This window comes from Vicia villosa, unplaced genomic scaffold (genome assembly GCF_029867415.1).
Source record: "Vicia villosa cultivar HV-30 ecotype Madison, WI unplaced genomic scaffold, Vvil1.0 ctg.002149F_1_1, whole genome shotgun sequence".
Taxonomy (NCBI): domain Eukaryota; kingdom Viridiplantae; phylum Streptophyta; class Magnoliopsida; order Fabales; family Fabaceae; genus Vicia; species Vicia villosa.
This window is the reverse complement of record NW_026705853.1, coordinates 247138-301892: the sequence shown is the minus strand read 5'-3', so window position 1 is coordinate 301892 and position 54755 is coordinate 247138. Positions and strand designations below refer to the sequence as shown.

Here is a 54755-nt window from a genome sequence, read left to right as displayed (position 1 = left end):
AATCAAATAATTTACATAAACTTTCAATATCTCTTCAATTGAAATACTTAATTAAATTAACAAAATTCAAACAGCAATTCAAAACAAATTAAACGACATGTTTCCCGATGTTACAAATTAGAGGAAAATCCATCTATTAGCAAAAAACAATAATTAAACAAAGAGAGAGATGAGAATACACTCAAATATATTAACAGTGGAAAAGAATGCAAAGGTAGCTTAAATCACATAATCAACAACATACGTTCAATTTATACAACAACACAATGATCAATTCACATAGCCTTTTTGTATGCAATGTGACTCACAACTCGACTCAATGCATGTGGTACCAATTTGGACGTTAGAGGTTTGTTACTAATCTCGTCCACTCAATATTGGTTTCTCATTCGAACTGGGTCCCCACTTATGTACCCCGGGTTGCCACTTTTGAACCCCGACTGATTACCGGTCCCCACTTGTGAACCTGTGACTCGCCTCTTTCAACACTGACATGTATGATGCAACACTAACAATTATGGTTCCACTTCTAACCATAAACAACATGCAATGCAACATTCACATTAGTCCCCACTTTTGAATTACTTACCTCAACACAGGAAATTATAATTACCTTAACAACACATAATCATAATCACAATTCACAACTCACATGTATGACCATAATTCACCAATTAACAATCATACACATAAATTTAATATTACACATTTATTCATCACAATACCACACATGGGTTCAATCTAATCAAATAAGTATGAAGAAAACATACATACAATCAAAACACAACATATAAGCACATGACCATTCATAAAGCCCATCAATCCCTAAAACATCATCATAATAGTTAATCTATTTTTCATCACCATTAATCATACATACAAAATTGACCTCTTAAGACATCACTATGGGGTATTACTATGCGTCAGCTCTCTAACAATTCAAACCGCGCTTCAATCGGAGTCACGAAACTCAAGTTATGGTCAAAACAAGAAGCATACCAATAGATTACACCAAGGGAACAATCGATTGTTCCTTGCTCACTGTTACTGATTTTTCACATTTCCAAGGGAACCAATAGATTATACCAAGTAACCAATTGATTGTTCTCTATATTCTGGCCAAAAATTCCAAATTTTAAGGGAACCAATCGTTTACCTATGTATACCAATCAATTGCTTTGCAAATTCTGTCAAAATATTCCAGTTTTTTAAAGAAGAACCAATCGATTTCTCACTCATACCCATCGATTGATCCACTGTATTTTTCCAAAAATTCCATGTTTTTTTCGTCTTCTCCAACTATTAATCCCTCTAACCATGCCTTAACCTCATCTACCAGGGCCAAACATACCTAAACATTCTACATAATTAATTCAACATCATCAAGCATATAGTAGACAAATAATACCTTATTTTCATGCAATTTACACATTAACATCAATTCACAATGGAAAATATCTTTGTGTTCATCATCACCAAACACATTAACAAGAAAGATACTAAATCCAACCTCACATACGATTTACATATCAAATTTTGTAATCATTATATCATGAGCACATAATCACATATCAAGAATCAACATTATCATAGAATATTCATAATCATATACAAATCTCTTAAAACACAACAACGAAGGAAAAACCTAGAGGATCATGAGGATCATTCTCCACCCTTCATACAATAACATCTATATCAGAGTAATCCCCCTTAATTTAATTTCCGACAGCTAAACAAGTTTGGTTATGGTGTTCTTCTTCTCCCTTAAACTTTTGTTCTCCTTCTCTCACTCTTGCCTCTTTTTCCCAATTGCTACATATCAGACTTTTGACTCCCTCACTTTACCATATATATAACCTAATATCATTTTTAATAATACCACACTTTTCTATCAATTTTTCTTTATTCTAAGCACACCCTATAATTTCTTAATAATTCCGATTTTTGCCCAAATATCTCTATTTCCCTTATTTTTCTATTATTTAAACCAAATAAAGCTATACTAAATCCCAATAAATCCAATAAAATCACATAGCAAATAATATTATAAAAATAGTTAATTAAATAACAATAATAAAATTCAATTAAATAATTTAATCAAATCCGGGGTGTTACACTATTGATGTTAGAAGCTTGGTCATTATGCTCAAGATTCCAGCTTCAAATAAGAGTCCAATGGAGGTGACAAGGGTGTGGCTCATTTTTCACATGCTAGTGGTAGTGATTCAGAAGAGGTCATTTTGATGGCTTCACCATGTTTTACTTAAGAGACAACAAATGTGTGGTACCTTGATAAAAGTTGCAGCAATCGCATGACATGTAACGAAAACTGGTTTATCAAACTTGATGAATCAGTAAAAAGATCCATTAGATTGTCTAATAATAGCGTTTTTACATCATAATGAGATCAAAATTGGATTTGGAATCAGAGGCTTAACCATCTTAATATTATAAGTCTCAATTTAATGCACATGAAGAAGATGGTGTATGTTTATCCCAATATTACAATCCAAAGTAGTTATGTGAGGACTGTTGCATTGCCAAGGAGACTGAAATGTCATTCAAACATGACTTGCCAATGAAGTCACATTAGAAATTGGAGATAGTGCACTCAAATGTGTGTGGTCCATTTGAAGTAAAGTCACTAGGAGGTAACTGCTACTTCTTAACCTTCATAGATGAATTAACTAGATTTAAGTTGGATTTATTTATTGGAGAAGAAAAGTGAGGTGAAAACCAATTTTAAGAGATTCAAGTTGCTAGTTGAGAATCAAGTAGAATGTATAATCAAAAGGTTAAGAAAAGATGTCGGTGGTGAGTATAACTCAATTGAATTTGCAAAGTTTTGTGAAAAAGAAGGGATTGAGCATGAAGTTATAGAACTATACACACATCAACATAATGGAATTGTTGAGAGAAAAAACATAAGTATATATAACATGGAAAGAATCATGCTTAAGGCAAATCAAATTCCAAATCATTTTTGGGTTGAGGCTACTTCAACTATTATGTACATCATCAATAGATGTCCAACAAAGAAGATGAATAACAAAACACCTCATGAGCTTGGTCAGGTTTGAAGCCAAGTGTTGGTCACTTTAAGATTTTTGGCTCATTGTGTTTTAGACATGTTCCTGAACAACTTAAAATAAATTGGATGCTAGAATCCAAACTATGATTCTAGTTGGATATCATTCAATAGATGTTTACAAGTTGTTCTCACCAAATGATAATAAGGCGGTGATTAGTATAGATGTGGAATTTGACGATAATAAAGGATGTAATTGAATAAAATTTCCAAGTAATACAATGCAAGAAGGTGAAGATTCAAGCCACATTAGAACTACCCTTCACGATGACCAAGAAATAACAAATGAGCATGCATAACCTCAAGAAGTTAGGAGATCAAATAGAACCAGAATTCAATCAGATAGATTTAATGATTGATAACTCACAATTTGTGAGGTATTATAGGCCTTAACAATTGAATTTATCTTTTTAATTCAGTAACTTACTAGTTTAATTCAATGAATTTTTCAATTTTTGAGTTAATTATAAATAGCACAATGGCTGCTATCGTTTGTGAGTTTTTATGTGTTTGTTACTTGTGTAGGAATGACTTCTGATAAGTCATAGCACAACATATGTGGAACACCACCTTAACCCCAACTTTGAGATGAGAATATGATACAATGAAGGATGCAAAGAATAGATGTTCACAGCTTTAGAGCATACGTGGCATCAACCAAAGAATTGAAATGCATTTGAGTGAAAAGTAAAGGGGATATGATTAAGGCGCTAGAAGATAAAATTCTGTACAATTGTATAACTACTACAACAGACAGTTTGTCTCCCTAAAACACATAATAGCTACAATTCATCATTGTGGTGTTCCTACACTACTAACCTTCCATGCAATGCTTTGTCCCCCACATGTTGTTGTACCTTGCTCAACAATGGTATAAAAAGAGAGAATTGGAAAGTCACTTACGGATTACTTTGGACCAGAAATCATTATTATTCAAAAGCCCATGATCCAAGACACCACCTAAACCCTAGAAGAAATTGACTATAAAAGGACCTATTGAAGAAAATGCAAAGGAGGTTCAGAAACTCAGAGAGATTATCACTTGGTAGACTTTGGTGCAAAGAGTAAGCTGAACGAAAGTGGAGAATTTCTCATCTCTTCATCTCAAGTATAAGTAACAAGTATCTGGCGTTACAGAACTCGCCTCTTGGTGATTGAAGATCGTAAAAAGATGGAGAAGTTGCTTTAAGGTTTTCATTTATTTTAAATTATGTTTTTAAGAATGTTTGACTTATGATCCACTATAAAAGTATGTACTAAGCTCATCATGAGCTAAACTCTTTTATGTTAAGCAATGTGAAGTTAATATGAAGTACTCTTTTGTGTTAAATGATGTATTTTTAATGCTTTATTTTATCATGCATTTTATTGTTATAAATTTGATTCTTTGGCTAACCAACTTAGGAAAAGATGAAAACTTGTTGTAAGGAATCCAACAACAAATGGAACTCATGATAAATGTTATTAGAAATTGTAGGATATTAATATTCACTAGATTAACTACTTTAGGCATAAAGATTTACAATCATAGATAATATTTAGAATGAAACCATGCATACATTTAAGTTAAAAGTGAGGATTAGGAAATTATCCCCTTACTATATTATATATGTTTATGATGCTGTAAGAATACACCACAAGATCACATTCTGACCTCATTTGGCACGACATAACACATCATGTACACATAATAGAAAATTCATATTAACGGATCATTTCCCAACACATTCTCCATTATTAATCTCAACTACTCTTACTAAAATGTTTATGCCAATGTTTACTTTACAAACTGAACTTGTGACAACCAACAACTATTATTATTTATGGTCATGCTCATTTACATAAGATAATTTTACAAATTAATATAAGTTAATTCAACCCCTTGTAGGTTCAACATCCTTACTATTATATCACTTTCTACTTTAAAAGAATATGTATACTTGCAAGTGATACTACATGTTTTCAAGCAACAATGATTATAAGAGAATTCATGATCAAGCCATAAGAGAAGATGTTGAACTAAATGACGAGACTATGATGGTCGAGTAAGAACCAATTGATCATATACAAGCCATGCATGATGAGAATTGGCAAGATGCAATGGTAGATGAGATAAAATACATTGAGAAAAATCACACATAGGTGCTAGTTAAGAACTATGGCAAGAAAGCTATAGATGTAAGATGGGTTTACAAGCTGAAGTTGAAGTCAAATGGTGAAATTGTCAGGTATAAGGTAATGTTAGTGTCAAAAGGTTTTCTTCAAAAGTCTGTAATTGATTTTAATGAATTCAATGCACTCGTTGCTAAACTTGAAACCATAAGACTGGTTGTGGCCATAATAACTTACAAAAATTGGAAGATCCACCAACTTGATGTGAAGTCTACATTCCTCAATGGACCTCTAGAGAAAGAAGTTTATGTGAAGTAGCCACTAGGTTTTGAAGTAAAAGGGCAAGAAGAGTTGGTGTACAAACTGAAGAAAGCATTGAATGATTTAAAGCAAGCACCTAGAGCTTGGAACAAGAGGATTGATAGCTTCTTAATCAAGCAAGATTTCAAGAAATGCACATTAGTATATGATGTATATGTGAAAGGCTCAAGTGAGCAAGACCAAGTCATCTTAAGTCTTTATATGAATAATCTATTGGTCACAAGTTCTAATGAAGAGGAATTGACAAAGTTCAAAGGACTCATGAGAATGAGGAAGTTAGGAGATCTAAATTAGGAAGGGTATTAAATGTGTAATTCAGTTTTCAGCATGATAGTTTACTATGTGTTTATTGATAGTTCAAAATGTGGTTATTGATAGTTCAACATGTGGTTACTAATAGTTCAATACGTGATTATTGATAGTTCAACACATGGTTATTGCTAGTTCAGTATGTTGTTACTAATAGTTCAATATGTGGTTACTGATAGTTCAACATATGGTTACTACTAATTTAATATATAATTACTGGTAGTTCGTGCTAGTTCGGTATGTGGTTAATGATAGTTCAGTATGTGATTAATGCTAGTTATGCATGTGATTAATGTTAACTATTCCGTGATTACTATCTAGAAGTTATTTAGTTTGTAATATGATCTTATTTAAAGGATATAACAAATATTTGTAAGAATTTAATTTCATCAATTTCATTCCGATAATATATCTCTCTAAATTGTTTTTTATTCTTCTCTATTTTCCCAATTTACATCTAATTTATAATTCAACTTATCTAACAATTTTGAATCATTAATTAAGAGCGCTATATAATAAATCGCTATAGATATTTTTTATTTTGTGACTTGAAACATGTTTAGTTCAACAAAAAAAAAAAAAGTTGAACACATAGTAAAATAAGACTAAATGTCAATAAATCTCATAGAGAATACTGACATCCAACTAAACTCTATAATATCTACAAATTTACCTTTTTCTTTTTGGTACAAAATGATTACTACTCTCGTTTACTTTTCTAAACAAAATGATTAACATTGTATTTTCCATTAGATGTGCTAAAAAAATTCCATATACTACTCTCTATTATAAATAAAACATATTTACTTTAATTTTTAAATAAATAATATATCAAACTTACACATAAATTAAATATATTAATATTCAATAAATTTTACTTCCCTCGATTCTATTTATATATAAAAAAAATATATTTTAAATTCACTAAAAAGACAATGTATCTGATATATATATTGTCTAAATACATTAGTTACTTATAATTTTCTTCCTATTTAATAGGATCAGAGAAAATATTTTTTTCTTACATGATAAACTACTCATATTTCATAAAATAATTATAGGTTAAATTTAGTTAAATATGGATACTTTTAACCTATCAAACAATAATATTCAATATAAAATCATATTTTAATAATATTTTATTTCAAAATAAACTAAAATTTGAAATTTATTTAGTCAATAAAAACTCAGGAAATAATATTCAATATAAAATCATATTTTAATACTATTATTTTATGTCAAAATAAACTAAAATTTTAAATTTATTTAGTCAATAAAAACTTAGAAGCACCAACCAAAGAGTTTATCTTGAATATTAAAACACCAATATAAATAGATGGTTGCAGTTGTTATTTACGTAACCAAACTCCACATTTCATTTCTCAACTCTCCCAAATAATAACTTCATCGCCGGGATGTCCCCGTCTGCCGGAGTTCAAGCCCCCCTCTTGACTGGATCCTCTCCGGCAGCGGGCCGCGGTTCAATCCCCGGCGCCGTATTCAATGTTGCCACGAGCATAATCGGCGCCGGAATCATGTCAATCCCGGCGATTCTTAAAGTTCTCGGTGTTTTCCCCTCTTTCGCCTTAATTGCAATCGTGGCTGTGCTAGCGGAAGTTTCGGTGGATTTTCTCATGCGCTTTACACATGCCGGTGACACGACGACGTACTCCGGCGTCATGAAGGAAGCTTTCGGGCCCGCTGGAGCATTAGCCGCTCAAGTTTGTGTAATAGTCACCAACTTTGGGGGTTTAATTCTCTTCCTTATTATTATCGGTTAGAACAAATTTCATTACTTTCATTTTCTCTTAATTAAATTATTAATCATAAATTAAGAGAGTTAAATAATACACCTTTCTAGATTTTTCTTTTTGTGAAAGCTTCAACTTAGATTTTCTTTTTCAACCAAACCTAGCTAAGTGGTGTTTTTTTGGTACTTTATAGCTAGATTCTTTTATATTTGTGATGTAAAATAGATTGGTTTCTTGATAAAGGGTTGTTACTTTGTTTTCAAGTTTTTCATGTTTGTTTGTGTGTATGGAACAACAGGAGATGTTCTATCTGGAAAGGTAAGTGGAGATGAAGTGCACTTGGGAATTTTGCAAGAGTGGTTTGGGATTCACTGGTGGAATTCCAGGGAAGTTGCTCTTCTCGTCACCTTGGTTGTTGTTATGCTTCCATTGGTCTTGTTCAAAAGTGTAGGTCAGTCAGTGTTCGTCACGCACTTGTTTCGTTGGCATAGATTCGTAATATTTGTTATTCTTATTTTGGGTTGTGTTGTTTTGAAATTGTTCAGAATCTTTGAAGTACAGTTCTGCAGTATCAACTCTTCTTGCTGTGGTGTTTGTTGCCATTTGTTCCGGGTTGGCTATTTTTGCTTTGGTGCAAGGAAGAACACAAACTCCTAAACTGGTTCCTCGGTTAGACTACCAGACATCTTTCTTTGATTTGTTCACTGCAGTTCCTGTTGTAGTCTCAGCATTCACATTTCATTTCAATGGTACTAGTTAACTTGTGTTTTGCATTATTTGGTGGTGGAGAAGGGTTTTCTCCTTTTCTTGTTGTTGTTCTGATGAGTAATTTTGTTTTACTTTGCAGTGCATCCTATTGGATTTGAGTTTGCAAAGCTATCTGATATGAAAACTGCAGTTCGATTAGCAATAATGTTTTGTGCTGTTACCTACTTTATAATTGGTTTATTTGGCTACCTCTTATTTGGAGATTCAACACAATCCGACATTCTAATCAATTTCGATCGAAGTTCTGATTCTGCTGTCGGTTCATTGTTCAATGATTTAATTCGTGTAAGCTATGCGCTCCACGTTATGCTGGTATTCCCTATTGTGAATTTCTCTTTAAGAACCAACATTGATGAGCTCTTATTCCCCAAGAAGGCTCTACTAGCCACGGACAACAAGAGATTTGTGATTCTCACTCTTGTGCTCTTAGTATTCTCCTATCTTGCTGCTATAGCAATACCAGATATTTGGTACTTCTTTCAGTTTCTAGGATCAACAACCGCATTGTGCCTTGCCTTTATTTTCCCTGGCACTATTGTATTAAGGTAACCAATTTTCGCAAGTTCCTATTGAATTTAACAAAATGGAAAGGAATAAAACATGATCCTAATTTTCTTTGTTTGGATGACAGGGATGCTCTTGGAATATCAACAAGAAAGGACAAAATAATAGCACTGGTTATGATTATACTTGCCGTAGTGGCAAGTGCAATTGCAATTTCCACCAACATATACAATGCTTTAAGTAGTAAGTCATAAAGTTGGTTTGACCACTTTTTCCCTTTCTTGTTGCTTTCAACTAAGTTTTATTGGGGGAGTTTGCATGGAAGGGGGAAAATCATATATGTTGAAAGGAATTGTTTTGTTGTGTATAATATCTAATATCAAAGCAATGAAATGAAATGAAATTCAGAAGTTTAGTTGAAGGGTGGCAAAGTATGGGTCGCCATTTGTACACTGTTTGTGCTGGTCACTGTTGTGTTTAAATGATTCATCTGTCTGGCAAATTATTATTGTCAAATGAAAGCTCGTGTGGCGGAGACCAATGTATACTCTCAATAATAAATGTGGAAATTGTTAGTCAAGATTTTATAAAATAAAAAACTTTACAAAATAAATGACGGTGGCCATGTCACGTAGGGGCCATCCTCTCATAATGGTAGTGGAACAATTATTAAAATTTAAATAATAATAATAATATATTTTTAAAGATAATTTTATTAATCTTTGATTATGTCACGAGTTCCTTGCTATACCCATAAAAAGTTATAAAAGTCCTATGTTAGCAAATGCTTCGACACAACGATAGATCCAAAAATGGATGGATTTTGTGATAGCAATGTAGTTACACTAACTATTATGTTTTATTATGTTTGGCATGCTCAATTGTCAAAATGAAATGATTGCCATAAACTCAGCAAAGAAAGAGTTATGTACAGTGTTTTAAAAATTGGACCGGACATCAAATTGGTAAGGGTACTAGGTCATTGATTTATTGGTTGAATCACTGAGTCACTGGTCGAACCGCATGACTAAATCGGATTATACCGGATAACTCGGTTGAATAGACCCGTTGTTATAACAAAATTATATAGGTATAAAACATGTCGAACATGATGATTCAATCTCTACAATATATAACTGACACTCAAATTTTTTTAAAATATCATATCCTAAATAAATTCACAGGTTCATAATTTAAATTCAAATTTTAAACATAAGTATCACACATAATAAAATAGTACAAAATTACAAAGTACTATATATTTACAAACAAAATTTAATCGCAAAATAATCTAATTAAATAAATTATAATAAATTCAATATCAAAATCATCTGCAACAAAATTAACGGCATCCGAAACATCTTTATTTTTAGTTTTTTTAGTTTTTTTAGTTTTTTTATTTTCTTTTTTATTTTAATTTTTATTAAAATAATTAAAATGATATTGTTTTAAGTTTTTAAAATAAAAAAAAATAAAAAATGCATTTAAACCACTGGTTCTGAAAAATTGCCGGTTTTACCGGTTTACACCAGTTTTGACCAGTTCATACCGATTCAATGACGTATACGATCCAACAATCGAACCAGACCGATTATTTGGCCGGTTCCCGATTCTACCGATCGACCGACCGATCCAATTTTTAAAACGCTAGTTACAGGGCCGGTCCTACGAATTTGGGTGCCTTGGGCGAATCAAAAGAGTGATGCCCTTATAATTTTTGTAACAATAAATGCACAAGGATAAAAGAAATAATTGGATAAAAAACACATTTTCATTTAACATTGTGCAAAATGAATACAAGTATGGATCTTTGAATAAATATTTATACTACATCAAAACATAAACCATTATAAAGAGACTTATTCTTCTTCTTCTTCTCTATATTTTTTCAAATACTTAGATCAAACTTTTTACTAGTTTTATAGCCACATCAATACACATGTCTCTTTTTTGTTGCAAACTTTTCCTAACTTCATTAACAACAGTTAACAATTCAAACCAAATAATCATAGCAACTAAAAATTCAAAGTTTTCAATTCCATGAGTTGCTAAAGATTAGGCTTCACTCTTAATTTTGGGATCATTATCTTGTTCAGCTAGTTGAAGTAGTACTTCTCTTACAACTAAAGTTTGAGATTTAATTGTATATACACTATTCATATGACTTTCTCAACGTGCTTGTGACAATGGTTTAATAGTTAAACTTTTCACATTGTCTCTAAGAAATTTCAACGTTTTGTCAAATGAGAAAATACATTATAAATACGTTGTAACACTCCAAAAAATATTTTAGCTTTAGTACAAGAATTTGCAATATCACAAAGTGTCAAGCTGAGGCTATGACAACCACATGTTGTGCATAATGCTCTAGGTTAACATCTAATAATTTTCTTTGTACACCTTGGTATTTACCTTTCATGTTTGATCCATTATCATATCCTTGTCCTTTCACATTATTAGTATCTAGACCAAGAGTTTCTAATACATTTTTGTAATTCTTCAAACAATCCTTGACCTGTTGTGTCATAGACTTTAAAAAATTCTTCAAAAAATTCTTCAATTCTTATTGGACTTGTAGAAACCTTCACACAGTGTATAATGAGAGTCATTTTTTCTTGATAACTTACATCAAGAGTACAATAAAAAATCACAGAAAAATATTTTGCTTCTTTGATTTTTTCGACTATTGCACTTTTGACTTCATTACCTAACATGTTAATCAATTCATTTTGAATCTTATAACTAAGATAATGATAATGAATTTCATTATTCTTAATACGTCCAGAAAAATTTGTATGTCAGGATCCCATTCTGCAATCATTTCAGCAAGAGAAAGAAAGTTTCAATTTTTATCCACATTAATCCTTTTTTTTTTTCTTTCATGAAATGCTAAATTTTGCTCAACAGGATATCTAGTAACTAAAACTATCCTAAGTAAGATTATTAATAATATAAAATATTCTCTATATCATTATTTTAATTTTAGTTCTTCAATTAAACGTTTTGTTGTTAAAATTATGGATATATTAATTGATTTTATTTTAGGGGAATTAATTGATTTTATTCTAGTCTATATTTTATTCTTGGGAAATTACATTCTTTTATTAATTTTGACTTTGTAGTACTCCTATAATTTTGTTAGCCAGTATTTTTCTAATTTTTTTTCTAGCAAGTATTTTTATAATAGAAAATTCTCTTTTAATACATAAAGGGGTTAAAAAAAAACTTTTTTTGGTGCCCCTAAAATTATGGGGCCCTGGGCTTCCGCCCCGCGAGCCCGTGCTTAGGGCCACCCCTGACTAGTTATGTATGTCAATATTGGAAGTAAATTAGCCTAAGGCCGATTTTATTTGTATAATCAATTCATCTAACTTGAAATATACTCTATATATCAATAATAGAATAAAGAATTTTTTTTATTAAACTATTTAAATTATTTATTAGCATATTCACTTTTTTTTATATAAATATATAAGATGAAAGATATATGTAATGTAAATATAAATAGTATTAATTAAAATAAAAAACATTAATATTGTTATATTAAATTTTGAACAAATATTTTATAAATAAATTATTTCTTTTAGATGGAGAGAAAATTATTTTATGCAAAACTGTGTATTATAATTTATAACCCTCAATTGGTCAATGATGACGAGGATATGTCGCTTTACTCAAAATCAAGATCAGTACGACAATATTCGGTTTGAACGAAATCAGATAAGCATAAGATTTGAAGCTGTACTGTATTAGTAACAACAAAGCATGTTTAGTTAACAACGCAACTACAAAAATGTTTAGTCAACAAAAACAATACCAAGGAAAAAACGGAAGCAGTGCTATTCTTACACCTATATTTTACATCAATATTTATAGCAAACACTGTTCACCGTATTTATACGGTGAATAGTATTTTTTAAATAAAATAAAAATATTTTTAAAAAATTATTTTTTATTTTTAAAATTACGGGCGACATTGTTGATGTAGGGACATGCATTAACCAACTTAATTACTGCATTAACCAAGTTTTTATACTGCATTAACCAAGTTTGGTGACTACTATAAAGTACTGTTCATGGGTGTAAGAATAAAATTACTAAAATTTGGTTAATGCAATGTAAAAATTTGGTTAATGCAATAATGAAGTTGGTTAATGCAACATCCATGTATTAAAAATAATTTTTAGCAATCACCAAACTTGGTTAATGCAGTAATGAAGTTGGTTAATACAACATCCAGGTATTAAAAAATATTTTTTAGCAGTCATCAAACTTGGTTAATGCAGTGTAAAAACTTGGTTAATGCAGTAATGAAGTTGGTTAATGCACGTCCGTACATGAACAGTGTCGTCTGTAATTTTAAAAATAAAAAATATTTTTTATAAATATTATTATTTTATTTTAAAAACACTGTTTACCGTATAAATACGGTGAATAGTGTTTGATGTAAATATTGGTTTAAAATATGGGTGTAGGAATAACATTATTCTAATAGTAATGCACGAATGTTTGTGAAAAGAAGCAAGTCCAAAAATGATCATGTTGTATTTTAACGTAGAAAATAACCCATGTGGGATGTTAACTACGTTATGTTATCTATACTTATAGCCGACCCAATAAATGTAGAGTAATAAAACGATGTAATAAGAATAAAGTTTTTAAGAATTTTAATAATAGTAAAAGTAGTTTATTATTCTTTACAAATTTGTTTACAAATTTGTGATTAGGATAGAGTATAGGCTAGGTATTGTTTGGATTTTATTGTTTTAGGAAGTTAGGGTTTTATAATTTTTGAGGATTTGATACGGAGTGATGGTGAGATTTTTGGTGTTTTTATTTACATGAATGTGATTGGAAGACATTTTTAGACCTAGTTTGTTTTGAAAGATTTTGGATTATAAGTGTTTTGAGGGGATTCTGGAATTTTAGAGTTTCGGTTGAGTTTTTCGGTTGAGTTTTTCGGTTGAAGTTCAACTGAAAAATTAGGTTTTGAGGTGGTTGTTAGCAAGGCCGGCCCAATTAAATTGGAGGTTCCGTTCTAATTAAAAAAAAGGGCTCAATTTTTAAAAAAAATACAAGGCTATTTCTTAATCCACCCCTTGATACTCTTAGGCACCTAGCGTAATTCCATTTATATCCCCTACTGCTGGAGAAACATATGATGAAGCACTTTTTTTTTTGCGCCCAAATTTGGATTTTTCCGGAGCTACATATATAGAAGTATTTTAAACGGAAATTTTGGGAAAAACTTCAAAATAATTCAGTTCAGGGGATATTGTGGAGCTACATTTACGGAACGTCTTAGCGCCAAAATATTCCGTAGATATAACTTCAGAACTTTATGCTATATTTTGAACCAGCATGATCACTCCCCCATTGTTGTTTTTCCTCTTCAACACTCACCTTCACCAACCTAAAAATTCTACATCATCAATATCATTTTTCACTCCAAAACTTCAACTTTTTGGTGCAACAAATCAAATGGAGCAAGTGAAGATTGAATTTTAGGTAAAGATTCAACTTTGTCCATTACATTGCTCACATTAATCATCAAACTTTTGTAAAAAAAAAAGTAACGTTGCTTCCGTAGGTACAACTCTGGAACGTGTTGAAGATGAACACTTCCAGGTGTACATACATTCTCGACAGTGCTCATTCTTGATTTTACCTACAAGATCAACAAGTATAAACTTCCATTGTTTGAGATGGTTGGTGTTACATCTACCGAGAAGACATATTCCATTGGTTTAGCTTTTTTGGAGTGTGAAAAAAGGACAATTTTTTATATGGGCATTAGAGGTATGTCGGTCACTTTTGAAGGAACAAGTTGAGATGCCTAAGGCGATTGTTACGGACCGCCATACGACGTTGATGAATGCGGTGGCAAATGTATTTCCTTTTTCTAATGCATTACTTTGCCGATATCACATAACAACAAATAGAGCCGTCAAAATGGGCCTAAGCCCATGGGCCGGCCCGCGGGGCCCGAAAAATGTTAGGGCTTGGGCCTAATTTTTTGAGCCCATTTTGTTTCGGGCCTTTTTGAGTCCGGCCCAAAAAAGCCCGGCCCTAAATGGGCCAGCCCGTATGGGCTCCGGGTAGCCCATGGGCCCGATAAATAGTAAAATTTAATATTTAATTAATAAAATTTAATATTTAATACTAATTAAAAAATTCAAATTTTTGTATTTCTTTAAAATATATTTTATAATAGTGAAATATAAAAACAAAATTTAATATTTTTCTAAAAATTAAGCTTAATATAATTTATTTTTTTAAATTAAAGAGAATATTTAATATATTTTTTGGAAATGGGCTTTTTGGGCCCGACCCGAAAAAGCCCGAGGCCCGAACAGGGCTGGGCCTGGGTAGTAAAAACGGAGCCCATATAAAAATGGGCTTTTTAGGCCCGGCCCGAAAAAGCCCGAGGCCCGCTAGGGCCGACCCGTTTAGGGCCGGGTAGCCCGTTTGGACAACAAATATGAGAAGTCGGGTTAAACCCACGGTACGGAAGAAACAAGTAGAGGCCGAAGATGGAAAATTGGTGAAGGCCGGTGTGATTGTTGAAAAAATAATGGATGCATGGAATCATATTTTAAATTCTTCCACAAAAGAATTATACGTCAATTTCGTCATTCACTTTTGTAAAGTGTGTGAAAAGTATCCAGCTTTATTGAAATATATTGAAAGCACCATTCTTGATCAGGTGAAGAAGAATATTGTCTATGCGTGGAATGATAATGTTCGACACCTTAAGAATACAACCACCAACAGAGTTGAGTCGGCCCATGCTAGTTTGAAAAATTGGTTGGGTAATAGCAGGGGGGACTTGTGTCGTGATTGAGACTCCGTAAATCTCATGATTAAAAACTAACATAATGAGATACAAGAGAGGTAAACCAACGTAAATCTCATTGGAAAAGACTCAATTTTGATGATGATGGTTACATGGAATGAGATAAACTGAATATCTCTATTTTGTCTGAATTAGAAGTGATACAAGAGATATTTTCGAAGGCCACATAAAAGAAAAATTGAGAGCTGATTGCTGGCAATGACTTGGTGAAAGGAATCTATGAGAGAAGGTTCTCAAACCGGGTTCCCGAAACAACCGACATGAAACCGCCTTCTCAACCAGTAAAGACAAAGGGTGCTCCGAAGAAATCCTTCTTATTGTGAGCATGTTGATAAAATTTTTCCCGACTCCTAAATCTAAAAAAAGTGTCATGAAAGGAGCCCGCATAAGCAAACCGCCTCCGATCCCGTTCCCACCAAAAATTCCATTCATCAACGAGATGTCGGTTTTTATGCACAAATACATAGACCGGATCGTCATTGTTAAGGGGGACGGTAATTGTGGTTGCCGGGCTATTTCGACTTTACTTGGTAAGGGAGAGGATAGTCATGCGCTTGTTTCTCATCAACTTATCCAAGAGTTGAAGATACATAAAGAATCGTACACGCGGTTTTATGGGTAGAAAGATAAATTTGAAGTGGTTTATGAATCTCTTGTTCCTTGCTTGAGAGGTCACGAACGGTGTCAAAATGGATGAGATTCCTGGAAATGGGGCATTTTATTGCATGTGTATATGATAGGGTATGCATTGGCTTGACGCGATACAGGTTTTTGGAAACCTTTTTTCCGCTCCGCACCACTTAGAAATCCAAATGATCACATCATGTGTATTAGGTGGCTTGCAAAATCAAGTCATTTTCTACAAGTTTACTTGAAACCATGATGTCCCATACCACCTACATCACCGGAATGGGCGACTCATTCTACCGCAAATGTCGAGACGTGGCTGAATCATTTTGTTGAAAGGATGCACGGATTTGAAAGATTGAACAACATTGAAAAGGAATTGAATGTGGAAAATTCAAAGATGAAACCACCAATATATTTAGTCGACTACACTTGTTTTGAATTTTGGAAGTGTAATATACTCACTTTTTAACATTGCAATATACTCACTTTCCTTATTATTCTATTCTGGTGTCAAAATGTAACAGCGAAAACTCCGTAGATGTATCTACGGAAGATTCTTAAGTTGCAGCTTCAGGGAATTTTCCGTATATATACCTCCGAAACCAATATATCTAGGGTCTTTCTATGGATATGTATACGGAAAGAAGTGTGACAAAAAACGGATGGTCCATATTCACCTAGATTTTCTATAAATTTGGGAGTTCTTATGTTATCTTTCACACAAACACAAAAATCTCTCAATATGATAACAAATTCCGTTGGTATGTTACAATTGTCTCCTACTCCGAGGGTAAAACACTAGGGCGAACGTTTAAACTCAACGATTACACCTCACTCGAAGATATCATTGACAAAATCCACTATCACCTACCTTACAGAGACAAAGAAAAGATTGTGAAGCTCGAGTATCATTCACGTTTAGTTGACAACGAAGGGAACGCCGTTTACAACAACTTTGAGCTCAAGAATCGAGAGGATTGTTTCACGATGTGGCAAACATATTTTGGTTTTCTAAGTAATGTGGGACTTCTAAAGTGAATCCTCTCACTCATAAAGTGCTTAACCTCCACTTTTCTAAGCAATATGAGACTTCTAACTCACACTTCTACATAAAAATCTCCCCCTCAAGAATCTGTTTAGCTGCTTCCATGTCTTTCATGGCAAATGACTCTCCCAACTACTTCTTTAACCTGTTAATGTTAGAAATATTTTTTTCTATAATAAGCATAACATCAACATATAACAACAGGATAATGAAGTCATCATCAGAAAATTTTCTAACAAATACGCAATGATCTAAAGTAGTCTTATGATATCCTTGATCACACATAACAGACTCAAACTTCTTATACCACTGCCTTGGAGCTTTCTTTAACCCATATAAACTCTTTCTCAATTTACACACATGATCTTCTTTGCCTTTAACTTGAAAACCATCGGGTTGTTTCATGTAGATCTCTTCCTCCAAATCACCATGAAGGAAAGTCATTTTTACACCCATTTGCTCAACCTCTAAATCAAGAGTAGCAGTCAAACTCAACACAATTCTAATTGATGACATCTTTATAACAAGTAATAAAATCTCATTAAGATCAACACCCTTTCTTTGACGGAAGCCTTTCACCACTAATTTAGATTTATACCTTGGAGACTTAGAGTTGCTCTCATGTTTAACTCTATAAATCCACCTATTTTCCAAAGCCCTTTTTCCTTTAGGCAACTTCACTAAATCATAAGTGTGATTATCATGCTATGTTTTTATCTCATCATGCATTGCATCCAACCACTTTTAATTTTCATGACTTTCCATGGCCTCTTGAAAACACTCAGGTTCACCCTCAGCAGTCAAGGTCACATACTCATCAGAATTATACCTTGTAGAAGGTTGTCTCTGTCTGTTAGAGCTCCTAAGTTGAGCTTGAGATGATTCTGGAGCTTCTCTAAGATTGTCATCTTGTGACATATTGTAACACCCCAATTCTACCCACGAAATTTAGATAAAATCAGAGTATAAAAATTCACAAACTAAACAATTGAGGTATCACATATTCATTCTCAAAGACAAATCACCTCGTCACATAAAGCAGATACATAGCATTCACAAAATACGGAAGAACCGACAACATCAAATAATAGTCTTTATCATGAATCAACTTCCATAGAAGTGCAACAAAAACTCAACAATTAGTTCAAATATTCATAGCATCTTAATTTAACAATCAACATAATTAAAGTGACAATCTCCAAAATACAATTCAAGTATTCGTCAAGACATAACAATCTAAAGACAAGTAAATTAATGCGTTCGCCCCCCTGAGTGCTATGTATCAGAGTGACAACGACTCAATACCAACTCGGCTAACCTCTCCTCAATGCGAATCACCTGCACGTTACCAATATAAAGGCAACGACAAAACAAAGAAAGGGTGAGATATCAATTTATATAATTGAGCGCATGATAAATTATATATCAGAAACTAGACATATTCGGTTAATCGCATTCACAAGTATTGATATCCTCATATTATTCACAAAGTCATTAATTCACAATTCACATACTTCCGTCATATAACAAGTCAGAAAAATACAGTCACAATGTAATCACAAATGTCACACTATGAATCGCATAAAAATATATGGGACATGACTCATGTATATGCATGTGGTACCAATTTGAGCTTCAACCCCCGTCACCAATTGCCCAATTCAGAGGCACAAGGCATAAGCCTTCGTCACTAATTTTCCAATCCAGGCAGTCACAATATATATGCAAATGTATGCGACTCGATGGACCGAACATCACATAACATCATCATCATCATCATTTACTTCACAAAATATTCGTCACAAGGCACACGCTTATATCACAATTATTACTGATTATTGAAGGTAATAACACTTCACACATATTATAACAACCTCACATAAACAACGGGACAATTCCGACAGTTCACATAATCAACGGTCGACGCCATTAACAAATAATCACAAAGATATCCACAATAATTCATAAGATATAATCACAATTCAACAGCGGTTAATCAGAAACAATTCAATTAATTTCCGGTTATACATTCCTCAGGTAATTTGAACATTTCCTGTTAATTAAGGACTGCTACTGCAGTATAATTCTACTTCTGTTACTAACCATGTTGTTCCATTCCTAAACATGCAATTGCTACTGGTTTCTGTTTTCTATTAAACTACTATTGAGTTATGTAATTGCTTTACCAATACTACTCTTATCCTGATTCTGTATGATACAAGTAACAACAAAAGAAAAACAAAATGAATGGAACAGGGCAATAGTTGCATCATTCACCTAATAATTCTTACTATTTTAAGACTAATGGGGCGGTCACCCCCACATGGAGACCACCGTCTCAAGGCAAAGAAGAAAAACAAGAGACTCACTTCCAACATGAGACTAGCGTCTCCAAAGCAAATGAAAAAAAAAGAATAGAACAATGGACACGAACAGTAACAAACACACAAAAGACCAAATGAAAATGAAAAGAAATGATTATGGAAATGGGGTGTGCCGCTCGGCACCCCCTTCCTACACGCCCTTGCCGCCCGTCACGGGCTTACACCGTGGCCAGCTTTGCCGAACGACCAGCTCCCCTGGTTTCCTATTTAATTGTTTTACACAACATAAATATCGTGTTCATTTTCCAGAATACCAAAAGCAATTTCAACAACAACAATAAATAGATTCAACACGGTAAATCAATAACCTAAATCCCTAATCCCCAGCATACAATTACTCATAAGCCCCATTATAGGAAGAGAACCCCACCCTTACCTTGTTTGGATTGAAGAAAACTCTACAAATCCTAGCACTTGGATTGGGATCTCTCTAAGCTTGCTCCTCCTCTTCAAGACCTAGCCTCATTTCTTCCAAATAGCTTTCTATTTTTCTGGTTTCTCTACACTTCCCTCAATCTATCACTAACACTAAACCTATTCTTTCTATAAGATTGGGCCTAAGAGTTAACACCTCCCTTCACCAATCTTCACTTAGCCAAAATATGCCCAATAAGCTCATTAACTCAAAAATGAATTTAAATACTATTTCTAACGATATTCTACTAGAAAAATAGATTAATTCACCATAACTAAAATTATCGACCGATAATAACGAAAATAATAATATTAATATAATACTATTTAATTAAATAAATAATCAAACAATTGGGCGTTACACATATCGCTCTCTCCTTCATCATCATTAGTTGGAATATTTACCTCATCTCCAAGTTGTTGATCATCAACATAATCATATGGCTTGTCATTCTGATCATCACCATCAATAGCATCTAGATTATGACTAGGTAACTGAACTGGATCAACATTAGACAAACTGATATCTGTCTTGGGTGTAATCTTCTCTACCTTATCAATATCTTCAATTTTTTTGTCTTCCATGAACACCACATCGCAGCTTTGAATAAGCTTGTTCCCTACAGGATCATACAACCTGTAACCAAGCTTATCTTGCCCATAGCCGATCAAGATACATTGTTTTAACTTTGCATCCAACTTGAATCTTTCAATCTTTGGAATATGCACAAAAGCCTTACGACCAAAAACTCTCAAATGATCATACTTGACATTCTTTCCAAACCAAAATTTGTTTAGAACTTCACTGTTCAAAGCAATAGTAGGAGTGAGATTAAGAACATGCACTGCCATGTAAAGTGCCTCACCCCAATAATTATTTGGAAACTTAGCTTCAGAGAGTATAAACTTTACTCTCTCAATAAGTGTTCGATTCATCCTTTCTGCTAAGCCATTAAATTGAGGAGTTTTAGGAGGAGTCTTTTCATGTGAAATTCCATGTTGCTTGTAGTAGGAATCAAATGGTCCACAATACTCACCAGCATTATCAGAACGAACACATTCCAGCTTCTCGTCTGTCTGCCTTTTTACCAAAGCATGGAATTCTTTGAACTTCTCCAATTCTTGGTCTTTTGTCTTCAAGGCATAAACTCATAGTTTCCTAGAAAAATCATCAATAAAGGTAACAAAATAAAGTGCTAAAGGATTTTACCTTTAATGGACCACAAACATCATAATGTACCTATTGAAGTAACTTTAACTTCCTTGAAGGAGGATGTCTTTTGAAATATACTCTAGTCTGTTTACCAGCCATGCAATGAGATCCTTTTTGGCCAAAACATTCAGCCCTTTTCACTAATATGAGTAAGTCTTCAGTGCCAGTAAGATGCTTCCATGTCTATAGCAGTCACACTGTCCCTAGCAACCAAAACTTTTGTTCAATACAATTTAGAAAGCCTCTCCCATCTATCGACAACCAAGTTAGCTTTGTTGAGTTTCCACTTTCCAGAACCAAAGTGATTGTCATAACGATAATCATTAAACATATGCTCAAAGATATAATTAAAGCGAACATCTGGAGCATGTTTGACACCTCTATGCAACAATTGCATTCTCATCTGGAACATCTGTAACATGCAATGTAGCACCACTATCAACTATCCACATGCTCTCGTCTAATACAAGATTAATAGACGCATGATCACAGGAAATAATAAGATCATCACTAGCAGCAGTAGTAACACGATCATCATCATGATCATCATGACCTCTTTGTTTAGACATACCTTTCTTGCCCGTGTTATCCCTTTTCCACTAATAACAATACTTTGTATGTGTCTTATTTTGTGACAATAATGACACTCTAGATTCTTGTATCGTGTCTTGAACTTGCTTCTACTATCCTCTCTACCACCCTTTGGTTCCTTTTTATGACTTCTCCCCTATTTTTCAGTGACAAGTACCTCAGACTGAGATGAAGAAGCTCGTGCCTTCCTTCTCATCTCCTCATTAAGAATACCACCCTTAGTCGTTTCCATAGAAATAACACCTCTAGGAGCATAACTTGCGATAGAAACCCAAAACATCTCCTAAGACTCTAGTAAAGATAGCAATAGAAATAATCTCAAAAGTTCATCATCAAATTTAATACCTATTCTTGAAATCTGATCAGGGAACCCTTGAAATTCACTCAAGTAATCTGAAATAGAAGTCCCCTCCTTATACTTCAAACTTATAAAGCTATTCAACAAGATCAATTTATTATTCCTTGATTTAGAGGCATACAAGGACTCTATCGTCTCCCACAAATTTTTTGCATGTGTATAATTAGCAATGTGATTATAAACATTATCTTCTACATATTGTCGAATAAAATCACATACCTGTTGATGTTCAAACTCTCATTATTCATCAGACACAAAATTGGGCTTTGCGGAACTAAAAACCGGTAAATGCAATTTCGTCACAAATAGTAAGTCTTTCATCTTACCCTTCCATAAATGACAATTAGAACCATTCAACAATACCATCTTCATCTTTGTATTTGACTCCATCATTTAAACAAGTAAAATAACCCTTAACCAAGAGCTCTGATGCCACTCTGGTGGGAAATTAAGACACAATAACAGACCAATACGCAACGGATATAAAATTATCCACACTTGTAGGAACCTTGAGGATCAACAACAAATATATGACAAAAAATCAAACAAATAATCGCACAAAACAACACCGATATTTTAAACAAGTAGTCCAGACCAACGAAATAGCTCCATTATAATCAATTGAGAGTACAAGAAAGTCTTAAATTGATTCATAAACAAGTGCTAACAACCGCAAATCACAAAGAAAAAATAACTTACAAATAAGAATAAAAAGCTGAAAATAGCCTAAATAATCTACAGCTCCAATGCGAGGCACATATCTCTCAGATCAATTTTTGTTTTCAAATTTTGAACAATTGAAGTTAGATACATGAGTTGCAAACATGCCCTCAAAATTTTAGCTCGATCCGACAATAAACGAATCGAGGATTGTCGATTTAGTTTGACTGATGTAGAAAAAATGGGAACCAATTTCTCTCCTCTTTTCTCTCTTTTGAATCCTTATTTTCTCTCTATCTCTCTTAACCGCAAATTAACACTTCCACTTAAATAAATGAGACAAGTGAGCTATTCATATTTGGGTCTTTCTCCACATAGGAAGGGAGCCCAAACCCAACATTATGAACATAGAACCCTAAATATTCTGGTTTCCTTTGACGAAGATGGACAAAAAATTTGAGTCAATGAAAAAGATGAAAATAAGTGTTGGGGTTGTTTGAAAATATACATGTTGAAGAAGTCCCACATCGCTTAGTTTTGTAAAGAAATACGGAGTCCAAGGCTATATATAGGATTAAAATTCTTCTAAGTCCCACATCACTCAGTTTAGTGATGGAAGAGGGAATCCAAGGCTATATATGATTCAAGTTTTTCTTTACAAAATGCCTCAGTCAAAAGTACTTTAAGCTTGTATTTGACTTACTTTATTCTCTTATACTATTGTATTAAAGTGTTGTGAGATATAGTCAAATATTTGTTTTGGAGGTGTGGATGTACTAGGGGTCTGGGTTAGTCGAGGGTATATTACGTATTGTAACAATTTTCACATAGTGTTATTCTCTGGTGTTCTATTGACAACGACTGTGATTTTTTCTCTGGTTTTGGAGTTTTCACATTAATCTCTTGTATTGTTATTTTGTTCCTCCTTTTCTCTATATTTGTTATTTTCCCAACAACTGGCATCAGAGCTTTTGGTTCGATTCGGGAATATGAGTTCTAAGTATGCTCTGTGGTTGCAGGTTTGTCTGATCTTCCACATTAGAAAAGAAGGGTGGTGTTGTGAAAAAGTTGTTGAGTTGCAGTCACAAGTTCGGCTGTGTAGTTTGGGCTAGAGAAAAATGATGGAAGAATTGTTTTTAACTTGTGGAAAGTTCAAGTCAAATATGTGTTGATACAATCAAGATTATACAAGATGGAACATTATTTCGGTGGTTGAAGAGCTTCCTGCCCAAAAGGAAGTTCCACCATAAGCTTTCAACCTGGTTTTCAACATGTGATAATTCTTCAAGTGATTTAATTTCAAGTGAAGTATACTCTTTTTTAGGTGCAGTATAATAGTTTTTAAAACTATGATTGTTGGTGAAGATAATGTGAAAATTCTTGGAGCGGTGTAGCTTCAAGTGACTATTCTCTTTATGGTGGAGTATGATTGTCGGTGAAGACAATGAAAGTTGATGTATTATTTTCAATCAAGGTGGAGATTATTGGGGTTGGTTGAAAATATACATGTTGAAGAAGTCTCACATCGCTTAGTTTTGTAAAGGAATAAGGAGTCCAAGACTATATATAGGATTAAACTTCTTCTAAGTCCGACATTGCTTAGTTTAGTGATGGTAAAGAGAATCCAAGGCTATATATATAGGATTCAAATTTTTCTTTACAAGATGCACCAGCCAAAAGTACTTTAAGTTTTGTATTTGACTTTCTTCATTCTCTTATGCTCTTGTATTACAGTGTTGTGAAATGCAGCTAAATATTTATTTTGAAGGGTGTGGGTGTACTGAGGGTCCGAGTTAGTTGAGGGTATATTACGTGCTGTAACAATTTTCACGTAGTGTTATTCTCTTATTGTCTATTGACAACGTCCGCGATTTTTTCTCCGGTTTTGGAGTCTCCACGTTAATCTCTTGTGTTGTTATTTTGTTCCTCTTTTTCTCTATGTTTGTTATTTTCCCAACAACCTTAAGGTTTTGGGTTGAGATTTGACTTCTTCCTCTCTTGTGGTCCTAGAGCATTATTCTCGTTGGTGCTCCCGACTCCCAAGACTCCCCAAGCGGTATCAGAGCCGTGATTCGGCTTGGGGGGGGAGCGGGAGCTGAATTCAGTGTTGGATTCTATTATAGGATGTGGGAGACTCACACTTGTGGGAAAGAATGTTGGGTGCAAGTTTGAATGATTAAAGTTCCACATTGTCTATGAATGGATGAAATATTAGATTTATAAGAGAGATGACTCATTTACCTAACACCTTAAAGTTTTTTGTTGAGATGTGATGTCTTCCTCTCTTGTAGTCCTGGAATATTAGTTCCGTTGATACTCCTGACTCTCCCGAACTTCCAACAACAAGTTAAGTTGCAAAGTCAAAGTTGTCATCTTGTCTAACATTTGCCACATGTCTTGGCAACATACACAAACTTAACATTGTTTTTTTAAAACTAATAGAAAGATCAAGTTCACTAACTAATATACTTAGGGGACCAAAAAAATATGTTTATTAATTAAGTGATCAATACAAAACAAACAATTTAACTAATAAACTAAAAGTCCAATTAAACTTACATATTTATTTTTTCAACTATGAAATGAAATATTTATTAATAAATTTAAGACTTAAATGCATTTTTGATCCTTGTAAGTTAGTGAGTTTTTGATTTTCGTTCCTGTAAGTTTTTTTTTGTTTGAGTCCCTATATCTTACTTTTTACTTGAGGTTTAGTTCCTAAAGCCAAAATCTGCAGGTTTCCTGCGGATTTTCTTACGAATTTTGATTTTAGGGACTAAAATGAACGTAAAAGTGAAATATAAGGACTCAAACAAAAAAAACCTTACAGAGACGAAAATAAAAAACTCGCTAACTTACAGGAATCAAAAGTACATTTAAGCCTAAATTTAATTAAAACACATAACATATTGTATTTTTATATTTACAGTAAATCGTAACCGCCAAATCTTAAATTATATTTATAAGGACCAAAACTTTTTACACTGATAATATAAAACTTTTTATACCGACATTATAATGAAAGAGGTTTGTCTTCTACTTTTATTGCTACTCTTATGAAGCAATAGAAATGTTATTAATATTTTCTAATTTTTATTTAGGCTGGTGAAGATCACCCACAGATATATCCTACTTACCTTGATGTTATTCTGAAGAAAAAGCTCACTTTCTGTGTGAAGTACACCACCAACTTTGGTCAGTGCTCCATTGTCCAGATTAATTCTGATGAACAAGTTTACAAAAGGATCGATGAATTCTTAAACCCAAATGAGGTAACAATTATATCTGCTGCACATTAAAATATATTACTATGCAACAAATTGCGCAACACTAATACGTATTTAATTGCAGCACACTTCAAATGTCCGCGTTACACAGAATACCAATTCGGAAAACATGAAAACTCCGACTGTTACTGTTGTAGAGAATTCAAAGGTTCCTGAATTTCCCTCTGAAAATGTTGTGGCTGCTCAAACTAATCCTCCACTGCCTATATCTCCAATTAACCTGAATTCAGTTTGCTCCTTTTTGATTTTTCTGTGCAAAATATATTTTTGCAACTATAACTAGCTGCCTTTAAGTTTTCGTGGTATACTTATCATGCTGTTTTTTACTATCCGAAACTTGCTACTGAAATTACGATGTCTGGAACTAGCTCTACAAACACGCCAATGAAGCGGGATGCTGATGCCATAGTATTAGAGGATGCCTCTCCAATCAAGTATCTAACACCTCAGAACTCTACCACCAAAGTAAAACACATGAAGACAGAGTGAAGTGGAACCTCAAATGTTGCTACAAATAAGATCTTTGAAGACTTTTTGCAAATCACTATGTTATGCAGATTTTTGTATTTTGCTTTTCTAATTTTGGCGACACATGTGTGTTGTGTCATTTAAACCTATTTTGTTCTCAGCTGCCATACATGATGAGATAGCGATAATTTATGGTCTTTTTTGAATTGGGATGCAATGTATCGAATTAATTTAAGCTTGATGCAACTATGACAATATTTTTAGCAGTTGAATGACATCAGACAGATTATACTATGTTGCTGTTACTCAAATGCTTTAAATATGTTGATGTTACCTAAATGCCAACTGTTAGCTTAAGTGGGCTAACAATCTTTTAACGATTTTTTTACCTCTATGCCACAAAAATGGAATAAATATACCATAATGCCACTAAGTGAAATAAAATTACCAATGTGCCACACTTTCCCTTGTGGTCCGGCCAGGGGTGGGACGGACGGCTGAAGCAAAATTCCTCGTAGTTTGGGTCCGGCCAGGGGTGGGCCGGACGCCAACTACACCCTTTTTTTTTTTGATTTTTTTTTAATTTTTTTTTTTAAATTGATATAAGTGTAGAAATTAAGTATAAAAAATTGTTTTTTTATTTTAATATAATTAATAATAATAAAAAATATTATAATATAATTAAAATTAATTTATAATGCCAATTAAATATAATAAAAAATATTATAATATAATTAAAATTAATTTATAATGCCAATTGATTTATTATTATAAATAATAATTAAAATATGATAAATAATAATTAAAATATAATAAATAATAATGAAAATATAATAAATAATAATTAAAATATAATAAATAATAATTAAAATATAATAAATGGGTTCGGCCAATAGATGGACGAACATGTGTGGGTTCGGCCAATAGATGGACGAGGGCATATATTTTATTATTATTTGTTTGCCTATAAATAAAACTGTACAACCACATTTCCAATCACATCAGTTACAATTGAAGGTATAGTGTTACTATTGCAGATGGCTGAAGAACCCCTTCCAACGTTTCCACCTATGAAGAGAGATGCAACATTATTTTTTTCAGCAACAAAGCCTCCGTTGAAGATCAAACTATGGAACACTCAAACTTTCGAGCATCTACAGAGGCACTTGATCGGATGGTTAGACGATAACATTCTCGAGGGTGAAAAGATAAGGAAAATTGAAAGGCAGGTCACAGAGAAAGGCCCAAATGGAGTAGTAACTCGTTCTTGGAGAGCCGTGAAAAATGACGCTGGTGTCCTTATGATGATGCTAGGACCACACGATATTGTGTTGATGGTTGTAATCTCTTAGAATATGTTTGTGTTGATGGTTGTAATCTCTTAGAATATGTATTCTACAACTTGCTCCAAGGAGTGAAATTGCTCCATCCTATCCATACGCCACTAGGTAAATTCTTTACTCTATATATTTATTTTTCCAATAAATTAACGCATAGTCCTAATTGAACTTTTTAAATATGCAAGATTTGCACAACGAGGTATGGAGTATTACTCATCTCCAAATACTTTTCTTGATGGATATCGTTTCATTTTGGATCACATGGTCCAAGGAGATGTAAGTTATTTTCCAAGCCATATACTAAATCTTTCATTTACTTGAATACGACTCTTATATTTATTTATGTCTTACAGTTTTTGTGGAGGCCTTACGAAGAATATCCTCATCGCACTCAACGAGAAGCTCGAGCGTGGAGTGCAACTACATATATTATCTGTTTTCATATTGTGGAAATGCATCACGCCGACAGGGTTAGGCTTCAATTTGGTTTTACGCAAAACATCCCTCAACCCCCGAGGTGTCTTGGAGATCATCACTTGGTGACGAAGAATGATGTAAAGGATTGTAATTATCGACATGTGAACATTCACGAGAACAATGAGTGGAAAGGTAGAAAAAACTTAATAATGACAGGTGAGTTGAGTACTACTTTACGACACACCGATAATTATATGCAATGGTTAAGAAATATTCCATTGTTATATTTGTCGAAAGAAACGTATTTGGCAGACCCTCGTTATTATCCTTCCTCTACATCAACCCCACAAACAACCTTTCATCAACAAATCCCACAATCATTCCAACCAACACCACAATTCCAACAAACACCACAATTCCAAACAACACCACATTTCCAACCAACAACACAATTCCAACAAACACAATTCCAACAACAAACTTCTTCCTTTCCACAAACATACCAACACACTCAAACCACACAACAACACACATTTTTTGCCACCCCATCTCAAATTCCAACCCCTTACACCTCAACCCCGCAAACAAACTACTACTATCACCAAGAACAATATCAACAATCAACACTTCGACCACCGCTACATAACACCCCAATCCCTCAACCCGACTTCGACCAATCATACTCCCAATCTCAACCGCTTTCCTCCGCCCCTTCACTCTCCCAACAACAATATACCTTTGACACGACGAATGTCTACTATCCACCATTTCAAGCACAAATGGCACAACCCGTTGTGGCGTCCGATAAACCAATCCTTGAAATGACCGATGAGGAATTACTTAATTTACCACCATTAACTACAGAACAACTGGCTAGTTTTATGGATGGTGGTCCGTCGCATCAAAACGATGATCTTTCAAGTGACGATTCTCCACAAAGACAACCTCCACCAGACAACGAGCAACCGTTACGCAAGAGTAAAAGAGTACCGATACCCAAAAAATGTTTATCTGGGGGTCATATGGTCCAACCAAAGCCAAAAAAAAAATAGGCTTTTTTTTCCTTGTAGTTTATATGGTGAATAAAATAAATATTGGCAATTGTATGTTTTTTTAAATATATTATAATGTTCTTTATTACATTTTATTATATTTTAATTATTATTTATAATAATAAATCAATTGGCAAATAATTAATTTTAATTATATTATAATATTTTTTATTATATTTAATTGAATATAAATATATTTAATTATATTATAATAAAAAAACAATTTTTTATAATTAATCTCTTCACTTATATCAAATTTTTTATTTAATGTATTTAATTTTAATTTTAATTTTAATGTATTTAATTTTAATTTTAATGTATTTAATTTTAATTTTAATGTTTTTTATTTAATTTTATTGTTTTTTAATCTTTAATTAAAATAAAATATCAATTATACACTTTAATAATCATTTAAACAAAAAAAACAAAAAAAAAAACAAAAAAAAAAGGCCCAGTTACGGTCCGGCCCACCCCTGGCCGGACCCAAACTATGCAAAAAATTTCTTCACCTGTCCGTCCAAGGGGTGGCCGGACCCAAACAAGAAAAGTGGCATCTTGGTAATTTTTTTTCACTTTGGGGCATTATGGTATATCTTTTTCGTTTTAGTGGCAGTACAGTAAAAAAATCATCTTTTAACTATGTTACTTAAATGCCAATGATTTATAGAACTACACTGAATAATCTTTTTTGTCAAGGTGAGGGACAATATAAACAATATACATTTCTCTTTGGTTTAATGTATTTAACAACTGAAAATGGCAAGCAACTGCTGGAACATCAGTTTGAAAAAACTTAGCTCAACATATAAATAACATCCTACATTTAAATATTGCGAATTTAAAGCCCACTATAATACATCCCAATGAAACAAACACAACATGTGAACTAGCGAACCATTTGCACTCATAGTTGTTAAACTTGAAAAGAAAATTTGGCCCGTGTGAAGAGCAGCAGAAGAAAAAAGATAATTCAAAAGCTGCACAAATTAAATGCATGTCACTGTCAAGTAGGCAAACTAGAACTACAACATTGATAAATGGAACCATCTTTCATGTTTTAAGCATATAAGAAAAAAGATAAATCTAAACATGCACAAATTGCTTCCACATATGAAAAGCAGTCACTCAAGTGCAGTAGGCAAGATTTGGTTCCCAATGTAAGCTATATGCATAGGTCTGCTAACACAATACATCATTTGCAACAAGCTTATTTCATAAGTAATGCCTAAATGCATGAGAAGAAATTAATTCTAATTTGTTTAAAAAAAAAATGAAATTGTGGCGCCCACAAAGGTGATAACTTTGCACTTTTAAAAAAACACATATTGTATTCCATTGCTTTTAGGCAAGATTTGGTTCCCAATGTAAGCTATATGCATAGGTCTGCTAACACAATACATCATTTACAACAAGCTTATTTCATAAGTAATGCCTAAATGCATGAGAAGAAATTAATTCTAATTGGTTTAAAAAAAAATGAAATTGTGGCGCCCACAAAGGTGATAACTTTGCACTTTTAAAAAAACACATATTGTATTCCATTGCTTTTCTTTTTTTTTGTCCTCACCAAGCATATATCACATTCCTTAATACTGGTCCTAACACATGAAGCAAACAAATTTTTCTTCAAAATTATTTATCTCACGAAGCAGGAATTGAAGGGGTAGTTTCTCAGGTACACACAATATTGTTATTAAAAGTAAGGGTTAAATAAGTTTTTGGTCCCTGTAAATATCTCAAATTTCGTTTTTAGTCCCTATAAAAAAAATGTCGACATTTAGTCCCTATAAAATTACTTTTTCATTCACTTTTGGTCCCTGTAGAGGGATCAAAAGTGAATGAAAAAGTAATTTTATAGGGACTAAATGTCGACATTTTTTTTATAAGGACTAAAAACGAAATTTGAGATATTTATAGGGACCAAAAACTTATTTAACCCTAAAAGTAATTTATTCATGTTCCACTGAATCTTTAATGTATCTTATTGTGAATCTATAACAGAAAATAAGAGGTTAGTTTATGCTTAAGCAACTACAGCATGGAGAATATAATCAATATATGACAGAAAGTTTGAAGTTAGTTTATACTGATATAATAAATCTACTTTGTATTTGGTTGAATGATGTAAGATATACAATATTTTTAAAGTAATGATAACAGTTGGCCTTTAAAGTGTATGAGTTTTTGATCATGTATATTGGTTCAATTATAATCATGGTTGAGTATGAGGAATATTACTTGATGACATTCAATCGGTAACATTTGGTTTATTATTTCTAACATTTAGGTGAAACAGTATGGATCACTATCCTCAAATACCGCCTAAAAGAGCGCGAGCACGGAGAATGCTCCTACGCAAACAAAAACACGTAAAACGTCTCAAGACCACAAATACTACACCTAAAGCTAATAATGTCAATATTGGTGTTGGATTTTCTCTATTTCCATTTTCTACTACTGCTCGAACATACACACCAAATGCAACATCTTTGAGAAACCCTCTTGCTGATATTACGACATCCATAAATAATAGAAAAACCGTCGAACAAGTTATGGATGAAGGAGATAGGCTTAGTGCAATGTTTGGAGGTTCCCTACCTCGACCGAGTTATCATGGTTTTAGGAATCCAAAGACGTGTTTGAACATACGAGATGTAGGGACTAACCTTATGGATAGATTTGCAGCGCATGATAATGAGGAATTTCCCGGAAATTATGTATAACCAAAACGTGGTCGTGGCCGTCATGAGAAGATACAAATTGATGCCAATACTACAATATACCCTCAAGGTCATGTCGAAACTGGATCATCAAGAAATGTTAACAGGTCTGCTGTCGTGGCATTCATAAGTATTTTAATTGCTTTAGTTAAATTTGTCAATTAAAATAACTATGCTTTATGATGCTGTATTTGACATCAATTGTTCCACCTTACATAGTATTCCTCAAAGCCAACATGTTTTAGCTCCTCGTCGTGGCCGTCCTCCAAAATCTTTTGGATTGCCAACATTCGCAGTCAAACCCACATTAGAAGATCAAACAAATGCATTGCTAGAAACATCGAACAAACAAAACATCAATGAAAGAACTTATGCCATGCATCTGTAAGTTGCAAATACTACCTTATCATGAGTCATTACACTTCCTGCATTAATCAACCATACTTTTGTTATTCGAAACAGTGCACAACAGTCCTGCCAAAGTCAACTGCCGCCAACGACACCTATTTTTAGAACAACAAATTGTACAACACATCTCAATGACAGCCAAAGTACTTCTATTGATAAAACTCCTAGCATTGTGCCTCATAAATCCACAAGACTTACCACTCCAAGTCCCGTCTTCAACCCCGCCGTGAATTTGGATTTTCAGAGTGAAGAAGAGGATGATTCTGATTATGATCCTTTTGCAGGTTTTCTATATACAATCAAGACATATTTATATATGCACATAGATTTTCCAACATATTTTGATCATAATAAACTTGGCCTAACGGAAACTTATGTATACAGTTGTTGATTTTGATAAAGATTTTAGCACTGACGATGACAACATTACCGGTTCTTACTCCATGCCCCATCCATCAAATGGTATGTTTCTATATTAATTAAAATTAATGCTTTATCCGAACTCATGTTAAAACATCCGTAACATGAATTCTCTACTTCTATTCATAGAGTATTATGATATCGACGATCCGCTTTTTGAATGTTGATATTGCTTCGCATTAATGTGGTATCAAGAGAGGATGGAGAAACACAAGCACTCGGCAAATCCTAAATATTCAATGTGTTGTGGTAACGGAAAAGTTGAGCCACCTTTCTTGAAAACACTGCCTCCTGTACTAAACATATTACTTTTTGATCACGATTCTATAATCAGCAGAAAATTCCAACATCAAATACGAGTTTACAACATGATGTTCACATTCACATCTCTTGGTGCCAATTGGATAACAAGTACAACAATGGTTGTGGACCACCCACATTACGTATTCAAGGTCAATCTTGTCACCGAATTGGTAGTTTGTTACCATCTGAGGGTCAAAAACCAAAGTTCGCACAACTATACATCTATGACACCGAAAATGAAGTAGAAAATAGAATGGATGGTCTAAGGTAATTATGCATGCTTGTATTTTATTGGAAATTCACATTTGCAGTCAATATTTTTTAGTGACTAATGCTTTTCAACCTTTATTATTAGGAATCCCACAAATATTGATCCTGAAATTTTTCAGCAACTGTCTTCGATGTTGTATGAACATAACACACATGCGAAAAGCTTCCAAAGGGAAAAGGAAAGAATCAACAGCGATAACGTCCACAACTTAAAGTTGAGACTCATTTCTGATCGCAAAACTGATGGTAGGATCTACAATCATCCTACTATGTCTGAAGTTGCGGCGTTGATTGTTGGTGATGTTGACACTGCAGAGGAAAGGGACATTATTATGGAAAAAAGAAGTGGAAAACTTAAAAGGATAGATGAGTTCCATGCAATTTATCTAGCATATCAATATACATTGATTTTTCCATATGGTGAGGATGGTTATAGACCTGACGTGGCTCATCGAGATTTGGAGATATTTGATGATAACAAACGTAATCGTCTCACTATTAGAGAGTGGATTGTATTTCGAATTCAATCCAGATCTGATGAGGCAAAAACTTTGTTATCATCAAGAAGATTATTTCAACAATTTTTGGTGGATGGGTACACCATGATGGATTCTGAAAGATTAACATGGCTCCGTAACAACCAGTCAAAGTTAAGAGTTTCCAAATATAATAATCTCAATGAAGAGGGTGATGAAAGTGTAGCGCTTGGGTCCAGTTTAGGTAAAAGAGTTGTATTTCCACCATCCTACGTTGGAAGTTGAAGGTTCATGGATCAACTTTATTATGACGGCATGGCTATTTGTAGCAAAGTCGGGTTTCCGGATTTGTTCATAACTTTTACCTGCAATCCTAATTGGCCCGAGAGACAAAGAGTACTCTGACCTCTTCACTTAAAACCTCAAGATAGACCAGATATCATTTCAAGGATCTTCAAGTTGAAGTTTGATGAACTTCTATCAGATTTAACAAAGAAGGGTATCCTAGGGAAAGTTCTTGCGTGTAAGTTTTCCAACAACTATTATTTTTCTATTTCTCATAACACTTTGACTTCTAATTGCATAACTTGAAAACTATCTTTTGTAGACATGTACACTATTGAGTTTCAAAAAAGAGGGTTGCCACATGCCCACATTTTAATCTTCTTGCATCCTTCAAACAAACACCCAACACCTTCCGACATTGATAGAATTATTTCGGCTGAAATACCAGATCCGGTGTTGGAACCGAGGCTGTATAATTTGGTTAAGACTCATATGGTGCATGGTCCTTGTGGCCTAGCTAATCAAAACTCACAATGCATGAAAGAGGGTAAGTGTTCAAAGTATTATCAGAAGAAGTTTCAAAGTACGACTGTAGTTGATCAAGATGAATATCCTATTTAAAGAAGAAGAGATAATGGAAACACAATTGACAAAAATGGGATAATACTACATAACGGTCATGTCGTTCCTCATAACCCAAATTTGTTGTTGAAGTATGAAGCACACATAAATATGGAATTGTGCAACCAAAGTACTTCAATCAAATACTTATTCAAGTATATAAACAAGGGGTCTGATAAAATTTCGGCTGTTATTGTGCCATCTCATTCAACCAACAGACGTGGTGATAAAAACATTGATGAGATTAAACAATATCTAGATTGTAGATATGTTTCACCGAGTGAAGCATGCTGGCGAATATTCTCATACTCATTACATGGAAGGAAACCTGCCGTGGAAATATTATTCTTTCACTTGGAAGGAGAACATTCTGTTTACTACCGAGATTACGAGCAAATTGGAGATGTCTTAATTAAGCCAAGTGTCACAGAATCCATGTTTACGGCTTGGTTCGAGGCTAACAATCAATATGAAGAGGCAAGGTTGCTAACTTATGGACAATTTGTTTCAAAATTTGTATATGTCAAGAAATCAAGAACTTGGAAGCCACGACAGCGGGGATACACAATTGGTCGACTTATGTGGGTTTCGTAGTGTACAGGAGAGTTGTATTATATACGAATGATGTTAACCGCAAAGAAAGGTCCCATAAGCTATGATGACATCAAAAATATAAATGGTTTCCAACATAAAACCTTCAAAGATGCATGCTTCGCCATGGGATTTCTCCAAGATGATCGCGAGTTTATCGAAGCAATCAAAGAGGCTCACCTTTGGGGTTCAGGGAAATTTCTTAGAAAGCTGTTTGTCACAATGTTGTTGTCTGCATCGATGGATAGACCTGAGCATGTGGGGTCTAAAACTTGGCACTATTTAGCTGACGGTGTTTTATACGACCAACGGGGCCTGGCTAAAAATCCAGGTAACAATACTGACTTCAACTTCGACACTTTCGGTTGTAAATTTATATACATGACTTTAAATTTGTTGCAGGACTAATACTCACAGATGAAGAAATCAAGCAACTTACATTGATGGAAATATAGTCACTGTTGCAAAATAACAGAAGAACTTTGAAAAATTTCAAACCTATGCCATATCCGGATGATTATGTCATTGATACTCTTGGGAATCGGTTAGTTTATGAAGAAAGACAATATGATGTTGTTGCTCAAGCTGCACTGCATCAGACACTATTTTCTTCTTTGACAGGTGAAAATTCTGCCGTTACATGTTGCCATTGTCTTGAATATAACATTATATTGTCGGCATTTATTCGGGTTTGAAATTAAATGTTTTGATTATTACTACAGATGAACAAAGAGCAATATATTCAGAAATCATAGAAGCTGTTGATTCACAAAGTGAAGGTGTTTTCTTCCTATATGGATATGGTGGAAAAGGTATACAATTCACAACTTATCCACCCACATTGAAGATATTACAGTTACAAAACGGAACACACTATGGGAAACCTTTTTTTTTATCACACTATAGTAATATAACAACATCATTTAATAATAGAACGTGAATTAAAAAGCGCCGAAAAAATAAACAAAATCTGCACACAAATTTTTAATACAAACTAGCCAACTACTCACTTGCAGCCTCACACCATCCACTCACCAAGAAAAAAATAATCCCTAACACAGACCATCCAACTCAGATTTGTAATCGGACAAAGGAAATAACTTAACACCGCACATCCTTTATCGAACAAAAATCCAAGTGATAGAAGGTGCTAACCTAAAAATCCCTGCTAACAATCCATAATATAATGTTACAAATTGTTTCTTTGTTCCTGCAACTAATTAAGTATGATGTCAGCCACCAAATGATTAATTATTTATTATGTTTAACAGGTAAAACTTTCATGTGGAACACCCTCTCCGCCGCAATTCGTTCGAAAGAAGGTATTGTTCTAAATGTTGCACATTCCAAATTTAAGATTCCTGTCCCAACTATTGAAACATCAATTTGCAAAATAGATAAGAAAGATGAACTTGCTCAACTTTTGAGATTAACCAATCTTATCATATGGGATGAAGCCCCTATGGCCAATAAGTTTTGCTTTGAGGCACTTGACAAAAGTTTGAAAGATATAATGAGTGAAACTAATAATAGTTTAAATGCCATTTTTGGAGGAAAAGTAATTGTTTTTGGCGGTGATTTTAGATAAATCCTACCTGTTGTACATAGAAGTAGTCGATCTGATATTATTCACGCCACCATTAATGCTTCTTACATATGGGATTATTGTAAAGTCCTGAAATTTACCAAGAATATGCGACTACACAGTGACAATTCTACCTCATCCATTGAAAAAGTTGAGCATTTCTCCAACTGGATACTACAAATAGGTGATGGCAAAGTTGAAGAACCTAATGATGGATATGCTGAAATTGAAATACCTCCAGAATTTCTAATCTCTGACTTTAATGATCCAATTGAAGCAATTGTTTCAAGTACTTATCCAAATTTGGTTGACAACTACAAAGACTCTTATTTTTTTCAGAGTAGAGCTATTTTGGCTTCAACAGTAGAGGTGGTCGACGAAATTAACGATTATGTCACACAACTTATTCCAGGTAACTTCTAATCATTTATTTAAGTCAAACATCTGCTATATGTTACTTGGAATTTTACAGTTATTGTATAATATACACCGATCTCAATTCGTCAACTATAAGTTAGCAAGACTTTAGGTCTACATAAGTAATGTAGGAAATTCATTTGAAATTTATTATAGTAACTTTATAGTATGTCAGTGTTGTTTTAATAGCTATATAAATACTCTATTAGAGAAAGCTTTATTGACAACACATTTGAGTTGTAATTATATGATGACAGACAACAAAACTTCCCTATGTAGTGTTGTTGTTGATAACTTCCCCATATTCATCAATTTCCAGGATCTTCAACAATATAAACAAACATGTTAAGTCATCTGGACATAAATATACAATGCTCCAATACATTATACAAAATATAAGGAATTCATCATTGATTTTAAGTTCATAACAAACAATATATTACATCTAACAGTGTTGTTTTCACTGCTACAAAAGGCTAATTTCGTTAGCACCTAACACGACTAATGTCACTACTACATAACGCTTTAATTCATACCAATACATACTTAGACACACATAAGCATTAATCTTTACAACTTTTTCATAATACACATGCGTCCTAACATGAAACTTAAGTTGAAATCGAAACAAAGTACTTAAGAACTCCCTTCAACTGTACAACATTCAACGATTCAACAATTGCACGTACAACCTATAAGTAAACCTCGAAATGGTGAAACCCAACCGATCACCTCTCCTAAGCCTTTTCATCCTTGCAAATCGGTACCAACCATCTCCTATGTAAATCTCCTCCTCACGGTTTCGAACTGCACTGCGGATGTTGCAGTCATATACCTCCCCTGTATCAAAATCACACAACTCTATTTGTGGGGAGATAAACCGAAAGAACCTACAAACTTCCCTTGGAAAAAACTGCACAACATATTTACATACAGTTGAGAAAGTGTGACCATAACAGTTGTAATCACTAGGTTGAATAATATATTTTTACTTACGAGAACATTTAGGCACCAAGTGTAGCCCGATCTCATCCCTTTCTCCCAGTAGTACTCATCAACACGTTCATCATCTGATGAATCATCAGAACTGCAAAACGGAATAATGGAAGATCAGGAACTGTAAAAAACGTATATTGAAACCAATGATGTAAATGCTTTCATACGAAAAATGAAGAAAGAAATAACCAAACTATAGTATAAGTTGTTACCTGCTTCCAGATGACCACATTCCAGGATTTCCAAAATCGTGATTCATTTTTCCTGAAAAAAAACTTCACCCCCTATCTCATTTATACTTGGACGATAGTAGTGAGAGAGTGGTGAGAAGTTTGAAAATAGTTTCAGTTGAGTGCATAATTTAAACAAATTTTATAACCACTGTAATACTCAATGCATTCATTCAGCCACTAGCTTCTGTTTCGTTGTCTTTTTCGGTTTCCAATAACCATGTAACTGCTCCAGCATGTAGAAGTTATTATGAGTAACTTGCATATCACGTATGGCCTTTAGGGCAAAAAGTTGTAAGTTATTGTAATTTTTTTGGAGAGTTTACTATAATTGGTTTTTAATTACAATTGAGCCTGAAGATTGGATTGCATATCAAGGTTGGAAGGCTTAAAATTGAACTTTAATTTACTATAATTGTAAGGCCCAACTTTGCTTTTTATCATGTCATCCTTTTGGTTTTTAGTTACTATAATTTTACCATATTAGTTACTAAAATTTTACCATTTTATTTACTATAATTGGAAGGCCATATATGGTTTTATAGCCTCTTTATTTTATTTTTTTCATATGATATGCTTATTTCTTTTTATACGCACCACATAATATTTATAATCAATATAACTCTACTTATTTATGAACATATTATATCTTAATTATTAGGTACTGAGAAGGAGTATCTAAGTTCAAACTCAATTGACAATTCCGAGGAGACTGAGTTTGATGCTTTTGAACATTTAACTCCTGAATTTTTGAGTGCTTTGAAAACCTCTGGCCTGCCTAATCATTCTATCAAATTGAAAATTGGCACAACTATCATGTTGTTGAGAAATTTGGATCAATCAGAAGGCTTATGTAATGGCACAAGACTAACCGTTACAAGAATGACCAATCATGTTATTGAAGCGCAAATTATTTCAGGGAAAAATGTTGAAAGCATCATTTATATCCCAAGGATGTCATTGTCACCCTCTCAATCACCATGGCCGTTCAAGCTTGTCCAAAGACAGTTTCCTATTATTGTCTCTTTTGCCATGACTATTAACAAATCTCAAGGGCAATCTTTGGACTTCGTAGGATTGTACTTGCCAAAAGAGGTTTTTAGTCATGGACAACTTTATGTCGCTTTCCCCAGAGTTAAAAGCAAGCAAGGATTGAAAATCTTAATTCATGACAAAACTGAAACAAAGTTTACATGTCACTACAAATGTTGTATTCCAAGAAGTTTTTCAAAACATATAAGGTATACAATTCTTCAATATCCATATGCAATTTCTAATTCAATAACATTATATTACATCTTATATTCTTTGTTTTTTTTATAGAGTGGTCTTCTTCCTCCCGTACCGACTAATCCATCCGAGAGCATTACCGTCCCACGTAGACTCTGAAAGTTGGTCCTAGGCTCCTTCAAACTCAGGACCTCAAGGGGAGCAAACCCTTGAGACCTAGGCTTCTTTGTTAATTCTAACTTTATTTTTTATTTTTTTTTTCAGGTTCTCACACTTAAATTTGTAGTATTTCTATATGTTGTTTTGACTTTGTTTTTCACCTAATTTTTTAATGTAGTATTTTCATCATTTATTTCACTTATTCATTTTGTCTAGCATCATTTGTAAACTTATTGATTAATACTTAATTTTTTAAATATTTGGATTTTTTCGACTAATTCATCTTCTTCGTGTTATTCATAGAATGCATATATAAGTTATTTATACCCGTGCAGACGCACGGGTATGTTACTAGTTTATCTATAATATAAGAAAATTAGATGCTCTGGAAAAATCATTAATGCCCTTATCTCTAATTCTGCCATGTCATCATTTTGAGGGTAATTTGTGTCCAAAATTTACTTTTTGCAACCGATGATGTCATGTTGTTCAATTCTAACTATATGCTTATTGTATTATGCCTTTGCTTATTAGGTTAGAATCATTTGTTGGTGTCACTTACTTCTCTTTGGTTCCAAAATAACCTATCAAATTCAAATTATTCTCTTTTCTCTTTTCCCCATTCATGTTCTCTCTCTTATCCTTCTTCTTTCTTCTCTCTCCTCTTGTCTCAATTCACCCTTTCTCTTTGTCTTTTTCTTTCTTCTCTCTTTGTGCAGAAAACATACAATAGCTCCATTTAACTATCTATTCTCTTAGCTAAAATCTATAAATGTTTGATTTCGATGATATTTTCATGTATACGGTAATGTTTCGAGGCTGATTAGGTGGTTGTGAAGTGTTCCAGAGAGTTGGACATTGTTTCCACACTCACTATCAACCATTATCAGTCCTAAAAGCTCCACCGCCGGAGATCCGGGTGATTCTTCAACCTTCACTTCGATCTGTACTTGATCTGGTTTTCTATTGTTGTTAACTTTCTTCATTGTTGATTTATCATGTTAGAAACCATCAATACCTCTCTTTAACCCATTCATCTACCATGTCAGAAACCAAAATGTTTGCGTTTCAGGATGAGATCAACTAGCTTTTCAATCTTATCATAAACACGTTATACTCTAACAAGGAGATCTTTCTAAGGGAACTCTTCAGTAACACCTCTCATGTAAGCTTCTGATTTACTCGCATTTTTAGGAGTTTTTGATGTCGTTTACGTACTTTTTATGCTTGATCTATGATTTATACATGTTATACATTCAAGCGATGAGTTTTGGTGTTTTGTTTGCAACACTGATGTGCAGGCACATGGTTTGACTCTACTTAAATTTTTCTATTCATATACTGAGTAGTGACTTAGAATAACACATTGAAGGTTGAATGTAGGTGATTAGTCTGGTTGGCACTCAAAAGGTTTCCCTTCATCCTAACGATATGTTGCTGCTGGCCAATTTTGTGATGTCATCAAAATCTTTGAGGCTAATAGAATTAATTTGTTTGATATAGTACTCACATTGACATACGATATAACTTACTACTCATTTCTTAAAGGTTTCGGTAACTGTTTATTATTTGTGGCAAGCCGACACATACTTGATGTTGCTAACCACTAATTTAGATGCATTTTATCATCTTAAAGACTACCGGTAATTTAGATGCATTTGATCAGTTATTTCTGCTTGGGCAATTTGACCTCTTGTAGTTGTTTTTAGCAGGTTCGGAGGTTGTGGTAGTATACTTCGGAAATGCCAACATCACCTGATTTCTCAAGTGATCATCAAGTCAAATCATGTCGACTCTACTCGCCGTGGTAGTCAGATTATGCAGGTAGCAAATTCTGATGTAGGCAAATGATTATTGGTGTATCGTAGCTTTGTTGCAGGGGTAACTGAATCAACTGCACCAGAAAGTATGTTGGAGTGACTATGTTGGAAATTGGTATGTTAGTGACTTGGTGTCTATTTGAGAATAAATCGGTCAGAATCAACTGCACCAAATTTGGTTGGTCATTTTTCTACACTTTTCATGATAAACTCTAAAATTGAGTTGTAAACATTTAATGTACAAGAGTAGCTTCCTTCTCCAGTTTCCATATATTATTGTTTTGTTTCACATTTCCAGGTTGTTGGGAAAAAACGCATTAGGCTTTATCCAACATCTTTATCTGAGGAACATTTCCCCTACTCAGAAACCATGCTTAGCAATACCAGCCAGGTAATTAGTTTCTTGAATTGTATATAATTGAATAATTTCCTGTGAAGTCCATTGAATGTGGTATGGAATACGTTTAAGCCCACAACCCTGCCTATTGCAAATTTGCAAAGTGGATCCATTCTATATATGTTATTTTTTTAATTATGTCTCCATGTTAACACTGGTCCTTTTTTATTGTTTGGAGGTTGATTTAGATGACATAGATGAAATTAAGTTTCCTAAGGTGCAAGACTTGCAATTTGTAGACTGCATTTTAGAGGAATGTGAAAAGTTATACATCTCGACAAAGCGGTGGCACTATGTGCGGTCTTTAACTACCAATTTTTCAGTTGGCTTTTGGTGAGTCAGAGCTTCTCATTCTTGGTGGGCTTCTCATTCCTAAATGCATATTCATTTCTATTTCATATACATTGAGTAAAAAACTTTGATTAATTGATTCAATCCTATTACCAATTGGATTTCAAACTTATAATCATATGAACTAACACAGTTTGATATTTTACAACATCATGCTATTTACAAATCAATTTGTAAGTTATAAAAGCGATGAAACATTGAAATTGATCATATTGCATAGCACCAGAACACAATGTTAACTTTACAAGATTGCATTACCAATTAAATTTCTAACTTATATTCATATGAACCATAATATTTTTATACATCATACCAGAATCTATTCCTGTAAATAATTAATTACATAACAGTAGCTAGAGATTGGAAAAAGTTTCAGTTTTGATGTTTTTTTGTTGTTTCTCCAGGTTACTCATTTATTAAATGTTCTTGGCTTTGATGGGTTTTGTTTCCTCTTAGGGGAAAGAAGTTGATTAATCTATCATTTGAACATTTAAATACAAATTTTCATTCTTTTTTGTTTTAATTCTTTTACCGATATGTTGTATTTCATTGGAAACAAACTTAATTATTTACAAGTAACTGAACAACTGTCTATACTTCAAGGAAGAGAATTAAGATAATATCAAACAGATGGGCTGCAATGGATGATTTCTTTGTTAAATATCAACTTAATGGGATTTTGGCTGATGAAATGGGGCTTGGGAAAACAATACAAATTGTTTCTCATAGCACATCTTTTGGAATACAAAGGTGTGATTGGTCCCCACTTGATTGTTGCTCAAGGAAGTTCTACCAAACTGGATCATTGAATTCTCAACATGGGGTCCTAGGTAAGTCTAGGCAGAAATTGCAAATTATTTCTTTCCCTACTGTCTAACGTAAGGATCTATATCCTCCGTCATTTGATGGCCTTAGTTGACGTTTTCTGTTTCGATTTTAGACAAACTATTATGGGAATTCGCTTTATGTGTATTGCTTTATGAACACTTCCTTTTGCAACTTATTTTCAGGGCTTGTGAAAACATCCCAATTATTCTATGTGGAAATAAGGTTGATGTGAAGAACAGGCAAGGGAAGATGGAGACAGTGTCAGAATTGGTGAAGGAGAGTATGGTCCTGTTTTCATATGGCGCGTTACAACAAAGGTGACTACTAATATCTTCATGAATCGCATCTCCAAACTTAGGAAGGTTACAATAATCGATGGCGCTTTTAATCATACTTTCATTGGCGAGTTTGCTCGTGCGGGTGATTGTTGTGATTTTAACCATGTTCGTTGAATTCGTACTCATTAGCTCTCTTGATTCGATTTTCATCATGTCTTATAACTTGACGTGGTGGTAATAGGAAATTGTGTTCCTCACCGTTGTCTTCTTCTAATTCTCCCTACCTTATCTTCACCGCTTCGTTTGGATAAACCATTAGTTCAATTGTTTTGGCTGTTGGGAATGAGAATTTAAGTAAGTTTTTCTTAGCAATCTGTTTCATTCCAGTCTTCTTCCAATTAGTTTTGTTAGATTATTTTCCTTTCATGTAATTCCTTTATCTCCCCAAAGTGCTTATTTGTGATTTTTCTATTATATCTTTTGTTCACAACACGGGAATATATTTCCTGATTCTTAAACTAGCTCTAGAATTGTTTAACAAGTTATTATTCATGTAGTATACCTATAAATCGCAGATGGTGGGATGGAAAGGCGCTGCTTCCAATTTGCTGGTGGTGGGAAGGGTAATCTTGAGTATACTGACATGGTTGATGCTTCTGTTGTCGTTGGATCTAACGAAAAGATTGCCTGGTAAGAATAAGAGTATCATGGAAAAGAAACTCAACAAACCTAAACGAGAGATGGAGTTATTTGGACCTGAAGTAGTGGTTAGCAAATATTGTGAATATACAGGCGACGAAGAAGAAGATTACTTATGGTGGTTAGATCTTCCCTATGTACTGGTATATATGTATGTTTTTTTTTGTTTCCACCATTTCACTTTCAAACATGAAGTTTAAGGTCTGTTGGACTGTCTTATTGAAGGCTTATTTTTTGACATAAACACTGATGTTGAATCAATTTCTTTATTTGCTGTAAGTGCACCGAGGTATATATAGTTGACAAGGAATCATTTACTCAATAGTTTCATTGTTTTGTAATTTATAATGTTATTAATGATTTTATTATTTTCTTGATAAAAAGGTTAAAGCGAAAATGAAAGTAATTTGGAAGGGTTGGCTGAAACCTGAAACTATCATCAATGAAAATGGTTAAAGCAAATTATGGCTTGCCTGCATTGTAGAATAAGTTAATTTCTTTATGTAGTTTTTTTTTCTTTACACAAATTAGAGTTGTTTGTATATGATTGAGTAAAATATAGTCAAATTATAATAGTTGCTGATGATAACTTGATGGCATAGTGAGAATTTTTTCATCAAGAATGTTCTTTAGTAGAAGAGATTAGTAATTAAAATGAGTTATTCTTTAGTCATATACTGAGTGTCACTTTATTAAGAAAAGTTGTAAATGAAAGAGTATAATAATTTCCTAAATAAAAAAAAAAAAAGAATGAGCCTAACAATTTTATAAAATTATAAGTTAACCATTTGATGTTATAATTAAAAAGAAATAATTAATGATCCGCTACTTATTTTGAGATTTGTTTTGATAGTATGACACTCAATACTAAAGATACTATTTATAAACAATTTTACTTTTTTAAAAATAATATGACATTGAATATAATACTCAATATTACGCTATTTATAGATACGACTTTATTATCTCTTTTACAAATAATAAACTCTGTTGATTAAATAATTTTATCTTTTTTTATTTCATTTTTATTAAACTTTGTAAGCAAATGCGCATACAATACGGAGAAAGTATAAAGTTCTTCCAAATATTTTTATACATAGATAAATGTTAGAGGTGTGCTATTGATACACCGTTTTTGGTTACACCGTATATCACACCGTATTTCAATAACACAATAAGATTTTCTTTGCACAAAAACCAAGAAAATATAAATTATTAAAAATTAAAAGTAGTATGTTTTCCTTATACAATTACGGTGTAGTGTCTAATAACAATGTAGAAATAGCTTTTTCCTAAATGTTATCTATGATCTCTATATAAATCAAAATCTGTTTTCTTTATAAATAATAATTTTTTTGGTAAACCAATTTTATTATTTTTTATATTTTTATTATATTTTAAAAACAAATACGCATCCTACACTCGAACCCGTGCGTATGCACGGGTTTGTTACTAGTTATGTAGTAATAACTATTTAGTGTGGCAAAAAAAAATTTGTTTTTACTTAAAAGTTAATGGTTCCCCCGTGATACCTATATTTTTACTATTTAAATTTGTTATTTTGCAACAGCGACATCCTAGTGACTCATATTTTAAAAGGTGGATTCCAGCGGGGAAGATTACTCGATTTTGTGCAATGGCGTTGCAAGCCTTGCACCATGCACAGCTGCTTCAACATTAACTGTGAATAGAAATGAAGGCAATCGTGATGTGATCACTCTCTCAAGTTTGACCCACCAAAGCCTTCATGAGCTGAAAATTGTTGCTGCTTCAACATTAACTGTGAATAGAAATGAAGCCCATAATGACTACCACACCTTTTTTTTACAATAGATTACTACTGAGTTCTTTAATTTACACACATGAAAAAAATATGTATATAAATGGATGTAGTTGTTATGCAAGAAACCAAACTCCACCTCTTCTTTCTCAACACTCCCAAATATCTTCACCGCCGGTATGTCACCGTCTGCCGGAGTCCATGTCCCCCTCCTGACCGGAAATAATCCAGCGGTGAAACATGGTTCGATTCCTGGTGCAGTATTTAACGTCGCCACGAGCATAATTGGCGCTGGAATCATGTCAATCCCGGCGGTTCTTAAAGTTCTCGGGGTTTTTCCCTCATTCGCCTTGTTTCTAATCGTGGCGGTTCTAGCCGAAGTCTCCGTCGAATTTCTCCTGCGCTTTACACATGCCGTTGAAACGACGACGTACGCCGGTGTCATGAAGGAAGCTTTTGGTTCAGCTGGAGCATTAATCGCTAAAGTTTTTATCATAATCAACAACTTAGGCGTTTTAATTCTCTTTCTTATTATTATCGGTTAGAACCACTATTATAAGTAAAATATTATTATTTTTTTAATTTATAAACTAGAAATTGATTATTTAATAAATATGAAACAACAGGGGATGTTCTATCTGGAAAGGAAGATGGAGATGAAGTGTTTTTGGGAATTTTGCAAGAGTGGTTTGGGATTCACTGGTGGAATTCCAGAGAAGTTGCTCTTCTCGTCACCTTGGTTGTTGTTATGCTTCCATTGGTCTTGTACAAACGTGTTGGTGAGTGTTTTTCAATGATTCCAAGCACGCGCTTGTTTCGTTTTGAATTGAAGAGATTCGATGGCATAGATTGATAATATTTGGTTATTCTTTTTTTGTGCTGTGTTGTTTTGAAATTTGTCAGAATCCTTGAAGTATAGTTCTGCAGTATCAACTCTTCTTGCTGTGGCATTTGTTGTCATATGTTCTGGACTGGCTATTGTTGCTTTGGTGCAAGGAAAAACACAAACTCCTAAACTGGTTCCTCGGTTAGACTACCAGACGTCTTTCTTTGATTTGTTCACTGCAATTCCTGTTGTAGTCATAGCATTTACGTTTCATTTCAATGGTACTAATTAACTCAACTTACATTTTGCATTATTGTGGGCGAGAAACATTTTCTATTTTTGTGTCTGATGAGTAATTTTATTTTACTTTGCAGTGCATCCTATTGCATTTGAGCTTGCAAAGCCATCTGATATGAAAACAGCAGCTCGATTAGCAATAATGTTTTCTGCTGTTATCTACTTTATAATTGGTTTATTTGGCTACCTCTTATTTGGAGATTCAATACAATCAGACATTCTAATCAACTTTGATCAGAATGCTGATTCGGCCGTTGGTTCATTGTTCAATAGTTTAATTCGTGTGAGCTATGCACTCCATGTTATGCTGGTATTCCCTGTTGTGAATTTCTCTTTACGAGCCAACATTGATGAGCTCTTCTTCCCCAATAAGACGCTACTAGCCACGAGCACAGACAACAAGAGATTTGTGATTCTCACTCTTGTGCTCTTAGTATTCTCCTATCTTGCTGCTATAGCAATACCAGATATTTGGTACTTCTTTCAGTTTCTAGGATCAACAACTGCACTGTGTCTTGCCTTTATTTTCCCTGGCTCTATAGTTTTAAGGTAACCTATTTTCACAAGTTCCTATTATTATCTTCCTAATGAATAGGAGTATAACAAAATCTTCCTGTTGAATATATCATATTGAGAAGGAATATAAATCATGATTCTAATGTTCTTTGTTTGTTATGGCAGGGATGCTCTTGGAATATCTACAAGAAAGGACAAAATAATAGCACTTGGTATGATTATACTCGCTGTAGGGACAAGTACAATTGCAATTTCCACCAACATATACAATGCTTTGGGTAGCAAGTCATAGTTGGTGCTCTCTTTGATTTATTTTAGAAGCTTTGTTGTAGAAATAATAAATGCTGAAAGGAATTGCTATGTGTAATATCAAGTATTCAAGTATTAAAGCAATAAAATTCAAAAGTCTATTTCAAGCTGATCTGTGAACAATAAAATATATATAAATATGGATAGTGTTAACTTACTTGTGCCCTAGGGCACATGAGTAAAATTAATTATAGAAACTTTGTTTTTGGAAATTATACATTTTTATTAAAAATTTATAATTAACTTAATTCTTTTTTTAAAACATAAATCCGTAGGTTTCTTAAGTTTGCATTATCCTATAAATATTAATGAAAAAATAAACAAATAAGAAAAACTAGTTAGTTGTATAGATCATAATTTATACAACAGAAATGATATGTTTACACTATAAATGACATTTACACCATATTTATATACGGTTTTGTTTTTTTAAAATGTTTAATAACTATTTTTGCTTGCACATGTTATATTCTATAAGGTATAAGTGTAACTTGTTTGGTTTTTAATGTAAAGATAGCAAAACTCTTTATTGAATACTATTTTTGATGATACAACACAATGTCTATAAATATTGATGAAGAAAAAAAACAAAATGGGGGCGGCCATGACACCTAGGGTCACCCCCCTTCATGATGGTAATGAGAACAATGTTTTGCATTTTTTATGTTGGATAATCATTAAAAAAACAAGTGCTAACGAATCTTGTAAAGGTATTAGTTAAAGAATAAAAGATAAATTACAGAAAACAGTGTTTAAAGGAGTAATTTTTAAATATTTTTTTTTTGTGGGACATGGTAGATATATCTTGCTAAACTATGAAATACAAAAAACAGTGTTTTCAAGAATTGAATGTGAACCAACAACGTATACAACGTATATCTCTTCCACCCTAAAATTAAAATATTTAAAGACAAAGTTAATAAACTATTTGTAAAAATAATTTTTTTGGAATATTTTTACAAGTTTCATAAAAAAAAATTATAAAAGTGACTTATGTATATTTTTCCTTTTGTATTAAAACAACTGATTCAATTATACATATTAAAAAATAAATAGAAAGTAATTTAAGTAATATTAATTAAATAATATAATTTATTTTTTAATTAATATTAATTAAATTTTGAAAGAGATTCATCACTTTAAATGAATTATTTAATGCAAAATGGTGGATTATATACATGTCCCCACTTGGTAAGTATATTTAAAACAATGACGATGATCTGTCGCTCTCTCATAAATCAAGATGAGAACAATTTCTTGTAGATGAGCGGAATCGGATAAGCAATAAAACATGTTTAGTCAACAACAAAAGTTTAAAACGAAAGCTTGTGATTAAGACTTAACTACGTTACTTATACCCGAATAGAAAGGGAAAATGATCTTTGGAGAGACTCATCTACATCTTGAGAGTGATATGAAATATGTGTTCAAGTCTACTTATAAAATTTACTTTTACTTCTTAGATTATTGCTTTCTATTATTACATTTTTCTTTTAACAAATCATGTTGCCTTCTATTTTGAGTTGACTCAATGAATGGTCATTAAATATTTTACTGCAAATTAACCAAATGTTAGCACATTGCATAATAGATATGGAGCACTTTAAATACCCATAGATGTAAAAAAGTACTTTCATATGAGAAATTGAGTAATCATTTATAATCTTCTATTAAATTTAGTCAGAAAATACACAGCAATTTCCAGTGAAACCTAAAAATGCTTTCATGGGCAGCTTATGAAGGAAAAAACGCAAGAATCTCTGGTAAAATTCATGAAGACATATCATACTTGAGATCTTGGAACCTTTTGATCAAGCTCGACTTGAATTTCTCAACATCTGCATCCTCAAGTGAACTTGGAGCAGACCTGATAATTGGAATGGCCCCACCACGATGCAAGGATGCAAGAACTTCATCTATAACAAATGAAATAATTTATGTCAATAAAAAACAGAAAGAAGACTGGTGCTAGCAGCACTGCCCTGGTACAGCTACATATCTTTCGACATTGTAATATTGTATGAACTGGTTTCTTATTCAATAAGTTACAGGTGTTGATTGTTTATAATCGTATAAGGACTGATAAGGTGCTTTGATAGTTTTGGAGAGACGAACATAAGGGTTCAACTCCCCGCTAAAATACATAAGAGGAGGTCTCATGTCATGCATATATTATCCCGAAATCAATTGATAAATATTTATGTTCCTTTTCAATGTTATATGCCCATATGGTTTGAATAAAAAAGACAAACAGTTGAAACAAGTTATAGATTTCTGAAGTTCTTATCCTTTGATCTTACAGTTAGTTTGCAGCTAGAATATAATAAACATAAATTACAACTGAAGAACATTTCTGGTTTACTATTTAGGACCACAAAGTTACTACTTACTACTATTGGGCTGAATATCAACCAGCATGTTAAAAAGAAATGATCTTCTTAGAAGCAAAAATCAGGTAAGTAATATGCAAAGGATATTTAAATGAAGACTTCAAAGTTCAACCTGAGTGCGACAGCTCAGCCAGAGCATTCAGTGCTGCTTTCCGTGTACGGTCGTCTTTAGCTGTGCTTAACATATTTATGAGCTCTTTGTCTCCACCTAACTCAACTATCTTCATCCTGCTTTCATCTTTGAGAAAAGGAAAGTGAACAGTTTGAATTTAAAACAAACCCTACAAGTGAGATGTTTATTTTCTAAACCCTAATTCTAAAACTTCTTAATTTCAAAATGCACACAATCATCCCGCCAAACTGTAATTGTTGTGCCTCTGCATCTTGTCATCCTTCTCACCTTTTAATGGCAGTGGCCGGAAAACAACCAATTATGACCGAAACAAGCAAAAATCGCATAAAATCAATGGTTTTACAATTTTTTTTTCACAATTTGGTTACAATACGTGATTCTACTTAAGATCAGGATTGTTGGGGGTGAGTGAGATCGTAAAATCTTACGATTTTAAGATCTAGATCAAGATCTTGACAACTATGATAGGTCATAACTGCGTACAGGGCACCTCTTTTAACAGTGAATTCAATAAATTCAATTTGCATGTCAATAAAAATCTCAGTAACTGTTTCAGCCTCTCAGTATCAGTTCAAGCGCAAAATCTTACTTCCACCAACTAAGTATTATATAACTCTCCCATCTAAGTTCAAAATCTCCCACCAACTCTCCCTTTTAACCAAAATTTAGCCATATCATCAAAAAGCTGAGATTAATACTCTATATTACTCAAATCAAGCACGAGAAGATGAAAGAAAAATGCTTGTTTAGCATAACAAATACCTTAATACTCAAACGACCGATACACTACAAGATGCTTCGATACATAGTGATGAATAATTAAAACAATGGTACAAAGTGATTACCGTCTTTTGCAAAACGGGCTAATCTAGAAGCTCCCATCCTTTTGAACAATGGATCCTTGACACGCAAGAGAGATACCGACTGTTGCATCAAATTTTCCCCTGAAATTTTTTATTTCAACAATATTGTCAGGTTTGAACCACCAAGAGTAAACAGAGACTTCATGAGCTGGAAATTGTTGCAGGAAAACTGTTGATATTGATAGTTGGATGATTGATAATACCCATATAAGGAAAGAACTGGTATCCCGCATAAATTGCAGTGCCGAAAAATAGACTCTTCAATAACCACCCAAATTTTCTCTCAACTTCATGCTCCAATGCTAGTTCTTCTAATCATGCAACATAATAGAGCAGTTCATTCACACAGTGAAAACAAAATCATTAGGTTTCAATTTCTTGGCATATTACAGTTCCAGATTTTGACATATGATTGAATCACATAAATTCCCCTAAATTATGGATAAAAAAACAAAGTGATACCTTTGCTACTAGAAGATGAAAAATTACGAGATTGTTGATTGAATGCAACTCTTCTTCTACATAAATACTGCAAAAACAAACATCAATGTCAGATTTTGAGTTGAACTTGTAAAATAATGAAAAGGATAGTAAAATTAGGGTTGAAATTGAGCATGATCAAAAAGAAGGATTTGAGAGAAATTACGTTAGAGAGTTGAGCTGCTAGGTTGCGCATTATGCAATAGGTGCTGAAACTCGCGAATCGGAAGTGACGATGGTGGCTGTGTCAAGGTTGCTTCAGCCTTCAACAACTCCGAGTAGTGATGATGCGATACGAACGTGAAGGATCCGGATTCGAATTTCGTTTCCGGGTCGGTTTGATAAACCTTAACCCGAATCACGAAGGTTTTGTTATGCAGTGGAAGAATTGACGCCGGTGAACGTGACGTGGACAGGCATCTTTTGGGCTTGAGAAAAATTGGCAACCAAAGCCCAGTAATTTGACAACTTTTGTTTTAAGGGGATTGCTTATTGCACCCTAGTGGTGCTCACGTACCCTTGTGAAAAATGAAAAATAATACAGTGATTAATTTTCGGATGCACCTCATCCATTCGTAAATGAGTCACACTTTCATTTTGTAAAAAAAACCTCGCGTTCATCTGTTGGCGTCAGTTCATTTAATGCAAAAGCATCATCTTCTTGAGTTCACGTCTCTCGACATCATGTTCTTGGAGGCATGTATCCCTTGATGTTGCCTCAGAAGACCTAGAAGTTCAACTTGTTGTTGTTGTTCCTGATGTTTTTCCAAAAAAAACAATTCCGCATACTTTGTATAAATGACTCAAATTATAAGGTTCATTAAAATTTGTCAAATTTATAACAAACTCACTACTCAAGAGGGAAACTTACTATCCTGAGGGTTAGTCTGGAACTTGACATTTAAATTCCCCATCGAATTGTGAAATAAACACACTATCACGAGTTCAAAATGTATCTAGAGGTTAGTCTAGAAGTTAACTTCCGGACTCACCTTTCCATCATTCCTTTGAAAAAATGGGGGTGGCTCGCTTACAAATTGTTTTGGTGTGTATTAAGGGAGTCCATAAGTTAATTTTAGGATTGTACTAAGGGCATTTTCGAGTTTCATAAGTGTGGTTCTTCACCAATAAGAGTACGAAGAGCAATCTTCTTTTTTAAAATATTTTTTTATAATCTTTTCACTAAAATCGCAACTCGTGAGACACCCTTAGATTATAATTATTATGTGGTATGTTAATATGTGAGTGAAGTTTTATTTCAATTGTTAACATCTTTCGATTTGGTGTAATGGGAAGATGACCTATTTGTTTTTCTTCTCCAACACTGGTTATCTTGGGTGTTATTCTGGAGTTAGGTCTTCTGGCTTCATTTGTTTTATGGTCCATATGTATTTTAATTGTGCTTTTTCATATAAGAGAGACATGTAGGTTGATCTTCTTCTACTTAGAGTAAATTTTTTTATGAAAGGTGTGGTATGTTTGGGAGGACTTGAATTATACTTTTTCTTTGAGTGAAAGGATTAGGGAGGATGGTTCTTTCTGAATTGATTGGAGTGTTAAATCTCTAGCCTTTAAAAGCTTTATATCTCATATGGATCTTATCGATATTTTCCTTTTAAGTAGGAACTTCACTTAACTTTAAACCTAATATGGTGTTGTGAGCAGGCTTGATAAAATCCCAGTGTCGAAAGGTTGGTGGGGTTTATGGGGTATGATATTTCAGTGGGCTTTTCCTATAGATGTTTATGATCATTGCCTGACCATTTTTAAATATTCCATTAATTACGAGAACCTAAGTCGTTTAGTGCTTTTTGGATTATATGCTTACCAAGTTTGGTTTTAGTGTCAAGTGAAGGTCCTAGATGCGGGCCTGTGCATCTTTTTTTTGTAATCTAGGGATTTTGTTAATTAGTGCTTGACCCCAGAGATAGGTATTCAAAAGGAGTTGAACCAAAGTGACATTTTAGCTTTGTTTCTTTTCCTATACTTCTAGAAGATGGTTTAAGTGGGTTATTGGTAGGCTGAACCTAGACATGATTGAGGTAGGTTGAACCTACATATAATGTATTGCCAATAGAAGCGGAGAACACTTTATACAATGATCTTGGAGACGGCCTCTACCTTTATCCACTTTGTGAAGTAGTCAACTCCAGATCAAGAACTTTAGTTGGCTAGGTGCCAGTAGAAAAGGACTGAGTATGTCCATGCTCCATTGGTAAAATGGCCATGGCAATGTGATAGAGTGAATAATTTTAATTTAAGCGAGATGTAGGTTAAAGTGTTTTTGGAACTTGTCATATTTTCTAATGAATTGTGCACTATCCTTCGTCATAATGGGCAAATAATAATTGAGCAGCTTATGAGAAAGGATTCACCTGCCAATGTGACTAATGCACATTCCTTGGTGGAACTATGTGAGGACTAAGGAAATTTTTCTCTCCCTATGACATCTTAACTTATGATAAAGGAATCATGTTGTATATATTTTGCGTATTTTCATATCTTCTTC

The 54755-nt window shown here is 33.4% G+C and overlaps 8 protein-coding genes across 20 annotated transcripts; 6 read left to right on the top strand and 2 right to left on the bottom strand.

Annotated features, from left to right (window-relative positions):
* The first annotated feature begins 7178 nt into the window (after positions 1 to 7178).
* On the top strand, positions 7179 to 9303 carry LOC131638048 (amino acid transporter AVT6D-like). The gene is made up of 5 exons (XM_058908608.1): positions 7179 to 7606; positions 7880 to 8032; positions 8127 to 8330; positions 8429 to 8894; positions 8981 to 9303. Exons 1-5 carry the CDS (start codon positions 7246 to 7248, stop codon positions 9105 to 9107), a joined length of 1311 nt encoding a protein of 436 aa, XP_058764591.1. The 5' UTR covers positions 7179 to 7245; the 3' UTR covers positions 9108 to 9303.
* A 23157-nt stretch (positions 9304 to 32460) lies between these two features.
* LOC131638036 (uncharacterized) lies at positions 32461 to 35071 on the top strand. Its single transcript, XM_058908595.1, has 7 exons — positions 32461 to 32672; positions 32835 to 32980; positions 33081 to 33158; positions 33312 to 33409; positions 33451 to 33686; positions 33775 to 34409; positions 34773 to 35071. The coding sequence occupies exons 1-7, from the start codon at positions 32461 to 32463 to the stop codon at positions 35069 to 35071; spliced, it is 1704 nt and encodes a 567-aa protein (XP_058764578.1).
* A 111-nt stretch (positions 35072 to 35182) lies between these two features.
* On the top strand, positions 35183 to 35665 carry LOC131638035 (uncharacterized). Its single transcript, XM_058908594.1, has one exon. The coding sequence runs from the start codon at positions 35183 to 35185 to the stop codon at positions 35663 to 35665; it is 483 nt and encodes a 160-aa protein (XP_058764577.1).
* A 2663-nt stretch (positions 35666 to 38328) lies between these two features.
* Positions 38329 to 38919, bottom strand: LOC131638034 (uncharacterized). Its single transcript, XM_058908593.1, has 3 exons — positions 38873 to 38919; positions 38661 to 38751; positions 38329 to 38577 (listed from the first exon to the last, which is right to left on the bottom strand). The coding sequence occupies exons 1-3, from the start codon at positions 38917 to 38919 to the stop codon at positions 38329 to 38331; spliced, it is 387 nt and encodes a 128-aa protein (XP_058764576.1).
* A 243-nt stretch (positions 38920 to 39162) lies between these two features.
* On the top strand, positions 39163 to 40398 carry LOC131638032 (uncharacterized). The gene is made up of 4 exons (XM_058908592.1): positions 39163 to 39184; positions 39552 to 39985; positions 40214 to 40268; positions 40385 to 40398. Exons 1-4 carry the CDS (start codon positions 39163 to 39165, stop codon positions 40396 to 40398), a joined length of 525 nt encoding a protein of 174 aa, XP_058764575.1.
* Positions 40399 to 40840: 442 nt separating this feature from the next.
* Positions 40841 to 45432, top strand: LOC131638039 (uncharacterized). Of its 12 annotated transcripts, XM_058908600.1 has the most exons (7): positions 40841 to 41198; positions 41352 to 41444; positions 41992 to 42277; positions 42398 to 42490; positions 42675 to 42829; positions 43451 to 43677; positions 43858 to 45422. In XM_058908600.1, the coding sequence occupies exons 4-7, from the start codon at positions 42470 to 42472 to the stop codon at positions 43905 to 43907; spliced, it is 453 nt and encodes a 150-aa protein (XP_058764583.1). In that variant the 5' UTR covers positions 40841 to 41198; positions 41352 to 41444; positions 41992 to 42277; positions 42398 to 42469; the 3' UTR covers positions 43908 to 45422. The 12 variants fall into 12 exon arrangements, 2 of the variants coding, with proteins under 2 accessions (XP_058764583.1, XP_058764582.1); XR_009294576.1 differs by having other exon boundaries at positions 40841 to 42277; positions 42675 to 43677; positions 43858 to 43992; positions 44195 to 44307; positions 44529 to 45429; XR_009294573.1 differs by having other exon boundaries at positions 41663 to 42277; positions 42675 to 43677; positions 43858 to 45426.
* An 875-nt stretch (positions 45433 to 46307) lies between these two features.
* On the top strand, positions 46308 to 48489 carry LOC131638027 (amino acid transporter AVT6D-like). The gene is made up of 5 exons (XM_058908585.1): positions 46308 to 46972; positions 47059 to 47211; positions 47336 to 47539; positions 47633 to 48104; positions 48237 to 48489. Exons 1-5 carry the CDS (start codon positions 46612 to 46614, stop codon positions 48361 to 48363), a joined length of 1317 nt encoding a protein of 438 aa, XP_058764568.1. The 5' UTR covers positions 46308 to 46611; the 3' UTR covers positions 48364 to 48489.
* A 1203-nt stretch (positions 48490 to 49692) lies between these two features.
* LOC131638028 (uncharacterized) lies at positions 49693 to 52626 on the bottom strand. 2 transcript variants are annotated; one of them, XM_058908588.1, is made up of 6 exons: positions 52413 to 52626; positions 52229 to 52295; positions 51970 to 52074; positions 51749 to 51847; positions 50883 to 51008; positions 49693 to 50296 (listed from the first exon to the last, which is right to left on the bottom strand). In XM_058908588.1, the coding sequence occupies exons 1-6, from the start codon at positions 52440 to 52442 to the stop codon at positions 50151 to 50153; spliced, it is 573 nt and encodes a 190-aa protein (XP_058764571.1). In that variant the 5' UTR covers positions 52443 to 52626; the 3' UTR covers positions 49693 to 50150. The 2 variants fall into 2 exon arrangements, with proteins under 2 accessions (XP_058764571.1, XP_058764570.1); XM_058908587.1 differs by having other exon boundaries at positions 51970 to 52077; positions 52413 to 52621.
* Positions 52627 to 54755: the final 2129 nt, after the last annotated feature.

Coding starts and splice junctions, on each gene's coding strand:
- LOC131638028 (XM_058908587.1), bottom strand. CDS start 52,442: ATGCGCAACCTAGCAGCTCAACTCTCTAAC. Junction 52,296..52,412: donor TAGCAGCTCAACTCTCTAAC/GTAATTTCTCTC, acceptor TTGTTTTTGCAG/TATTTATGTAGAAGAAGAGT. Junction 51,848..51,969: donor CCAGTTCTTTCCTTATATGG/GTATTATCAATC, acceptor AAAAAATTTCAG/GGGAAAATTTGATGCAACAG.
- LOC131638035 (XM_058908594.1), top strand. CDS start 35,183: ATGGAATTGTGCAACCAAAGTACTTCAATCAAATACTTATTCAAGTAT.
- LOC131638048 (XM_058908608.1), top strand. CDS start 7,246: ATGTCCCCGTCTGCCGGAGTTCAAGCCCCCCTCTTGACTGGATCCTCT. Junction 7,607..7,879: donor TCTCTTCCTTATTATTATCG/GTTAGAACAAAT, acceptor ATGGAACAACAG/GAGATGTTCTATCTGGAAAG. Junction 8,331..8,428: donor ATTCACATTTCATTTCAATG/GTACTAGTTAAC, acceptor TTTACTTTGCAG/TGCATCCTATTGGATTTGAG.
- LOC131638027 (XM_058908585.1), top strand. CDS start 46,612: ATGTCACCGTCTGCCGGAGTCCATGTCCCCCTCCTGACCGGAAATAAT. Junction 47,212..47,335: donor GGTCTTGTACAAACGTGTTG/GTGAGTGTTTTT, acceptor GAAATTTGTCAG/AATCCTTGAAGTATAGTTCT. Junction 48,105..48,236: donor CCTGGCTCTATAGTTTTAAG/GTAACCTATTTT, acceptor TTGTTATGGCAG/GGATGCTCTTGGAATATCTA.
- LOC131638036 (XM_058908595.1), top strand. CDS start 32,461: ATGCTTTATGATGCTGTATTTGACATCAATTGTTCCACCTTACATAGT. Junction 33,687..33,774: donor AATAGAATGGATGGTCTAAG/GTAATTATGCAT, acceptor CTTTATTATTAG/GAATCCCACAAATATTGATC. Junction 34,410..34,772: donor AGCGCTTGGGTCCAGTTTAG/GTAAAAGAGTTG, acceptor TATCTTTTGTAG/ACATGTACACTATTGAGTTT.
- LOC131638032 (XM_058908592.1), top strand. CDS start 39,163: ATGGCCTTTAGGGCAAAAAGTT. Junction 39,185..39,551: donor GGCCTTTAGGGCAAAAAGTT/GTAAGTTATTGT, acceptor CTTAATTATTAG/GTACTGAGAAGGAGTATCTA. Junction 39,986..40,213: donor GATTGTACTTGCCAAAAGAG/GTTTTTAGTCAT, acceptor TTTTTTTTATAG/AGTGGTCTTCTTCCTCCCGT.
- LOC131638039 (XM_058908600.1), top strand. CDS start 42,470: ATGCTTAGCAATACCAGCCAG. Junction 42,830..43,450: donor AATTTTTCAGTTGGCTTTTG/GTGAGTCAGAGC, acceptor CTATACTTCAAG/GAAGAGAATTAAGATAATAT. Junction 43,678..43,857: donor TTCTCAACATGGGGTCCTAG/GTAAGTCTAGGC, acceptor ACTTATTTTCAG/GGCTTGTGAAAACATCCCAA.
- LOC131638034 (XM_058908593.1), bottom strand. CDS start 38,919: ATGAATCACGATTTTGGAAATCCTGGAATGTGGTCATCTGGAAGCAG. Junction 38,752..38,872: donor ATGTGGTCATCTGGAAGCAG/GTAACAACTTAT, acceptor TCCGTTTTGCAG/TTCTGATGATTCATCAGATG. Junction 38,578..38,660: donor CTTGGTGCCTAAATGTTCTC/GTAAGTAAAAAT, acceptor TATGTTGTGCAG/TTTTTTCCAAGGGAAGTTTG.